Source organism: Nesoenas mayeri, assembly GCF_963082525.1.
Source record: "Nesoenas mayeri genome assembly, chromosome: 20".
NCBI lineage: Eukaryota > Metazoa > Chordata > Aves > Columbiformes > Columbidae > Nesoenas > Nesoenas mayeri.
This window is the reverse complement of record NC_137569.1, coordinates 1,339,477-1,409,764: the sequence shown is the minus strand read 5'-3', so window position 1 is coordinate 1,409,764 and position 70,288 is coordinate 1,339,477. Positions and strand designations below refer to the sequence as shown.

At 49.4% G+C, this 70,288-nt stretch overlaps 4 protein-coding genes across 9 annotated transcripts in view; 2 read left to right on the top strand and 2 right to left on the bottom strand.

Moving 5' to 3' along the window:
• TADA2A (transcriptional adaptor 2A) overlaps positions 1-1,519 on the top strand; it is a gene marked incomplete at both ends in the record, with an annotated part of 18,601 nt that extends 17,082 nt beyond the window's left edge. Inside the window, one exon of the mRNA XM_080357336.1 lies at positions 1,334-1,519. Coding sequence (XP_080213462.1) covers positions 1,334-1,519 — 186 coding nt within the window. The remainder of the gene's footprint in view (positions 1-1,333) is intronic.
• An 18,441-nt stretch (positions 1,520-19,960) lies between these two features.
• Positions 19,961-20,557, top strand: DUSP14 (dual specificity phosphatase 14; the record flags this gene model as incomplete). The annotated part of the gene is made up of 1 exon (XM_080357350.1): positions 19,961-20,557. The coding sequence occupies one exon, from the start codon at positions 19,961-19,963 to the stop codon at positions 20,555-20,557; it is 597 nt and encodes a 198-aa protein (XP_080213476.1).
• Positions 20,558-25,222: 4,665 nt separating this feature from the next.
• SYNRG (synergin gamma) lies at positions 25,223-57,452 on the bottom strand (the record flags this gene model as incomplete). Of its 5 annotated transcripts, XM_080357161.1 has the most annotated exons (23): positions 25,223-25,905; positions 26,712-26,747; positions 27,199-27,309; positions 29,377-29,525; positions 29,803-29,899; positions 30,621-30,674; positions 31,352-31,515; positions 31,878-32,474; positions 38,060-39,010; positions 40,807-40,869; positions 41,042-41,160; positions 43,095-43,231; positions 44,016-44,264; positions 44,853-45,049; positions 45,623-45,700; positions 46,636-46,860; positions 47,584-47,877; positions 48,983-49,094; positions 49,690-49,795; positions 50,118-50,248; positions 52,100-52,218; positions 53,545-53,585; positions 57,370-57,452. In XM_080357161.1, 23 exons carry the CDS (start codon positions 57,450-57,452, stop codon positions 25,774-25,776), a joined length of 4,245 nt encoding a protein of 1,414 aa, XP_080213287.1. In that variant the 3' UTR covers positions 25,223-25,773. The 5 variants fall into 5 exon arrangements, with proteins under 5 accessions (XP_080213287.1, XP_080213289.1, XP_080213288.1 ...); XM_080357163.1 differs by lacking the exons at positions 46,636-46,860; positions 47,584-47,877; XM_080357162.1 differs by lacking the exons at positions 26,712-26,747; positions 46,636-46,860; positions 47,584-47,877.
• On the bottom strand, positions 53,569-64,874 carry DDX52 (DExD-box helicase 52). 2 transcript variants are annotated; one of them, XR_013923100.1, is made up of 16 exons: positions 64,768-64,874; positions 64,364-64,598; positions 63,904-64,034; positions 63,530-63,715; positions 63,181-63,324; positions 62,781-62,892; positions 62,413-62,485; positions 62,066-62,269; positions 61,879-61,969; positions 61,602-61,724; positions 61,228-61,378; positions 60,784-60,859; positions 60,426-60,497; positions 59,722-59,814; positions 59,338-59,506; positions 53,569-53,585 (listed from the first exon to the last, which is right to left on the bottom strand). XR_013923100.1 is itself a non-coding variant. In XM_080357166.1 (15 exons), the coding sequence occupies exons 1-15, from the start codon at positions 64,852-64,854 to the stop codon at positions 59,428-59,430; spliced, it is 1,857 nt and encodes a 618-aa protein (XP_080213292.1). In that variant the 5' UTR covers positions 64,855-64,874; the 3' UTR covers positions 58,849-59,427. The 2 variants fall into 2 exon arrangements, 1 of the variants encoding a protein (XP_080213292.1); XM_080357166.1 differs by lacking the exon at positions 53,569-53,585 and having other exon boundaries at positions 58,849-59,506.
• Between the last annotated feature and the right edge of the window lie 5,414 nt (positions 64,875-70,288).

The window sequence follows — 70,288 nt, the reverse complement described above, 5'->3', positions numbered from 1 at the left end:
TGACACCCGCTCTTCCTCCACTGTGAGACCGGGGTGAGCAGGAGGGTTATATTTTCTGGGTTATATTTTCTTAACGAACATTGATTTTAAAACCAGCAGAGGATTTCATCAAGGGCTTCACTGGACAGGTCACTGAACCTGAATACCAGAGCTCTGTCTTTATTATAGACGTCTCCCAGCCAAACCTCAACCACCAGTCGTGGTTGTTTTCACTCTGGCACTGATGTGAACCATGGAGGGGAGAGCGGTGCATTGCTCATGTATTTTCCACGCTTCTGCTTTGCAGTGCATACACCTGCCCTGTATTTATGGCTCAGTTGCTTTGGCAGCCCAGTCTCCTAATTCAGTGAGAGGCAACACTGGAAAACTATTGAAATAAAAGGGCTTTTTAAAATAGAAGACATAATCTGTCCTTAGATTGTCCACAAGGCAGATTTCAGTGCATGCGAAACACGGATGTACTTCACACACTTCCCTGTGTGAGGAAGCTCTTTCCCCTTCACTGGAGACGGCAGCACTGAAAATCAGATCCCAGATCCACCGCGGGACACGGCGTTTCTGGCTCCATGCAGCATATCAATAATTGGGACTAGGACATTAGTCTATATGGGGAATCTGATTTCCTCATCAGCTGAGACGTAGAGTCTGGGTCCCTGTGAATTCTGCAATACCCTATCAACGAGGAACAATCATTAAGCATTTCCTTATTAACAAGGAGACAGGCAGGATCTCGCGGGGAGCGACACTGGCAGCTGGGCCTGGGGCCGAGTGAGCGCTGGGCCGGCAGCAGAGCGCGGGGCTCCGGAACCCGTTCCTCGTACCCACCCCCAAACACGTCACCCTCCCCGCGCCGCCTCCCCAGCCTTCCGGAGCGGCCGGCCGTGTGTGCATGGCTGCTTTTGGAGAAAGGTATTAAAGACTTAGTCTGCAGGGGATTAATAGACAGATGCCCTCCCTGGCTCTCGTCCAGCATGCTGAATTGCTGGTTGCAAGTCTGTTTGGCATATGTACTTCCCTCGGTTTGTAAAGAACAACGCCCACACAGGACACACTCATAGCTACGCTCCGCTGAGCCCAGAGCTTGCTTTCATCCTCCTAGGTTATTTTTTACTCAGGAATGTTTTTGAATGCAGCAGCCAGCAAACTCCTCCCCTCCCTACCTGTGGATCCAAACAGCTCACAATGCAATTACTGTAGGCCTCCTCCGTACAAAAATAATACATTTTAAATGTTTGCAGAAAAATACTCGCAATGTCACTCCCCTAGCGGGGCTCACGCAATGTAAGAGCGCGGCGAGTGTTGGTGTTTATTAACTTCACCTTTTGTCTTGCAGCTCTGTCAGATGGTGAGGCTGGTCCCTGGAGCCTATTTAGAATACAAAGCTGCTTTGGTGAACGAGTGTAACAAACAAGGAGGCCTGAGACTGGCGCAGGCGAGAGCGCTCATCAAGATCGACGTGAACAAAACCAGGAAAATCTACGACTTCCTTATCAGAGAAGGGTACATCACGAAAGCCTGAGGACACCCCAGCGCTGGGGCTGGAGCCGGCAGACGTGGAGAAGCTTTGAAGTCACTTTGATAGCGCTGAAAGATTTTAGCAGCATTGAATGAAGGACGTTTCCTTTTGTTTAAAATCTTTTGGGGCTTTTTTTTCTGTAAAAACAAGTAGGGAGCTTTGTTAAATGGTATGAATACTAACATTTCTTTGTCTGATTTCCTTTTGACTCTGCTGTTTAACGCCGCTGTTGTCAGAACTGCACTGCCGTGTAGCGCTGGAGAGAATCATGTGCCACATAAGCTAATCTTAAATGTTAACCGGCATTCATTTCTAACACCTCTGGTAGCTAAAAAGAGAATCATGGTACTTTCATTCTGCCAGTGACACAGAATAAGGACAGAAGAGCCGCACATAATGAGAGTCACACTTTGTGTGAGTACAGGGATATAGAAATGCCGTCCCCTCCCTGTTCGCACTCCATCCTCAGTGTCAGCTTTCAGAGGAACGCACATGCCCGAGGGTATAAAAATAGAGCTTGCAGTGGTCCAGTCTTTTTAACTTAATTGTGATAAAGGATGGGAAAGGACATGGCAGGGAAGCTGCTCAACAGTTGTTACTTTTATGTGATATTAGCACATATCCCAGCAGGAGAGCGCTGTGCAGACCAACAAGCTTCATCTGCTCCTACTTGATTTGGGATTGTCAAGTTCCATATAATCCCTCAGTGTAAGGCTTCGTTGCTGTGGCTCATTGGAAAGGGTGAATGTTCCAACCAGAGCAGCCTTTTGGAACATGAATAAGATGCTCGGTACCCCAACGTTCTCCTACCAGCGTGGAGCACCTCGGGCTTGTTCCCTCAGTTTCCCATCAGCACCGACATACCCTGCTGACCAACACAGCAGTGATAAAGTGTGACAAGTTACTACACACACCCCCCGCATCGATTGATCCATCATATGATTTCAGTACAAAACATTTGTATTTGAAAATTCAACTGGAGGAAGAAGACGGTTCTTTTCAGGTGCAGCTTCACGTGCTTCACTAGACAGTAAAGTCAAACAGTTTCCATTGCTAAGGTACGATACTGAAATAACATCCTATGAGTGATCCAACAGCCAAAGCTGGTGGGATGTTGGCTGCTTTCACGTTTGGGATCTCATGGAAAAGCCTGAGCTACAACGGTACTGATACCCAGTTTAAAAAAAGCCCCAAACCTAAGCCCCTTTTCTTCCCCCGAAGTGTAAATATTGTGTGTACCTGAGGTGCCATTGAATGTGAAGTGTTTTGGTTTGTAATAAAGTCAAAATTACTTGAAACAACCTTATATTCACATTCCTGGACTCTGAGTGAGACTGTAAAGGTCACAGACCTGCCTGTATCTGTACCCATCCGTTTCTCACCCTGAGATAAATGCACGACAACAGCTATATGGATGTAACCACTAAATTACCTAGAAAATGTTATTATTTAAAGAAAAGCAGCAGTAGTAAGCTACACATTGAAGATTAAAGTCTGTAGAAACCGAGACTGTATAGAAGGGGAATGCCAAGGGAAGAGACAGAGGAAGCTGTAAATCCTTGGGAATGTCTTTTAACATTAAACAAACAGCCAAACTACCTTTTGCTCGATCTCCTCTGCTGTGACTTGTACAAAAAAGCAGCAGAAAAGGCCGATACACCGGTACCCGCTGTGACCATCCCCCTGCAAACCCTGGTGATGTTCCTTCGCTCCAAAGGGACCCAGACAGCACAGTGAGCGTGACCTGGTTGAACCACACACACAACTACCCAAACCCGAGCCCTGCGCTTCGGGCAGCACCAAAGAACGCGGCCATCCCGAAAACATCGGCGAGAAATGATCTCTGGAAAGGCGAGAACACGATCCAAGAGAGGAACCAGAAAAGAGACTTTTCCGAGGTAAGTAAGTGGGGCTGGGTTATTTCACTCTAATAGCATCAATGTACAAAACCCACAGGTTTTCCCCTTTCACGGGGCATCTCCCCAGCCGGGGAGGTAAGAGCCTCCAGCGCCTCTGCCAGCCTGGTCACCTTCAGTTCCCGGCTACAACACAACGGGCTGTTGTGCTGCGCAAAGCACCAAGAAAAGCCACATCAGAAACGGGCTGTTGGGTTCAAAAGCTCCAGCTGCGCCAGTGCCAGGTTTGGGCTGAGGGGGCAGTGGGGTGGCACCTGGGGGCTCTTCACCCAAGAGCTTTCAAACTGCTTCCAATAAAATAACCCCCCAGGAACAGACAAGCAAAGCCCAGCGAGCGGTGCCGGCGCAGCCCGCGCTCAGCTGTTTAAATGGCCGGATTTCTGCAGGAGGTTCCTCCACGGCACGAGGGCTCCAGCCACCACCAGATCCCTGTCCCTTCAATGACAATCGCCAACAGCTCTTCCTCCCCTCCGCGCTCTCTCGAGCGCCATTAAAGCAAAGAGAAGCCAGCGCTCCCTCTCCCCATCACTTCTGTCCCCTCCTGCCAGCGGGTGCAGCTGCACAGCCCCTCTCAACCATTTCCCAACGCTCTGAGAAGGTGTTTTTGCAGAGAAAAGCCACCCTGAGCTCCCGGCTGCCTCTGCCTTGCCGGTCCCTCCTCCTTTAAATCCCGGCTCTTCTCCGACTCCTCACAAAATGTCTCCGTGCTGCCTGCCAGACCCGCTCCAGCCTCCCAGGAGCGAGCTGTCGCCTCCATGTCGTTTGGAGAGGCATTGAAAGGGGGGAATCTATCTTTATCCACGCTGGGAAGCGCCATGCGCGGCTCCGGCACCGTGCGAGTAATTAACAATAATGAAAAGTTGGGGTTGCCATGGATATGCTGTTCTATTTACAATGTGCATCTCTCCCCATCACCCAGACCCGCGCAGCAGCCGAGGGAAATCAGAACCCCATTCAGTGCCTTGGCGCGGGGGGTTATTTTTAACCGGGATGCTGTGACAGCCGGGGGGATGGCAGGGGCAGGACAGCGGCTGCTCCCACCACGGGTTGAACCCTCCATCTGCTGGGTGCTGGGGCCGATGGACCCAGCGTGCTGGGTTCTGTTGGTGCCTCACCAGACACGAGCTCTCCGGACAGCTGCTGCCAGTGGAAAAGAAACCCCATACAATTGCTTTTCAGATACCTCAAACCAACCACTTGTGACCCTGCTGTAAGAAAAGCTTGTGTGGGTCCTGCGTGCACAGCGCTGCAGAGCGCCAGCCCTCGTTAGTGCACTGTGGGCTCCCAGCTAAGGGTTGCAGTTGGCTTAATTAGAGACTCAGGTGAACATGAAAGATTAAATATGGAACAAGGCTGGGGACGGGCGGGAAGACGGCCAGTTTGGGTTAACGTGCCGATACGGGTATCTGCAGAATTAATTACGCCAGGACTGGGGCGATGCGGGGAGGCTGTTGCTGCTCCATCCCAGCACAGCCTTAGTCACCGCTAAGAGCCGCATGAGGCATGCACGCTATGAATCCGCTTCGGGGCTGTGTTATTCGCCTGTCATTAAAAGCATCAGTGCCGGGGCTTTTTTTGGGTCTTACAGCTGCCGTCACACCAGCAGCAAACGCTGGTGGTGACTCAGCCGGGGAGGTGGGGGCTGCTGGAGCGGCTCCCGGGGGCTCGCGCCGCCCCCGGCACAGCACCGGCCTCCCCCGCTCCCCGCGCGGAGTGGATCACGCCGATAACCGAGGCACCAGAAGCCCTAGTTTTAGCTCCTACTCAAATTCCCATCAGGTGGGGCCGGTGAAACCTAAACCACCTCCTTTGGGAGAGAACACGGTGCTGGAATGGCAGCTTTTGAGCTGTGGTTAAAGCCACACCGGGGCTGCCCTCCTGGAGAAGGGAAAAATCCAAACCACGCAGCGATGCCCCATAGCGATCGCTTCTGCTCCTCCAACAAACTGGTTCAGTGACCTTCTGGGAGGAACCAGTGCAGAAAGCACCCATGTTTCCATCCCACTCCCTTCGACTGGAGCCCATGGAGGGTGCCGGGGAGCGACACACGAGTCCTCGCAGCCCCTGTTCCACAGGGGAACCAGGAGCCCGACCACACACCCCAACCATGCAGCACGGGGTCAGGACACGTGGGAACGCGAGGAAGAGCGTGGAAAACCGAGACATGGAGTCAAGCACAAGCTGGGAGCACACGGGGTGCCCAGCATTTTGGGCATCCATGGTGCGGGGGCTGTTAGACCCTATAGAGCCCACAGTCACCTACAGCCCATCAGGTGGGAAAGCAGAGGGAAAACTGGCCGTGGAGGACGGTGCTGTCCCCAGGCAGCCGGTGGGGCGGGTGGCAGCACAGGGAGGCCGGGGGACCGCCCGGAGGTGACTAAGCCCCTGGCACGGTGGCTTCTACAGCCCAATGGGGCCGGGTGAGACACACCTGCGCTACCGAAACACTTCCCGCTTCACCCGCCGGCCCCGTGAATCAGAACACCCCGTGGATCTGGTAATGGTCACACACCCTCGCACCCCGGCCATGTCCCGGGAGCCCCCAAGCCAAAACTTCCCCCTGCCTGGCTGGGATATGCTACCCCCTCCGCTCCTTGTGTCGCCAGAAAGCAAACGAACAGCCTGCAGTGTTGTGACATCCCCCTGTGTCCCCAGAGAGGCCTCCAGTGACCCACATTTGGCCACTTAAATTGCACGCGGCGACCTCAAGCTCAGGTTTTGTTTTCCCTCATTAACAAGCCATAGCCCGAGCGCCTGCTCGGGGATCTCTGCTCCGCGCTGTCACCTCGCGTTGACCGAGAGGCGGCCGATGGCTCCGCGGCTGGATTTATCCCCAGGAGATCACTCGCTGCCTCCCCGGGTCCCCGCTGCCGTCAGGGAGGCGGCAGCACCCCAAACCCGAAACACAGCTCTCCCCAGTGCCTCGAAGGTGCCGCTTGGCTGGGACACAAGTGCTGCCAGGACAGTCGGTGCCCGTTGCTCTGTGGTTTGCACACCCTGGGATGCAGTTGTTGCTACCGAAAACCAGGAGGCCCCACATCCCCGGGCTGTTTGCATCACGCAGGGACCTTTTTTTGCATCACGCCTGTGCAGGCGGCCGAAGGTGGGGAAGAGTAAACTCTGTCGTAGCCATGGAAACTGGAGAGGATGGATGGCGGCGGATCCCTGCACACGGTGCCACGGGCGGAACGCAGCATCTGCTCCCCACTCAGCCGACCTGCTTGACCCCGGCTGCTGATCACATCCCAATCACAGAGGGTGACAGGAAAACACCCCAGTGATTAAGCTAATAGCCCTAATGACCAGCTAATGGACTGCGGGCCAGACGCACCCTTCAGGAACGTGCCCGGGACTGCACCCTGCCACCCTCACCCCAGCGCGGATCTGCCAGGCTGGGCTGTGCTGAGGTGGCTTTGAGCCCCTCCATTGCCCCCAAAGGCACCGTGGGGTGTCATTGAGAGGGTCTGGTCCTGCTTGGAGCATCTTTTCCCCAACACAGTCTTCATATCTCTTCCAAGATATGCACGGGATCCTACGGGAAGGGGGAACCTGCCCACAACACAATGTCAGCTTTACAGGAGAGCTGCTCCTGCTACCCCCATAACCCAGGCAGCACCTGCCGGGAGCAGGGCCGGGGGCAGGGGGTCCCACGGCGGCACTGCTGGCCGTGCTGAGCAGCACCCGAAAAGCACTTGCTGCCCCACACCTCCCCTGCACTCAGAGCAAACCCTCCCCGCACATCCATTGTGGCCCAAATGGCTCTTTGCAGGGGGGGACAGAAGGACACCAGCCTTTCCGCAGCACCCAGCCTGCCCGCTGAGTGCCCCAAGCAAACCCTTTGGCGGGGCTGAGTGCGGGGAGGAGCTGACATTTCCTTTTAGCTCTGGTACCCGCTGCATTTGCCACGTCCTTGGGTCAAAGGCCTCCCAAGTTTCCCTCTTTGCATCCTCTAACCCACGCTAAAAACACATAAAGCTCACGGCGGGGTGAAGGTTAAAAGCACAAGTCGCACCAGCATTAAAAACATCCGTGCGCAGTTGTGTGAGTGTTTCGGAACCACCTGTGACGGGCAGCTAGGGCTGTGCAAGAGCCTGTTTCTCATTTAATGACAGTCAAATGGGGGGAAATGAGGGGTTTGGATGCTAATGGGGAGAGCTCCACAGGCTGGGGAGGCTGCCACCCCAAAACCCAGCCTCATCGCTCCCTGTGCTGCCCGTGGCAAGGGCTCCAATCGCCGGCTGCAGCACAGCCCCCGGACCCCGGCTCCCGAGGAGACCCCCAGGGCTGAGCCCACCTCTGGCAGCCCTGAGCTGGCCCAGGGGCTCGTCTCTGCCCCTGACACTGTGCAGCTCCAAGAAAAGCAGCAGGCGAAGAGCAGAGCTGATGCAACACAGAGGCAGAGCAAACCTTGAGCTTGCAGAGCCGAAATCCTCACATTTTCAGTTTTTGGCCTTTTGAGGTTTTCTTAATTTGTCTATTTTTGTTCCTCTCCCACCTCCGCGCTGAGTGTGACGAGAGCCTTCGCTGGAGAGGCCGGGTTTTAAGGAAGAGCACTGGCTGTTATAAAGCAGCGAGGATCTTGGAAAAACAGCCTCTGGAGCAATAAACAGCTCTGGTGCCGAGGGCTGTGAGGGACGGCTCCATCTGGGCTGCTGAGTCATGAAACCTGCCCAAGGGAGACACAAGCCAGAGGGCTCGGGGCAGGGGAAGCTTCCTATTAGGGATTTTTGCTATTTCGGTCCGAATGTGTGACGGCAAAACCAGAAACCGAACAAAAGTGGGGTGGAAACGCTTCGCTCCAGCAGCTGGGGGTTAAAGTGGAGGCTGCCCCCTCCTCCTCCTCCTCGCCCCACTGCACCCGGGTCCAGCCCCGCCATGGTGGGGGCGGTGGGAGCAGACCCGGACGCCTCAGCCCCATGATTTCCAGCCAAAGCCAAACTTGGGAATGGCCCAAGTCCACCAAACCCGGGCTCAGCTCCCTGTCCTCGGGCTGTCGCCCCCAACAGGGACCCCACTACATCCCCACGTGTTGTCATGTCTCCATAGGGACCCTGTGATGCCCCTGCATGGACTCTAACACATCCTCATTCCCACAGGGACCCCACCATATACCCCCAGGGACCCTCACTTGTCCCCAGCCCTAAGGGACCATCTCATGTCCCCATATACTCTGGTAGAGCCCCCATGGGGACACAGCACATCCTACCCCTAACAGGGACCCCACCATGTCCCTTCACAGACCTGGCCATGTCCCCACAGGGACCCTGCCACATCCCCACACGGACCCTCTCGTGTCCCCATAGGGGTCCTGCCACGTCCCTTCATTGACTCGGGCACATCCCCATCCCCACGGGGCTCCCGTCTTGTCCCCACAGAGACCCTCACTTGTCCCCAGCCCCACAGGGACTTGACCCCACACACTGTCACATCCCCACGGGGACCCCGCCAGGTCCCCCGGGGCCCGGGCCGGGGGCAGCCCTGTCACCGCCCCGGGGACACGGGACACCGACCCCGGGGGCAGCGGCGCCTTTAAGGCTGGGCCGGGCGCCAGCAGCCTCCGCCCGGGGGCCGAGCCCGCCGTAGCCTGGTAACCGCCGCTCGGCGGGCGGAGCGCGGCCCCGGCAGCGCCGCGGTCAGGTGGCAGCCCCGGAGACCGAGCCCGGCTGCCGCCCGATAAAAGTCCTGCCCCGCCGCCGCCGCGAGGGAGCGCGGAGCCGCCGCGGAGCCATGGTAAGAGCGACCCGGGCGGGCCGGGGGCAGCGGGGCCGGGGCCTGCGGCGGGAGGGGCCGGCGGGCGCGGAGGGGGCGAGCGGCCGCGCGGGGCTCGGGCCGCCGGGGCTGCTCCGGGGCTGCGCGGCCGCCGTAACGCCGCCTGTGCGTTATTTACAGCTCGCTCCGCTAAAGGGGCCTTAAAGTGCCGTCCCCGGGAGGCCGGGCAGCCCCGGCCGGGCGAGCACCGGCCTCCCCCGCTGCCCCGGCCGCCCAGCGTGGCCTCGGGGCTGCTCGGGGGGACGGGGCTGCGCTGCTGCCCCAGCCCCGGGGTACCGGGAGGTGCCCCCCGGAGCGGGTGCTCGGGCTGTGCGGGGAGCCCCCGGTGCTGCGGGGCTGGGTGCAGCCGCGGCCCGGGCATCGCCAGGGCAGTCCCGGGACAGCCCCGGGTGTGTGGCTGCGGTGGGACGGTGCGAACCGCCACCCTGGACCTGCCAGACGGTGCCCGAAAGAACAGGGCAAGGCAAAAAACCTGGTCACGGGCGGCTAAACCCTGCGTGGGGAGAGGGAGTCGCTTCGGATCTGCACAAGAACGGCCAAGCGCAGAGGTCGGGTGTTTCCTCGACGTGGAAACAAGGCTCAGCCCGCGCCGGAGCGGAGCAGCCATCCCTGCTCAGCCATCCCTGCTCAGCCCATGGAGCCGCTGCCCTGGGCACCCCGGCTCGGGGCACCCGGTGCCCGCGCCCCCGGTGCGCGCCTGCGGCCGCTCCAGCCCCGGCTGCGTGCACAGCCCTTGACTCAGCTCCGGAGTAGCCGCTTTGAGCAACACTAGTAATCAATGAGTGGCATTTGGCTGTAGGGAGATTGGGAAGGATTATAACCTGTTCGACTGGGCAGCAAATGAGTCCTTTATTCTGCAGCTCTGAGTATTGACAGATGTCCTAATATCATGTTGCGAGTTCAGTTTATCCCTAATGCCAGTGGCACAGGAATGGTGAAGGGATTAGCACTGACAAAACACTGTTTTCCCTTGCGATACACCGGATCAGCTGTCCCTGCCCTGGCAGGGAGCAGGTTCCTCCCCCGGGCCCCTCCATCCACCTTGGGGCAGGCTCTGGAGCGCTCGGTTCCCGGGCCATGAAAAACAAGAGTCCCCAGTTGTGAGCGCGTGTGCCGTCCCCACCAGCAGAGATCCGCCGCTGTGACTTGGCCAGCGCGACCCTGGTGAACACCAGTAATGCTGCAGGTTTTAATCAGTTTACACCTAGAAGGTGTGAATGTGCAGCTCTACCTGTCCTTTCTGCCCCAAGGGCTCACCTGGGTCCAGCACAGGGACACACAGGTCCCATCCCTCCTCCAGAAACAGGCGAAATCCCAGGGATTTCATCCAAGCCCTCGCAGGCTCTGCTCTGGGCTCTGGCATCGCTTCCTTGCTGGTTAAGGGCAATATTGAAATGTGCCTGGCTTAATTCAATACCTGATCCCAGCTGGAATCTCTGAGCTGGAAAGGCAGAGAGCTCACACTGCTCTAGTGCTCAGAGACAGAGAGAGTGGGGGGGAGACAGATTATGGGAGAGGAAAGAACTGCAGAAGCCAGCACAAGACAGACTCACAGGGATCTCTGTTTTGAGGGTCGGTCCCAGGGACTCGGCCACGTGGCACAGCTGGGTGTCCAGGCAGAAGTGGGGACGGAGGAGAGGGGAGAAGACACCGGGCACAGCAGAGGGACCAGGGGCAGCTTTGCTCCTGCTGGCCCCAGAAATGCCCTGTACACAAGTGGTTCACCAGTAGTGGAGAAGCCTTCCAGGCTTCCTGCCACTGCTGCGGGACCTGCGTCCAGGGGCCACCTGCCAGGGTGGATTTCAGGCTGGACGTGAAGAATAAACTGTTGGCCCTGAGGGTGGTGAGAGCCTGGCCCAGGTTCCCAGAGAGGTGCTGGATGAACCATCCCTGGAGACACCCCAGGCCAGGCTGGATGGGGCTCTGAGCACCCTGAGCTGGTGAAGATGTCCCTGTCATGGCAGGGGGGCACTGGGGGAGCTGGGAAGGTCCCTCCAACCCAAACCATCCTGTGATTCCTTCAGAGGTGGGGGTAATACCCTAAACTGGGTATGGGAGCTTCTCCCAGCCCCTTTTCTCTCCAGGTACACAACCCTAGCCACACACACACGGATTTATCACCTCAAGAAAGATACACTGAGCAACCATAATGCAAACAGAAACACAAGCACCTAGCAGATAGGGCTCTGGCTTTTGGAAATAGCTGAGAAATCTCTGCACAGCAGCCCCAGCTGCCTAGAAATAAAGCCTTAAGCTAGAAGGTGCTTCTTTGTGCATCGCAGGGCAGGGGACGGCGGCCCCAGCGGTTGTGCCTGCAGAGCCCTCCCTGGTGCCAGCGCTGCAGCTCGTGGGCTGGTCTTGCACAGCTACTCCCCCTCTTAAAAGATCAGGCAGGTTTTAGTTTCCCAGCAGAAGGGCTCAACAGGTGCTGCCGTGCTCACTCCAGCGCTGTGCCTCACCAGAGGCTGGGGCGCCTTGGCTGCTGAGGCTTAAATTTCCCCTTTGCCAACATCCCACAGCGCAGAGGGTGGCAGGGGAGGCTGAGCAGCAGCTCACAAGGGCAGGAGCCCTGGTTCACAAAGGAGATTTGAATTTGCCTGGTGTCCCTTCTGCTGAGCAAAAGACAATTCCCTCCAGCCTTGAGCAGGCAGAGCCACACACCGAGGGGCACCGGCTGCCCTGCGCTGCTCACAGGGGAGGCGCTTGCTGCTGCGTGTAAACTTGATTTCCAACTAATTGATTACGATTGGCCTCCCTTCCCGTTACCCTAAGCAACCCCATCGATGTACTCAGAAGGTGACCTCATTCCTTGCAGCTGCTGCGGGCGAGCGCAGCCGACCAGCCCGTTCCCATCTCCCTTCAGCTCTTGCTTCCTGCTCTCACTGCCCAGAGCTGGAGCTCGGAGAGCGCGGCAGCCCCGGTGTCGCGGGGGCTCCTCCAGCAGGCTGCGGCACAGGCAGCTTCACCGGCCCCGAGAGCCCCGGGCAGCGGGGCTGCGCTCAGAGCCTGCACCCGTGGGCAGCACCCAGAGCCTGCACCCGTGGGCAGCACCCAGAGCCTGCACCCGTGGGCAGCACCCAGAGCCTGCACCCGTGGGCAGCACCCCTGGAAACTCTGGGTGAGCACCAGCGTGGAAGCACCAGGCAGTTCCCAGGGCACGTTGCAGTGAATTTGCAGCTGCCTTTGATTTTACGGGTGTCAAGTTGGGCTGACAGGGACGGGGCAGAGCACAGAGCTGCTGCCCTGCCACAGAACAACAGGCGCAACCTTGGGCAGCGAGCAGGGTCACACGTGAGCAAACACACCAGGTCCCTGTGTTTTGTTCAACTAATAAGGAAGAGATTGTGTCTCTCCTGTGAGCTGTGACTGCGCAGGGCACAGCCCCAGCAAAAACAAGGCTCCATGTCGCAGCAGCCGGAGCCGCAGCCTGCCCGCTCTGCTCCATCCACACCCCCAGGTCACACACGCACTTGGACACGAGCAGAGGAGCTTTTCTAAACTCCACCTGCAATCCAGATGCCGTCAGCTGGCACCAAAATAAGCTGTAACGCTTCAGAACAGACAGTATCTCTACGTGGGGTCCAAACCCAGCCCTCTGTGTTCCGCTGAGTACAGAACTGACCCTGCACACAACTGTAGGGTCCCATCCCTGCCTCCTCAAGGCTTAATTATGGGCTTTAAAAGAGTGCTTCATGGACCCATCCAGTGTTCTTAAGTAAGGTGTGGATGGCCACACTGCTGGCTGGTTCTGTGCCCCACAGATGAGCCCTGTGCCCCCACTGCTCTCCAAGCGCCTGCCACGCAGAGCACGGCATTAGAGCCGGCCGGCGGCTCCAGAATAACAGACACTGCTTCCAAAAGAAAGATGGTTTGTTTTCCTTGCATAAAATGCTCTCGCTGGCTGCTGAGGGAAGCTTGTCCCCAGAGCGGAGCGGCTGCATCATGTAGGGGTTTATAAATACCATGGAGCTCTGGGTGGCACCCGTGTTGCCCCGTCCCGCGGCCGGGAGCCCTCCCGTGCCAGAGGCTCCTGGCAGGATGCGCTGCCAGGCGGAGCAGCGGCAGCTCTGCCGTTCCCGCTCGGAGCGGCTGCGTGGCAAGGAGTGTGTAATGTGCCCGTGGGCGGCTCTGCCGAGGACACGGCGGCGGCGTGGGAGGGTCGGAGCTGCCTCCCCCGCTGGCGAGCCCACAGCCAGGGACCCCGGCCAAGGAGCATCCTCAGATCCTTCCAAAACAATCTCACTACCCATTTTTTCTGCCTCTTTGGTGCTGGGAGAAGAGCAGATCAGGGAGGCAGAGTAAGGAGGGGCTGAGGGGCTGGTAGAGCTGCGCTAGACATTTAGGAGCTCATCAGCTGGGCTGATTTACAGCCAACTCGAGGCATGCCCTGACGGTCTGCAAACACTCACAATGCTGCCCGTGCCTTCTGCAACTGCTCATTAACCCCTCGGTGCATTAACCTCGGCAGCCTGGTCACAAACCAAGGCTCGGTGCTGCCTGCGAGAGCGAGGATGCTGCTCCTGGGCTGCAGGAGGCAGATAGGCGAGGCTTACGGAGCCCTGGCCTTACCCAGGCCTGCCTGGAGCACCAGGCGCGCCATCCGCGCCGGCTGTGACGCAGGAGCGTCTGCTGTCACCCTCCAAAGGCAGCGTCACGGCAGGCTGGGACAGGCTAACGAGGGCTCGGCCGCCCTGCAGCCTGGAGAGCTGGCTCAGGTCATGGGAGCAGCTGGAATTCCAGGTGTGCGGAGGAGGCAGCGCCACACCAGGAGCAAAAAAAGACCCTGTACTTCTGGACTAAATGGGTCTGATCTGGGGTCGTCGAACAAGGACAAGCCTGGGACCTTTTGCAGCTGTACCCCGTGAGTTTCTTCTGTAAAGGGGAGTCACACCCGAAACGCACCACGACACCTTTGGGAAGTTAAGCGGTGTGTTCCTGCAAGCACAGGAGACCCGGTTGTGCTGGGTGCTGCACAAGCATCCAGGCAGACAGATTATTATCTGATTTACCATCTGATGCTCCCACCCTGTGCTCGCCGGCGAGGGGAGCGCGGGCTGCGCGCTGCAATCAGCCAGTGGTTGGTCAAGGCACCCCCAGCCCCACAGTCCCCTCCTGCTTCTCCTTCCTTCTCTTCCACTTCAAAACCAAACCACTCGTCCATTCCGTCTCGAGGACGCGCTGCTGGCTCCGCACAAGCCCGTCACAGCTCCGGGAGCACGTCCCGACAGCCAGAGGCAGGAAAGCCGAGACCCCGGCGGAGCCATCAGCGGGAGCCGGGCTGCCCGTGCCCACCGGCCGCTGCCCACCGCCACGGCCCCAGCGCAGCCACAACCTGACCCTCAGAATGGCCACAGTTTGCACTCTCCGCTGAAATTTATTTTAAATGCCGTTCCCCGAGACCATTTCTGAAGCAATTTGCTGTTCAGCCTAGCTAGGAAGAGCCCTGAGCAGACTCGTTCATTCAGCGCCTCTAATATTGACTCTTCTCTTTACTGCAGCATCAGAGAGTGTTTGTCATCTCTAAAATGAATAACTTCTCCTCTCCCGGGAAGGGGGAAAGGGCTTCAGTACTGACATCTCACATACCCAACCCACAAACCTGCTTTGAATCCCAGATGGTGCTCGGGGAATAAACCCTGGGGTTTGGGTGGCTTTGCTGTAGGGGTGGAGGGCCCAGGAGATGCTCTCAGCCCTGCCAGGTACCAGCTCCATCACCACGTTACTGATGGACCATCCAACACCAACTACAAGTCTTGCTCAGGTCCCTCAGCAACAAGTCACAGCCTCTGGGCTCAAGCCAGGGGAGCCCTTAATATAGAAAATCCAAAAAATAACCCCAAATCAGAGGAAAACCACCCAGCAAGCACCAGAATAAGAAACCAGAAGCTCATACTTGCCAAGTCATTATCTAGAGACCAACAAGCAAGGCTCTCCTCCTGTCCTGGAGGTCATAGCATAGCTAACTAACATCTGCCTGTTTGCCTTTGAGCTCTCAGATGTGTTTTCAAGCCTTTCTCAGGAGGCCCAGGAATGTTTTCTTGTGGGAATGTCAGCCTTTGTTAGCAGGACCGCATTCCCAGGAGCGAAAGCAAGAGAAACAGACTCCAGCTATTGCAAGATTTGGAAGAAAAGAGTTGAAAGCATTGCCAGCAGCCGCCGTTCCGAGGGGCTGGACCACCCGATCCGCAAACCACGACAGCAGTGTTGTGTTGCTTTTGAGACCTGCTTGCCTGTAGAGGGGCTGCTCCAACACCAGGAAAGCCAGCCTGGGTGGGACATGAGCCGGTGTCAAACTGCTCAGCGCTGGGAAGGCACAAAGCACCCTCCAAGCGCCCGCTCCCGGCAGCCCCGACCGCACACGAACCGCGCAGCGTCACCCCAAGGCGCAGCACAAACACCCGCCGTGCCCAACACGGGCGGCCAGACTTACCCGAGCAGCACGGCCAGGAGCGGAGGGTCTGCGGGGGCCCGGGGGTCTGCAGGACGGGGTCCCGGTGCAGCGGGGGCTGGAGAAGCTCCCCTCGTCATAAACCTGCACCCAAGGAGGTGGCCAGGAGCTGTATGGAAAGACCTGGAGGCTTTGAAGACCAGAGTCGTCTCCAGGCTGTAATTATCCACTTGCTTTCCCCCACCCCTAATTATGCAGATGAGAGAAATGGGAGAACCCACCAATCTGCCGGGGAGGGAGGAGGCTGTGCTGGTCCCACCCCTGTGTCACCAGGGCTGGGGACCCCCTGCCACCCTGGGGACCCCAGCCCTCCCAGCGGGGCGAGCACACCGCAGCGACTGCTCTCTGTGCCTGGGCAAGGCCAGGGCAGAGCTTACAAAGGGCCTTGCTGTGGGTCAGGGCTGTTACAACCTTAATTAATCAGTTAATTGAGTCAGCTAAGCCAACGAGGACGAGGAAGCGGGAACACCTTGTCAGTGCCATCCCAGCACCAGCCGGGCTGTGCGCAAGGACCACGCTGCACCCAGGGAATGTCACCCCCTCGCAGGGGCCCACAAGCCCGGCTCTCTGAAGGCGGTTTCGGCTGCTGCTGCAGGGACAGCCCCGCTCTGAGCCCGCGTGTCACAGTGTCCTGGGCAGCACCCGCGGCCCCTTCGCAGCGCGACAACCGTGACGAACCAGCCGAGACGGGCTCCAGCGCCCTGGGGACACTGACTCCAGGTTCTGTGACCACCCCGGCCCACCACTGCTCAGAAACTCAAACCAGGAAAAAATGGCAGCAAGACATGGGGTTGTTTTTCACACGAAATGGTGCAAAGTGGCTGTACGGTGCAGCTGTCCCTGTCCTGCCACCGTCCCTCGCAGGTCCCACAGGTGGCACAGCCAGGGCTGGGCTGTGTGCTGGGCTGTGTGCTGGGCTGTGTGCTGGGCTCTGTGCTGGCCTCGCGTGATCTTCAGCTAGTTTTCTCTTTGTTTTGCACACAGCAATGGCTGGGAAGAGGCTTCTCATTTTTTTCCTCTCTCCGCCCCAGCACAATGAAGAGCAGCAGTGTTGGATTACAGCGGGGACACGGCAGGATAAATCGAGTGTGTTAAGAAAGGCAAATGCAGTTTAACGGGAGCGAAGCAGCGGATTTCAGGCGAGCCTTTGTCCAGAGCTGCCGGGCCCGGCGGGAGGGTGGCGGGAAGGCGCAGCTGTCCGGACAGACTCACATCTGCACGGCCGGCGGTGGCTCCCGCTGACGGGCCGGTGGCTCCGCAGCCGGCGTGGGCTCCGCCACCGGGCGCACGAGGCCCCGCAGGTTCCCCGGCTCCCGCCAGCGGCAGCTGCTCGGCCTGGGCTGCGTGGGCAGCACCGCGGCTCCGTCACATGCCTGACACAGCGTCGCAGCCGGTGCCATCCCAGCCAGAACACGGGCAGGGCCAGCGGCACCTGCCGCCCTCAGCAGCTCTCCCCAGGTCTGAGCCAGCACAGCAGCCTTATCTCTTGCCTGTTGAATGAATTCCTCTCCAAAACATTAACGCTTTCCAGACAAGAGCTGCTCTGCTTCGAGCAGAGGCCGTGCTGCCTGGTGCCAGCCGTTTGGAGCCCCAGGGAAGTGCTGTGTAACTGGACACCCACCCGTGTTCCCAGCTGGCCCCAAAACCCGCCCTGTTCCCCCCTGTGCTGACAGCGAGCAGAGGTGGGACAGGCAGGGCCTCCCTCGCTGCTCCCGGAGCAGGAACCTGCTTGTCCATCGGATCGTCCCCCTCATCGGTCTCACCGTCCGTCTCACCCGCCGTGCGATGCCGTCGCGGGGGCCGCTGGGCACAGTTTGCTGCCAGCGTTTGCAGAGCCAGCCCAGCCTGTCGCATGCAAATGTCCAGATAAGTTGCTGCCTGCAAACAGGAACCACTTTATGGAAAGCAGCAGAGCCCGTCCCAAAGCGCCCTGAGCGCTGCTGGGGAGCAGCTCGAGCCCAGGGCTGCGGGGCCGGTGGTGCTTGGCGTGCTCAGCGTGCTCGGCATGCTCAGCCCCAGCAGCACGTCAGGGCCCTGCTGGGGCAGGGACGGGGTGCCCTGGTCTGCAGGAGCAGGGGGGACACTGCTGCCCTGCTCCCCAGGCACCCGCGGGCCCCAGGCCAGGTGATGCTCTGCTCAACATGGGCAGCAGAGCCGGGCTGCATCACCTGCACTACAGGGACTCCAGTTGTTTCTGGTCTGGCTGGAGCAATAAAACAAGGGGTTGCTGCCCCGTCCTCCGCTTTCCGGGAGCGGGACCTGCAGGTCCGGGTAGCGCAGCCCTCGCAGAGCAGCTCCCAGGAGGGAGATTTGGGCACCATCGGAAGACACGCAGACCTGCAGCAGCTCTGTGGGACTGGGCGAGCGTCTTGGCGGATGCTAAAGTAGACGTTAGAGCAAATTAATTACTTAGTGGGTTTTTTTTAATTTAATTGAGTCATGACTTTTGCGCCAGCCTCAGATTCCTCTGGGCCTCCCGTGATTTTGAACAGCGTGTTGGCAGCAACTGGTGACATTACGCTGTCAGCACCGAGTGCCTTCGCGGGGCCGGGGCGGGCAGGGGGCTGTGCTGCTCCCCCGGTTCCTGGACGACACCTCAGCACGGGGCTGCCCGGTGCCCTGTTTGGGTCGGGACACGTCCCAGTAAACCCCCAAATCTCTTCTCTTCCCAGTGCAGCGTTGGACACACTCTATGAGACATCCCAGCTTCAGCAGCCCACAGCCTCCGTGTGCCGGCCCGTGATTTGGAGCAGGACAGTTTCTTACCAAGCGTAAGTGCCCAAATCCTTTGTGTCATCAGGAACAGCCATTTGAGAGCAGGGGTTTCCCCTGCTCAAAGGATTTTATTCCTTTGAGAAACACGCCTTTCCTTGCTGCTCCAGCTGGGTGACTGCGGTGGGGCGTCCGCAGGGGAAGCCGAGCGCCCGCAGCTGCAGCAAAGATCTTGTTGGGGCATGAACTCTTGCAGCACCAGCACTTTGGGCCCACGGTTTCAGGAGCTGCTCAAGTACCTGCCAGCAGGGAACAAGCCACAGAGGAGCCCGTGTTGTGCTCATTAAGTTACTGTACCACAAAGCCACGCCAAAAATCCACTGGCAGCGTTACCAGCCGCTGCCGAGACCTGCCGGTGTTTCCCAGCACACGGGATGCAGACAGACGGCTGCGCTGTGTCGGGGTACAGGACCCTGCATCAGGGCCTTTCAGCCCTTTGAGGACTCTCTCAGCCAGAGAGTTAAATGCTGGAGGGACAAACAGCCGCTCAGCACCCCAGGTCCCCTCCGTGCAAAGCCCGGGGCACTTTGGTGGGCTCAGACGTAGCGGGGCAGAGCAGGGACTCCCCAGCTGCAGACCGCACAGCTCCGAGGCTCTGGCACAGTGTTGATGCTGCGAGGCTCATCCCCTCGCTTGTGCCTTCTCCACCGGCTTCAGAGAAATCCTGAAGGAGCAGGGGAAATAAAAGCGGGTCGTTCCTGGGGCCAGAGCCGGGGTGCACCGCTCAGGCAGGCGGACCCACGTCTCTCTCCAAAGCATTAGTCAGTCATTGAAGCAGCAGGAAAAGAGCCGCCCTTGTCCCAGCCCCTGCTTCGGTTTTACACTCAGCTGCTGACAGAACCAGGTCAGTCTTTCCACACTTCCCCAGCCTCGCTGAGAGCCGATTGCTGCTCGGGATGGACATGACTCACTGCCTCCTCTAATGAGCAACTTTCCTCTGTTTATGTACTTTGGCGGGGCCTTTCATACACCTAAAAGAGGAGAAGGGCGGCACTGGGGAGAGGGCAGGTCATCTCAATTGCTGGCATCTGCATCCAGCCCCAGTGAGCTGTTTCTCACCAGCCTTTGGGCCCCGGCCAGCTGTGAAGTTGCCGCTTCTGAGTGCGGAAAAGGCGTAGCTGCTAATCTTCCGCCTGCTAATCCGGGTGAAACGCTGTCCGGGCCTACAGGTACGCTGCCTAAACCCTCGACAAGTAATTGCAGCTAATTAGGCTGGGAGATTTTTTGGTTAATATCTGCCCAGGCCGTGCCTGGGGGCGCCGTGGTAATAAGCCCGACGCAAACCCGGCAGCAGCTCAGCGCAGGGCGGTTGGCAGGAGGTTGTCCAGGCCAGGGCAGCGAGCTGGGTTCTCCTGTTCTCCTGTCAGACGTGGGCTCGTCGGGCCGCGTCCCGCTCACGGGGCATCGCTTGTGTTTTGCAGGGACTGAGTGGAGGGAGCTCCTGCTGCCCTGACACCAGCGGGCCAGACAACCCTTCCCTTGGCTGAAGATCCCGGTGGGTCTGTTCCCATAATGGAAGCGTGAGTGCCAAGATCCTCCATGACCTCCAGAAGCCACAACTCCTTGCCGAGAACTCTGATGGCTCCGCGAATGCTTTCCGAAAGTGCCCTGGGGGGCATCGCCCAAATCACCCCCTCGCTGTACCTGAGCCGGGGCAGCGTCGCCTCCAACCGGCACCTGCTCCTGTCGCGGGGAATCACCTGCATCATCAACGCCACCATCGAGATCCCCAATTTCAACTGGCCCCAGTTTGAATACGTGAAAGTGCCTTTGGCTGACATGCCCAACGCCCCCATCTCCCTGTACTTCGACAGCGTTGCCGACAAGATCAACAGCGTGGCGCGGAAGCACGGGGCCACCTTAGTCCACTGTGCCGCCGGCGTGAGCAGGTCGGCCACGCTCTGCATCGCCTACCTGATGAAGTACCACAAGGTCTCCCTCTTCGAGGCGTACAACTGGGTCAAATCGAGGCGCCCCGTTATTCGCCCCAACGTGGGCTTCTGGAGACAGCTGATAGACTACGAGAGGAAGCTCTTTGGGAAGACGACGGTTAAAATGGTACAGACACCATACGGCATCATCCCAGACGTTTATGAGCGAGAGAGGAGACCCCTGATGCCTTACTGGGGAATTTAAGGTGACTGCAGGCAGGAAGCACAACAGAAGGGACGCGCTGTTCTGAGTCAACCAGACTGGAGACATTCCCTTCTCCTTCTACAGCCAACTTTGGTTCTTTACCATACAGCAGAACCTCAACTAATTCTCACCTCACTAACCTGCAAGGCCAACGATTCCCATCAAAGCGTTTCTCTCTACAGGGATTCCCCCACCCGCATTTCTCTGATTTAGCAGAATGAGGCCTCCTTCTAAGTTTATTCCTTTCATAAAGCCTCCCTCCTTTTTTCAGTTTATTAGTATCCTATGAGGAAAGGCCCAACAGGCGTTTGGCAGAGTTAATGAACAAAATGTGCTTTGTGATGCGGTAGCCTGGATATTTCGTTAATAGCTTGTTTGCTTCCTTGCAAAATCCTGTAGCGGGTAGGGAGCGGCACTAGCACGGGGCGAGCGGGTCCTGCTCCGCGCGGCAGGGCTTCCGAAAGCAGGAGGGCAGGGCTGCGGTGCTAGTGCTGGTGTTTTCTTTAACAGCCGTAGTGACTCTCAGTATATAGTGTTTGAGATCTTTAGTCAGCTCTTAATCTGTATTAAAATTCAAAAAAAAAAAAAGTGAAGTCAGTTCATGCCGGCCACAAATAAAATTTGAATTACTCGAATCAAATAAATACAAGATCCTTTCTCAGTCATTCCACACCAGGGCAACGGCCCTGGAATAGACTTACAGTACTGAAAAATGCTGGTGTTTCTTGGGGGTGGAAAGTAAACAGAGCTCCTGTCCAAATGTGGCTCAAGACAGAAGCGAGAGGTGAACCCTCCCCGGCTCAGCCAAAGAACCCCACAGGAACTCTGTGCACGGCGCCTTCCAGAGGGGATGAGCTGCGTTTTCTGACATTCCATCAACCAGCAAACTGGAAGTAGGTAAATCTGCTTGATTACTCAGCTCTAAGTACGGTCGTGATCTGCCTTAGCCCATTTCCAAATCACTTCATGACATCCTCAAGGTGACATCGCATTCTAGAATTATTCTGCGCAAAACGGCGATCTGCTCACGCTCCGGACGGGGACGGCTTTCCAGAGAAGGCTCTGCCTTGTTCACCGCGCGACGAGAACGGTGCCAACCCGAGACGGGGAGAAGCCGCTGCCTCCTGGGCGTCCCTCCCGTCCCGCCGAGGGGCCGGCGCTGGTTGGACTGGAGCGCAAGGCGAGCCGTCCCCAGCGAGACACGGGTGTCCCCTGCTGAGCGCTGAGGAGGAACAGGCAGATTGCTGGATGCCGGGATAGCTCTCTGATTTAAATGAGATTCTATACTTGTAAAAAAAGAAAAAAAAATCAATAAAGATTAAACCAGAACATGTGTTGGTTTCCTGCTCAGAACGGCGCTAATGCATCTCGAGTAACGGTGAGAACGCGGTGTCCCAATACTGAGATTGTTCCTGTCGTTTGCTGCTCGGGTCGCAGTCCAGCCCGGTGTCCTGCGCTTCCCGATCCTCAGCGCCAAAGCGGGTGATTCATTTGCCTGGGTCAAACCCTTTCTCTCGCCAAGCCCCAGCTGAGCGGCCGAGGTTTGCGAGAGCGGAGGTTCCAGGTTCTCCCCAGGACCCCTGCACGGTGGGCTCTGCTTCCCCAGAATAAAACCCGCTGGGGCTGAGCTCCGCTTATCACCAACACGAAACCGCGCAGCCTCCAGCCCATGGGGTCAGGAATACATCCAGCCCTGCTTGGGGTAACAGTCTGGATCAGAGGTTTCCATGAGTTCCATGAATCAGGTTTTGCCTTCACTGCAGGTGACGGTTCAGGTTCCACAGCCCCAGGTTCAGCGACACACACAGACAGAGCCGGACCGTCCATTGTGAGGAACACGTTCTACTCTGTTCTTATTGGGAGTTAAACTGCAGCCAGGGAAATGGTAAATCAGAAAGGGAAATCGGGATTAAAAATCAAGACTAATTGTTAGTCTGGAGACGTTCTGAAAGCGTGGCATTTCAAAGGGGAAAAAACCCCAAAACGAAAACCTGAAATCCGCTTTCAAAATTAAACTTTACCTAGAAAATGGACTATGTGTAATTTAACAGTATTTCCTATATAAAAACTGGAAAGTAAAAAGTCTCCATTTTGAATAACTATATATACGATATACACAGGGGGCCCTGGTACCTAGAGGAGGGGGAGATGCCAAGAAAGCATCAGGACTGACTTTTAAACAAAAAGGAAGGTTAGATCTATAAAAAAATGTAATTGCCTAATAAAGCACATTATGAAACAAAGAATTCACCTGAACTACCCATTAGAGATTCTATTACGGAGAAGCATGATGATGTTAATACTTGCAGGCAGGTATTTCTCTGCAAAAGCTCCCCTTGTGTTCATTCCAACAAAAGGTGTTTTACACGAGTGTTTTTCCCCCTCAAACCCAGTTTTTGAGGCGCTGCACAGAACCCAAGGAAGAGCCGGAGCTGCAGTCTGAGCGGGGGGGAACCAGCGCCATGCCAGGGGCAGATCCGCCTGCAGCCCTTGGCTTTTCCAAATGACCATTATCTTAATTCCTGGAAGAATATTTGATCTATTATTCAGTGAAACACCTTCAAGCCACTTCATGGGTTGGTCAGATATGAAATGAGCTTTTTATTGAAAACAAGGTTTGCATCTCAACAAAGGATTTATAAATCATTGCGAGAATTGCGGGAGAAAACAACGTACTAAAGTCAACGAAACCCGCGCTCATTGGATTGAAAATACAGCAGTGAGTCCAGCACAACACAAACCAAACCCGCTCCAACTATGGATCACAAAACCACTTCTAGAAGACAAATAACATGCACCCCGAGGGAAGAAAAAGGAAGCACAATATAAAGAGTTTTCTGACCACTTCATAAAATGATGACATTTAGATTTTAATATTGAGGACTGGAATTCAATACAGGTCCAGAGAAGAAGGAAAAATATTTCAGAAAAAGTAGTTTGTACAATAGCAGCTGTTATTGAAAAGGCAGTTTTTGTTTCGGGTTTAATTAATCCACCACGTGGTAACTGGAAATCGGAGCGATCCTTGGGTTCCAGGAGCTGCTTGACCTGAGGTCGAACATCCCGATCGGATTTACCCTGCACGGTTGTCAAGGAAGAAGCTGCTCGGAACAAGCCCAGGAGAACAGAAGCTGCTGCCAGAGGAGCCAGCGAACAGCAGCTGCGGAAGGTGCTGATTTGCACAGCACAAAGAAATAACCCCGAGCGGGTCCGGGAGTGCAGGGGACGCTCGAGGGGCGTGGAGGGCACGGACCCGCTGGACCACGAGCCTGGTACACACCGGCACCGCACGACAGCGGGAACACGGGACAGCACCGCACGACAGCGGGAACACGGGACAGCAGGAACACAGGACAGCAGGACAGCACTGCACGACAGCGGGAACATGGGACAGCACCGCACGACAATGGGAACACGGGACAGCACTGCACGACATCGGGAACACAACCGGGCAAAGTCGCCTATATACTCAATAACCAAGCAAACAATATCTTAAAATTCCAAATATACAGAAATACCTAGAAAAACCACTTTCCATAGGTAACCCCAAGGCAGGTCCAGAGAACACACACACTAAATTAAAAAAACCACCACCACAACAACTCTGTTTGTCACTTTTTTCCTAGAGAAAGATACACGCAGAAGCAGGAGTTAAATCCTGAAGTCCAGCGCAAGCGAAGCGGGAGGTGGCGTGTCCATCAGGCCGTGCGTGCGCACAGAGAGCGGTGACGCTCTCCAGAAAACCCCGTAACCGTGGATACGGCGGCGAGGCCGTGGCTCCGGCAGCCGAACCGCCGCGGTGCCGCACACAACAGCCGTTCTGACAGCGTGGACGTGCCGGCGAGCGGCTCCTCGGTGTGCGAGGCACCGGGGTGTCCCCACGCAGCCGGTGAGCTCCCGGCCACGCTCCGGCGAGCTCGGCTGCGTTATCAGTGTGAATGTCGACTCCTTATTTTTATGGGCCAAAAGACACGCTGGATACATCTCAGAGAGGGAACTCGCTTAACAAGTACGAGAAAAGCATCACTGGAAAGTGCTTTTATGACAATATAGCTGATGCTGTGTTTGCTTTAAGCTTCACATTGTGGCCTCTTTTATTTGTGGCGTTCTTTTTTAATTAGAGAAAAAAATATCCTATCTAGCTAAGCACTCAGGAACTGTGGTGGAAACCCACGCTACCAATAATCTCCCTTTTCCCAATACAGCATTTCATAAATACAAAGCATCATTTTTCCTCATTGTAATTTCTATTTCAGCAAATAATTATCTGTCAGTGTCAGCTACTTATAATGGAGGCAAGATTAACTCGGAAAAGCTGTTGGTATTTCTGGAGAGAAGGGAGATTTTCTAAATATATAGAGAGGGAGAAGAGCAGCCACCCGGTACCATGAGTCCAGTGTCCAGCAGCGATGCAGCCGCACAAGGACCGAAGGGTCAGGTGAAACATCCATCCAGTTCAGGACAAGCCCAAGGAAGGGGTTTGTGTCTATTTACAACAGTTTGAAAACGCAGCTGCCTGTGCTAAAGAATCCAGATACGACACGGAAAAGCTCAGCAGTTTTTCCAAGTCCTCGCCCCCCCGTACCAACCGGTTATGCATATGAATACAGTATAATTTACAATACAGAACAGTGGAGTATAAATACACAATGGCTCTCCACAGCCTCATTCCTTCAGTCAATAATTCATCTTGCCTTGAAAGTTACCGTGACTCGTGCATTGGATGCATTGTAATAGTATAGCAGCAAATATTTAAAGAAAAACATCATGGTCCGTATGCCAAAAACATTAAAGAAAAGGTTTGGTTGCAAATTCATCCTTCAAGTATTTAAGTGGTCACTTCCATGCAAATCGGTGCAGCATTTCAGGGTCTCTGGGAAGCCGGGACCGGCCTCTCGCCGAGATTTATGCCCTTGGTTACCCGATTGCTTTTTACCAAAACTAACTCGCTTTCATCCTGAGAAAGACTGAAATGCTGCATTGTTTGCCACACTACCTTTTTTTCTGGTTATTTCTGAAACCCTGGTCATTTCAAGTAAGATTCTTTACCAGTAATTTTTATACAACAGTGGCTTTAACTCGCTATGGTACAAAAATCAAAACTAAACCCTTCAAACCCGACTCACATCTCCAGCCTTTCCACTCACCCATCGCACCGCTTACCCCACGCGTCCTGCGTTATTGGGCCCGACAACCCCCCTTCAGCACAACCCATTTCAGAGCAGGTCTGGCAAAATGAGACCTGGAGGTTTGGGCTCCACACAGTTGATCCAGAAGTTCGCACAGCTGGCGTGGTACTGGTGTCCTCCGTACGCCAGCTTGAAGTTGTCCGTTTCGGAATTAAAGGCCTAAAAGAATGAGAATTGAAACAAGTGTGACGGTCTCATCTACTGCAGGATCTAGAAACCAGAGTGGCAAACGGACAGTGCAGAAGTGTCGCCCCGATGGCACCACAGGGCAGGAGCCCCTCGTGACAAATCACTGAATCAAAATACTCTGGTTTCAAAGCTCCAACCATCACACCTGCTGCAGACTTTGCCTCTTACACTGGGTCAAATCTTGCTGAGGTTTAGGCAGGTGCAGTTCTGAATGTTATTTCAGGTTGAATTTGATTTACTTTCTTCTGCTAATTGAATCTGCTGTACAATAGGAGCTTCTGCACAGTGTGTGAAGCCATGAACAGGCTTAAAACCTCGCAGTGTTTGTTGCTAGGAGATACTTTCCAATGCTGCACAGCTACCTATTTAAAACAATATTCTAACCCTGTTCCCCACACCCTGGATTTCCTGCAGACATTTCTAAAAATGCCATTGACTACTACATATAGTCAAAAGTCAATATTTGTAGCAAAACAACCCTTCTGCAACAGACACACGTTCAGAAACCCACTGTAGGGGATTTTCTACCACACAACAGAAGTAGCACAACACCAGAAAGCTGTTCACAAGGTACGAGCATGCAGACGAGACACAGGGGAGGCTCCGGAGCATGTTAGTTGATCAGATCAAGTGTTAACGGTCACAAAAATGACTAGAAGAAAAGGACTCATGATTGGTACAATTGAGAATGACAGCTGAAGGCTGGTTAGCGCTTCAGCCTTCCACACTCAACCGAGAATGATTCTACAAGGAACATGTTTTTTACAGATTCGTACTTTTCTAGGAAGCTCTTCCACAGGTTTCTCTTCTTTCTGAAATAACGTTGAAACCAAAAAGTCAGCAAGACTGCCGATACACGTTAACGGGCTGGCATTACTCTGTACGTATCCTGGGATTCCCTCTCAGCTCTGCTAATTAAGCGTCCCCTCCCGGTGATGCTCAGAGATGCGGTTCATAAAGGAAAGTCATTAAAAGATTTTTATTCAAAAAAACCCATATATGTGCTTTTAAAGCCTTTGAATCCCAGTTTCTCCCCCATTATGAACAATTCAAGTTAACCCTTTAGCCGCATCTGTGTCATACCCAAAGCCCAACGAATATTGACACGGACTATTTGAGTCCCGTCTCTAGGTCAGGTTTGGTCTTTGCCACTTCCAGTTACAAACTACAGCCGTGACATGTTTTCAGGTACACCCAAGGCCTGAAGTGAAGTCCAAACTGCGAATTACAAATGAGCTTAACAGTAGAGGCAAATATTCTTACTTTACTTCTTGAGTCCACGTTTAGGAGGCAAACTCCGCAGGCGAGATCTTGGGCGTTTTTAATCCCTGGCCGCAGCATGCAGGACGAGAAGTCCAGGGAGTTTTCATCTGGCTAAAGAAACGAGACAATAAAAATCAGGCATTTTCAGTGACTGGAAAAGTTTCAGACGTCATGATAAAACTCATCGATCTGGTTGCTACCGAGAGCCACGGTATCGCACCAGCAGCGAGGCGGGGATGATAGATTACATTTCCTCATAAACTGATGTGTGATTTAATCAAAGCCATTAGCGTGTATTTGCGACCCTGCCACGCAGTCTCCTCCAGCATTAATTTATAACACTCGAGCTCTTGAGAAAGGGTTAGACTACAAAGGAAAGGAGCCCGAGGTGCCACAATCCCACATCAAAAGGGGAAGAAACTTCTGAGGAAAGAGCCCGGGCCGTGACATTTCAGCTGCAGCGCGTGGGGAACGGGAGGGAGATAAAGAGCTGAGCGCGGGCAGCTGTTTGCGCAGCTGCGGGGCCGCGGGCATCGCGCGCTGGTCCTGCCGCAGCCGCGCTCGGCGGCTCAGTCCAGCTACCGCTGATCAGAAAAGGGCAGTTGTCGTTATTTCTGAAGGTTTTCCTGAATATGTAACATAGCACAGAGGGGATATTAAGGTTAACCGAACCACGGGAGAAATCAAGTGACCAGCCGTAAACAAGTTCAGCCTGCGAATAAATAATAAATGAATACAGTCACTTTTCTGGTATGCAATCTTATATTTCAGCCACGAGATAAATGATATAGAACTGTTGAGGTTTTGCTTGGAGATAGCAGTGCGAATAAAAGCAATGGCTAGAAATGCCAGAAGCTTAAAAAAATGGTGCGATCCTAAATGACGTGTACTCCTAATGCACACTCCGGGTATGCTGATCAGGCCCCGCTGCTGAACGGCCGGGGAATAATTGGAATCCTGAAAAAAACAGCCTCTAATCTTTAAGTAGATCAATCAAATTAATAAAGGCTCTCTAATATTTGTTTACCAAATGCACGAGTGGAGCAAATGAGAAGGTCATCCTGTAATTTGCAGCAAAAACCCACAAGGCTGTGAATAAAATTACCCTGTAACAAAATCCTTTAAAAGATAAAATTAACCTTTCCAAGCACATGCCCCTGAGCTTGAATCACTTCTCTCTGCTTAACGGGCGCTCTGGTGGTGCTGGGCTCTGTGACAGCGGGTGTAGGGATGGCAGGATGGGCCCAGTGAATATCACTATTCACATCTTCTAGTATGTGTGAAACTTATCTGGACTGGTGCAGCTCAGGGAACACGTGGCCAGGGTTCGGACTTTGAGGTAATCCCTGTAATCTGCCAAGGAAAAGCACTCTAAGAGCTAAATTTTAATCCACTTGCTTAAAGCAGGTGAGGATCCCGATAGCTTTTTAGATTGTCACTGTCAACACTGCCAGAGTTCACACAGACGAATCCCAGCCCATCCAACTTCATCTGCCAAGCAGTAAAACGTTGAAAGCATAAATTTCATATTATGACAGGCTTTGTGCAGCACCTGACACCACAAACACACCTGCTTGTCACTTCTGTTTGTACTGGAGAGTTTCAAATGAGTAAAAGGAGTGTAAAAGGGGCTGATGATGTATAATACCTGTTTGCAGGGAATGACGAGCTGGAGGTGGCTGTTTCAAGCAGAAACCACGTATTCTGGGTCTTACTTATAAACAAGTGTTTACTGGGCAGCAAAAATCTTTAGTGGCCACAGTTGCATTGCAAGAAGTGAAGCACAGATCGAAAGGTTCAGTGAAAATACAGCCATGGCAATGATCTACTTATTGGTGCTTGATGGGATGTATTGATACTGTGAGTTAAAGACCCCTTGGTACACACTGAGCTAAAGGGATCCATTACACAGGATGATATCAAGTACTTATGGATAGATGATTTCCTAAAAGTAGGAGTTTTACCATAGTTAACAAAATCATCAAGACACTAGGTAAGATCACATCATGTTTGCACATAAATGCCAGTTTTCTTACAGGGAGCTTTAAACTGGATATCACAAATAAGTGCATTTCCACTTTGCAAGAGACAAATACAAACTTTAGGGCACCCTGTGAAGTCACTTTACGTATAATTACATATAATTTTAGTAAAGACGTAGCTTATTTCCAGCCTTACCGTTAAAGCAGCGAGTGACATGAAGCTTATGAGGTTGTTCCACACTTTATCAATATCCTTCAGCAGCTGCTGGAGTTTCTCGCTGCAAACAGCAGTTGCTTTGATGCCCAGTTCAACTCTCTTGGTTACTCTGTAGACTTCAACAACCCCTGGTGACAGAAACACAGTGGAAGGGAGAACAGCAGAGAATTCACTGCGAGCCCAGGTCCCTGCAATTCTAACCCAGAAACAGCACGGAACAGGCCCGGCACACGAGAGGTGCTCACGCACAGTTAGTTCAAAGTAGTAGCTACATCTGTTTAGCAGAAGAGTTGTTTCTTATTTCAGTACAGGCAAAGATTAAGCTAAAAAATAGCACCATGTTGGAAAGAGTGATTATATATATTACTGTTTGTCAGAGGAGAGACATGGTCAATTCAAACATACCTAGTAAATATTCCATGCCTTGAGCAGACTGGATAACTTCAGTGCAAACTGATGAACTGCTTATTCCATTTAGGGTGTCGTTTGCTTTCTTTATGACCTGGTGGAAATGAATTTCATAAAATGGTGGTGTTATCTACCTTAAAATAATTATTATGAACAAGACTGTCCCCAACAGAAACTGTTATACAAAAAAAGCAGGCAAATTACATAAGAAATAATTGCCATACTCCGTCATGGTTTTATACATTCATGCTGTAACTATAGACAGATCAGGGGTAAAGTATGAATATTTAAAACCTTAACATATCCCTCCCAATACTTTCATTACTAAAATAATAGCTTTAAGAGTATGGATGCATTGCTACCTAGTTTAATAACAGCGTTCATAGTTCTGACTGCTTAATACTCAGATGCAAAAACCCAAATTTTAAGGAAAACTGATCTGGCTGCAAAACCCCTTGACAAAAATTAATGTGTGTGTGTCCCCCTGGCCCATCGCTCAAAAGACACTGAAGAGCCAGGTGCTGGTATCAACACCCCAAATGACCCCCAAAACACAGGAACACCAAATTAACTCGTTGACGTGAAAATTCAGGCAAAAGCCAAACTAATCACACATGACAGGGAGATTAGCGCAGGATCGTTAACTGAGGAGGGAACGTTCTGCTGGGTGACAGCTTCTGGTTGAAACAGGCAATCCACCCGGGCGGATTCCCAGCCTCGCCGCCCCGCTGTGGTGCGACACGGGGGGACGGGTTTGGCACACGGTAGCTGCTCCAGTGTGGTGCGACACGGGGGGACGGGTTTGGCACAGGTACCTGCAGGGCGCTCTCCAGACACCGCTGCCACTCGTACGCGTACCTCTCGCTCTCCTGTTGGAAGGAAAAGGACAGGCTCAGCTCCCTCCTGCACACATCGCCCTTCCTCCTGTCGCAACGGGCACACAGTAAAGATGTGTTTTAAGAGACTACTTGCAGATTAGCTCCGTAAACTTTTAACTTTTCTCGTTGCACCTGAACTCTAACATTTGATTTCTGGGAGTCAGAACCAGCTTCAAAAGGAAAAACATACATGAATTGATAAAAGGTTTGCATTGCAGCTGCCCTACTGCCGAGCCGTTTGTTACAGGTCTGCTGTTCTAGAAATGGGGACTAGCAGAATTTAATGAGTCCTTTCACCATCTATTCTTGAAATGAGCAAGAGAAACAACCACCACACAGCCAAAAAAGTTAAGCCATTTCCCAAAGCCAATGGTCTCAGTGCCAAAGCTGGGATTAGTTAAGTCGCAACTAATTTCCAGTTGCAAGCTTAGCCAGCAAGGTCAAGTGACTGTGACTTTCAGACAGGAGCATTCTGCCCACTGCACAAGACTTCAAAGACAGAAGAAACCTTCTTTATGAGCAGTTTCCAGTCAAAACATCTAACCCTACCCAGAGGCCACCTCAGAATCATACCCTAAGTTCAAACAGGTAAGTCCCAAAGAGCTGGATACCCAACACCCTTGATGAAGGTCAGTGCCAGTTTAGCTGTGCTCCAGACAACTCCTCACCTCCACTTCCCCGGTCAGGTCTTTGTACTTGTCCCTGATGACGGGCAGGGCAGGCTTCTCGCTCAGAGTATTGGAACGGTCTCTAAACGGCTGCTCCACCACAGGTAAAGGTGAAGAGCGACTGATTTCTCTGTCACCCAGGCTTAAGCTCCTTTTATGAGACCCTAAAAATATACCAGATAAACAAGTTAGTCTTTTACTCATAAAGGCACAGACTATTTAAAATGAATAAACTAGTAGCAAGGGATGCCCTGTGACTCTGGAAGAACAAAGCCTTCCATTTACTCGGTGACTGGTGCAAACTGCGTTTCCCCCAGTTCCCTAATTCTTACAATTTTGGAGCACAACAAACACTTTTCTTCTAGCAAGAGACCTACTCCAAATGCCATGGAAATCAATGAGAAGATTCAGCTAGCTTCCAGTAGCCTTTGCAACAATCTCCATTAGCTAATTTATAATTTGATTAGAAAAATGGCTCTTCGATAAGCACATGCATGCTGAGTTTCCTCTCCCTGAGCAGCCTTACCTTGAACAGACAGGTCAAACGTCGCCAGCTCGCTGCGGATCATCTCTTCACTCGACTTCACCTTGCCTTGGGAAGTTGCCACCAAGAAGTCAAACTTGCTGATTTTTGGCTTTTCGCTTTGGAATTCTCCAAAGTCATCTGTGGACTCTCTTCGCAGTTCAGAGGAGAGGTCGCTGGTGCAGAAGTCCGCCTCCTGGTTTGCGTCAGCTGCTGCGTCCCGCGCTTCTGCCCAAGGTCTCGCAAAATCACCAAAGTCTCCGATGTCATCGTCACTTGGACCGCTGGATATCAGGCCAGAGTCTTTAAAGTTTGCAAAAGCTGCAAAGGAAACATCCTGTAAAGCATCCTCACTAGAAAAGGTTGTCACTTTGGAAACTGTTGTCATGGTAATGTTCTCTGAACTGCCAAACAAGGTCTCCTTCTTCTGCAGAACAGAAGTGGCCGCAGAGGATCCGCTTCCTGCAGACGGGACGCAGGACGAGAGCTTCTTGCCCTGCTGAAAATCTTCTTTGTCGGACCAGTCATAGCTTGCCAGGCTGCTGACTGCAGACCCACTGTTACAGCTTCCAAACGGGGCACATTTTAAGTCATCTATATCTGAGAAAAACAAACCCCTACAGTTAGAAGCTGGAGTTCGAATGTTAATCTCTCTACCCTGTTTAAAAACAACAGCAACTTGTTAAGAATTTTAAAGAACTGCAAGAACAAACGCAGGGAATTGTTATTTCAACGAGACTGGAACAAGAGAAAGATGCAAATATTGCAAAGGTCTTGTTTTAGCTTTTACAAACTATTGATTCAGTTAAGTATAGAGAAAACCCAATTATTTTGCAGAAAGCTCCCAATATTTATACTCACCTGGCAATCACGTACAGGCCAAGAGGTTCCTGGCAGCGCCATGAGCATGAGCAAGGGGCTGCCCGGCTGCCGAACCGGCAGCAAAGAGCTGCAGGGAGCGGGGCTGCCGCGCTCTGGCCCTGCGCTCCCAGCTGCTCCTGCACGTTTAGGCTGAGACTGATGGGCAGCAAAGGCACAGAGAGCCAAGGGCTGGGCACAGACAGCCAGGGGCTGGGCACATTTCATCATAGCATCACAAAAAAAGTCCCTACTATACTCCGTTTGGCATTTGTTGTCCAGCATTGACAATTGTCAGTTTGGATTAGACATCCAACTGCTGCTCGGTGCCTGGGGTCAAACGGTCTCAAGGTGAAGCAAACCCAGAGCAGAACGTATATTCCTTTAGCATCATCTTAGCTGAGGCTCTTCTGATAAACATCATGGTCTTATCTAGCTGGCGGGCACTAACAGCAGCTTGGGTTTAACACGGCCAGGGTGGGAGCCAGCTGACTGACTCTTTACTCCAGCTGAGGATTAAACCACTTTAACAAAAGATTTCTGCCTTCATTTATTCATTTTACTGGAAGGGGAGAGCGCATGACGCTTTAGGCCACTTTCCAGGCATGACCCACATACATAGCTAATTAAGCAGCCCAACAAACATACAATGTAATGATAGAGTTTAATGGCCACTACAAGACAAGGCCCTTTGCAATGGGTCAGGAGCACTGATGTGTCACCTGCCATGGTTCCCGCAGCTGCTGCGCCTGCACCCGGAGCAGCTCAATAGCAACGCCGAGCTGCTCGCCCCACATGGCCCATTTCAAAGGGCCAGTCGAATATTAAATCTGTAGAGCAAGCTGTGCATGGGAGGGTAAACAGCCGAGAGATGAATTCACCTGCTCGCAGCAAAACTGGAGGGGAAGACGGCTCCGAGGTGAAAAGGAGCTGACTTGCAAGGCATCGGTAATTTATCACAAGAAACCACACCTTGTGCTCTCAAATATACGGTTTTGTTCAGAGAAGTTAAATGAAAGCTTCGCTAGCATGAAAGAGAGTGCCAGAATAACCTCCAGAATGTCAGCCAGCCGTCATTAATCCTGGGATCCTGAAAACACCCCAGCACACTAAGCCACCTCTTTCTTTTTCTACCATGTGTTGACTCCAACACCCAAAGATTCAAGCACCGTTGTTCCAGTGTTCACCTCTAAATGAAAAGGAAGAGCGATGGTCCTTCTGTGAAGATCTGCGCATTCACATTCCATTGTGAATGATTCCTTTGATAACTGGTGAGATTTTGAGCTGAAAACACACTGTTACAGGCCAGGTCAGCATGGTCCTGACGAGATCCTGGCTCAGGACGGGCAGGATGGGCAGCAGCGGTGGGAGCCCTGCAACCAGTGGCTCATGGCAGAGAACACAGAACGATACTTTAACTATTCACCAACTAAGATTCAGGATTCTCTGCGCAAATTCAGGCAGACACGGTGTAAGGGGTGAACTGTAACAGTTCAATAGTCGGGGGTACAGGTGGCAGCGGGGTCTGTTCCTGGTGGAACAGCATCAACAGCTCAAACCCAGAGCTGTTACATTAAAGAATTTGCTATTCTTAAAATAGTATTGTGATAAACACCATTTCATGGCAGAATAAAGACCCTGTGTCTCTGCGCCCTCTGGCTCAGCAAACACGTTCGCACCCTCCTCTTGGAAGCCTTCGCAGGAGAAATAAGTGTTGTTGAGCTCTTCTATTTGCAGAATTATCCTAAATGAGAGCGAGTGAATTTGACTGTCAAGTCTGGCCAAAAATGTAATAAAGTATAGTCATGAACATCACTCTCCCTCCTCCAGATATGATTAACTGAACCAATACTAATAGCACAAGCCCTGCAGAATTAAGTCTCTCCGGTTTATGTTCGAGCCTCTAGTCTAACAAGCTCCAGGGCTGCTTCTCCAGAATGAAACAGAGGTGTTGGTTTGGTTCTTCCTTTTAAAGTCTCTCAAGATCAGTGTAAAGAAGAAAAAACATCTACTGGTTTCTGGTCTGTTTTTTGCTCTATGGCCAGGAACCACAAAGCCCCAGTTTGCACGGGTGTAACGCTTTAACTTTATTCCACATCTCAATTTTATTTTTAGCTTTTTGCCTTGTCTGCTAATTTGCCGTTAATTCCAAACTGTTAGCAGCCCAGGATTTGGAGGAATTCAAAGTGACATAATTACGTGACACAGATTTGCAGCTGTCATTTCTGTTTGAAAGCTTCAATATTCAGCAAGGCAGGAGGTTCCCAAACAGAAAAAGGAAGCCGGGCCCTTTACTTTGGGGCACTGATTAACTCACTCTAGATTAGCTAAATAAATATCAGCACGTTGTTTAATGGGCTCCTAGTCATAAAGGCCTGGACAGCAACACAAAAGTGTCTCATAACCTTGGCTGGCAGTGGGAAAATCCGGATGAGACAACAGGACAGAGGAAACAGCATTTGGCTCGAGTCTGAACTACCAGCGCACCCTCGGAAGCACCGCACGGAAACAACCAGCCGGCCACGCGTTTCCTCGATTCAACCCCTCGCAAAAACTGCTCTTTCGAGAAATATTCAGCCAGACACAGCAGGTTTCAGAAGCGCCCAGGAGCGAGGCCGAAGCGCTGGAGGAGCAGCAAGAGAAAGGCACCGCAGCCGCAGGGGATACTATGGCTTTAAACTTTGGATCGCTCAGGAAGAAGAGAGACAGTGCTGGTTTGCAACAAATCACACACATCCCCACGTTTTCAAAATATGCCAAGATAATATTTATTAACATAGCAGGACTTACAAATCACAAAAGATAGTGGTACACAGGAGCTCGTAAGGGCGTTATCAGAATAAAGCATGCAGGTCAATACTTGCAGAAGAAAGATATCAAAGCAGATCTGAGAAGGCACATTCACACAGGAAATGTTTAGTTGGAATTAGACATTAGAAAAGCAGCAAAAAACCTGAAGTTGATTAAAATATACAGAGATCTCCAATAATGCCAAAGAAAAAGGTACTTTACAGATTTGTCAGTGCAGCAAATGGATAACCCTTTGAGGATACCCGCGCCAGGGTACGCTCTCGCTGCAGCGTTCGGCGGCACGCAGAACAAATCAGCGTCATGGGGCACGCGGAGGGGCTAATTAAAATGCTTTTGTCTTGGAGGGAACTTAAATTTGGTTCAAAAGAAGCAGCCTGGTTGAAACGAACAGCATGCAGCCAGGGCTCAAAGGGTTATACGAAGTAAAATGCAAGAGAAATCAGGCAACATTAGTATAATCCACCGTCCATACAAAGAATTATAGCAAAGTTTAAAGAGACAGTATCCCCTTTGGAGAGAGCAGAACTGAAAAGCTTTCCTCCCCAGAGACCAAAGTCTGTCGTGTGGGAAGCAACTCAACCATTGCTTTCTAACTCCCGGGGTAAGGAACCACCGTACCTGCGCAGCCCTGGCAGCTGTGCAGCGGGAAATCCCAACAACCAAAGGATAAAGAGCTCTGTACCGGTTTGTCAGGACAGTCAAATCGTCTGTCACCCCTCTGTCCCGCTGCCGTTTCACCGGAGATGCTGCACGGTGCTTGCAAACACAGGGTTCCCAACGCCTCGTCTCCCCTTCCGCACAGCCAGGACGACAAAGGGATACTGTCCCTTTTTCACATTAGATTTACAGATCGAGGGAAATTAAGAGGGGAAAAAAATAACCTGCTTTTTAACTTATGTAAACTGAAAAGAAAAGGACTTGAATGTCAGCAGTTCACAGCTTGAAATGCATCAAACATACACACAGGACCGCATGAGCACAGAAGTGATCGAACAGCTCACTCTGCTACGAGAGCCAGAGTTAAACCAAGTCCAACTCTCTGTGGAAAAACAGCTAACTTGGCACCAGAGGAGAATACAGACTTAAGTTTAATAAAAATAGCTTCTCATTAATACTTCAGAGTTCAAAAGTTTAGCAACAAGCACATGATCGGCTAACCCCTTTAAACAAACCTAAACCACTCCTGCCACAAACGGCCACTATTCATCCCTGCCTGCTGTGGCACAAGCTCCCGTCCGTACGGGAGCTACGCAGTCAAACTACCACCAAAGAGGCTAGAAAAGTATTAGGAAACAGTGCTCTCAAAACCAAAGTAAACGTTCACGAATCCACTGTAGGTGCTACGTTCTTAACAGCTCACTCCACCCGGAATTTTACCAAGCAGTAATACGAAAATTAAATGTCTTTGCTAATAAATTATTCCTGATATTTTGTACCCTGTTATAGAGTATCTTCCACGTCAAAGTTGCCACCTTAATTCTCTCCCCTGCTTAAAAATATTATATAATGCAAAATTACAGTACTGTATATTTTCTCTACCCATATCTGCAAAAATGGAAGAAATATTTCATATGGAAATAACCAGTTCTTGCAGTAACAGCTTTTACATCTACAGTTTGTATGTTCTCTCCTGTTCAGAAAAGCCTTTGACTGCATAATACTTGTCGCTAGAACACAGTAATGGTTCCCGTATTATTGAAGGCCACAGAACATTTAACTACATCTTATCTCCTATGTACATACAGAAAGAAAAAGCAGGACACTTGGGAAATTTGTTTTATGATATGCAATCAGGTCAGAGATGGTCAATTCACTCTCTCAGGAGGACTTTCATAAAGGGAAATTAAAGAAGGTGAAAACCTGATAAAGTAGAAGCCCCATGGTTATAAATTTAGGCCCAAGAGTTACCAATCTCAAGACCTGCATTCACAGGCCCTTTGCACAACTATTCCAGTGAAGGTTTTAACTCTAAAAAGTGTACATAATACCCTTACTTGCAGTCCTGCAAAATACTGGCTACACGGATTAAGCCCCACCGTAACGGGAATATACTGGTGTTGTTGATTAGACAGCTTTTCATTAACAGCACAAATTAGTGCTCTGCCTACCCTTTTAGAAGCGCAGAGCGGGTTACGTCCCCAAGCCAAACGCTCTGTCGAAACCGAGGGATTAAAGTGAGACTCTCTGCCATTCCCCTCGCTAATATAAATGGAATGATATTGTTTGCATCAGAAAATTTTCCACTCGAATCCCTTAAGTGCCAATAGCTAACGGGCACCAGTAATACGATGTCGTCAAATGTCAAAAATAAACTGGCACGGAGTTTCAACTACCTATTTATAGTATTCTAAGACAAAGAATCCCCCCGCCCTGCTCGGGGCTGTTGGCTGGCGGGCGCACAGACCCAGGAGTGTCTCACTGCTGAAAGACTAGTGCATAATACTGTAATTGAGCACAGACAGAACACTGCGACCTCCGCCACCTGCGTTACCAGAGCAATCTAACCAGTTCCTCACCTGCTGCTGGCGGATGCTGGCCACTAACTGTTGGCAAATCCAAAGAGCTATCAGACATGACATGCTTAAGATCTCCTCCCACATCAGCCAGTTTCATGTCAAACTGAACAGACAAGGCGTCTTCAGAATCCTCCTTGCCCACACTGCTGCCGCCAATGGAAGGCAGATCCAGGGACTTCACCGAAGCAGAGTCTTCTTTGGCCTGCTTGAAAGCTGCCACCTTGTCCACCAGCGACTTATCCACGCTGTTGCACGTGGAGGAAAACTTGTTAGAGTGAAAGTCGGCAAAATCATCATCGCTCTTCCCAGAGGAAAGCGTGTTGTCCTTCGCCTCCTCGAAGCCCGGCCCAGCGCCTTCCAGGGAAAGCTGTTTGAAGATATCGTACTTGGTGGGCGTAGCGGTGGGGACAGAACTCTGCCCGCTCTTCACCGCGCCGGCCGACGAGCCAGACTGAGCAGCGGGCCCGGCCTCGAGCTTAAGTGCGTTGTATTTGTCATCTGGTTTTTGTTCGGAAAATCCACTGCTATTGTTGAAAGCCATAAAATCTGCAAAGTCATCTTGTCCACTGGCTGACGTGCAATTAGAAAATTCTCCAAAAAGATTGAACTCTCCAAAGTCATCAGCTAAGCTTGAACTTTTGCCAGGTGCTGGTTGGGCAGTGGTAGACGGAAGGGGCGGCGGAGGAAAGGAGCCTGATTTTGTTGTATTAAATGCGGGTGGAAAGGACGGCTGCTTGTTTTCTCCAGTGGAGGAAAAGAGATCCAAGTCTGCTAGATTCAAAGAGGTCTTTGCTTGTGTTTGCTGTTTGGACTGAACGGGCAGAGAAGGGAAGGATGTGGGGAAAGCTTTGTCTTTTGTGGGTGGTTCTAATGGTGAGATACTGTCAGCGGTTTTAAAATCTGTGAAACCATCATCGGTTCCTGCAGGCTTGAATTCTCCAAGGTTATCTCCTGAGAACAAAAACAAAAAGCAAGAATGAGGCACTGCAGTGACAACAAATACATCATACTCATACCATGCAAGCAAGCAAATTATTCCATGCAATGTCAGATGTCTTTATGCAAACTATTTAAATTAAGATCTCAGGATGCACATAGAACTGCAAACTCAACTTCTATGAACCACACAAGTTTCCAGGTCAGCGATTCTAATATTCATTCCAGCAAACACTTAAGTCTTCCAAGTAGCCTCGGAGTCATGTTAAACTCCCTTTACCCTGAGCTAATATCAAAACAAACTATGACCGGTAGATTCAAAAGCTGATCAGCAATGAATGTAACCTGGAATTTCACTTATACCAATGTATTATTTGCCTTCTAACAGAAGCAGTTCACCCCTCCTTCCCTTCCAAATGTTGCCTAAATACAGTTTCTTCATGGGGCAAAGGGCTGAGATGAAAGCAACTCTGCTGAGAGGCTGGGGGTCCAAGCATGTTGGTTTAGAACATCTTTAAGCTCTCATTTTAATCTATCATCTTTTCCTTCTGTCAGGTTCACTTAAACATGCAAAGGTGTTAAGCGATCAGTAAATGTAATAACTCTGGCATCTCCTGGCTGCTGCTCAGGATGATTCCGGTTTCACGAGGAAGCTGCAGACAGACTTGCACGTGAAGTCAGCGTGATTCATCACCTCTGCTTTACTACATACTGAACGTAACACAGCACTATGTAAGGACTGGAATTTAAACCTGCTTAAACATGAGCTAACAACGTTTTCATCGAATTTACACTCAATATTTTGATGTACTAATTTTAGAAGTTTTTTCCTGCTCATGCACGATTTTTTTGAAGGAATTTCTTTTGAACGTGAAAAACACTGAGTTGTTTAACCCATTCACCAGCATATCAGTATTTAGACTACTTGTAATTTTAAAGTAGTGATGCACACTTCAAGTGTCCAATAAACATTTTGTTCTATTTTAGAAGTACACCATTAACATTTAATTCTTAAGCTACCACACAGTGTCACACTTCAAATTAGTCTAACTAAGATTTAAAAGATACTCCTTGTAATAGTAGCAACGGACCGTGAGTACACCTGACACACTCTCCATTCCCCCTCCCCTCCAAACCAATTCACCAGCAACACCACCAATATTCGCAGAATTGCTACGCGCTGATCGGAACTGACACACCACAGCAAACTAAACTTACGGATGGACTGCAAACTTTTCCATTAGAAATGTAAGCTGGTGAAAGGGTTAAGAGCGGTCAGAGCTGGGTAGCAGGCGAATACAGGAATTTCCTGTATTTTAGAACACGTACGGAAAGAGATAAAATGTAATCACACAGATGTGGCCCCTCAGATGCCATCTGGGTTTCGTTTTTCTCAATCAAAACCAGTCAAACGCAGATTTCAAAAAAGTGATCAGATTTATTCTTAGAGCATCAGAGACCATAAAGAGTTTAAATTCTGCCCTAACAGTAGACAAAAAGTTGCAATTTTGTCCAGAAGCATCTTATTCTGTCTCCTAAGACTACTCCTTAGTTAAAATGAACAAACTCTAGCCACATTATAATTTCAAAATAAAACTCAGAATCACCCACAAGACATGCTGATTATCTAGAAATACAATTTGTAGGTTGTTCCAATAGTATATTACACTACGTTTCCAGGAGCCTTCCTGCTAAGAGGTTCAGAGGAGCAGAAGCACCATTATTCTAGAATTCTAGCCATGGAAATTCTGCAGCCCATAAAAATAATCATAAAACCAGGTTAAAACAGCTCCAAAAGCCATAATGCTTACCTAAATATTTGCTCTCTGCTGGTTGCTCCAGTTCACGGAAAGCACTGTACTTGTCTCCAGCATCTAGTGCAAATGAGAAGAGGAGCACGTTTACATAAAGATATTAGGAATTCATACCATAAATTTTATATTGACATAATTGCTTTGATTTGTAAATATTAATAATTTATCAAAACCAAGATATATTAAATATTGCAATAAATTGCTCATAGGGGTTGTGTATTTCTCCCTTTACCTCCAAAAGCAGCTGTACTTTCAGGAGGCTTCTCGGCCGCAATTCCTTTAAACGCAGCGTACTTATCGGTTGAGGAGAGCGTCTTATTACCTGGGAGGGGCATTAGTAATGCAGGAACGCTAAAAACAACAGAAAGAAAAGCAAAGGTCCTTAATTTATCCATAAGAAATCTACATTCCCAGGTTTTATTTTAAGGAGCCTCTTGTTATGACTACACAATTTGGATCACTAAACCTAAGCTTGTACCCTAAAGAGTTCTTAATCCAGACCCTGCTGTCAACTACCTCAATATTGATTAAGAATAAGAGCGTGTAAAGAGGCAGCTGGGTGACTGATGAGTGAATTCACACTTTATCTCAACCATATTTCTTCAGGCCAGAAGTTAATTTTCACCCTTCTTGACTTAAATTTGAACCAAAACATGAACAAAATACTGCAGAGCCTCCGAGCGCAGGAGCTGACACCGAGCACAGGCACACAGGAATCGCTGCTGGTAACCAGCACTTGAGCCAGAAAAACATGCGGACAGTTCACCCTGATAGAACTAGATATAGTCAGGAGTTCAAACTCCATGAGATCTGCCAGCTCCGTACTTTCACCTTACCTACTTTCGATTATATTTCATTACATATCGCAAAATTAAGAGACTCGAGTGGAAGCACTGTTCAAACGGACGGAAAGGATAACCTTGAATTTCTGTCAGAGCAAATCAGCAAGTTTACATATCTGAACAGGAGAATAAGGATTAGTCCACAGTTACATAAGGAAATATTTGGCACATCAACACACTCTACTTTATAGAGTAAAACTGCCATAATAATCTAACACCCTGTCTGCTGGAAGATGTAGAAGACATTCTGCAAGAGCTCTGCTCGCCCTCCACACCAGCCCCTTATCAGACCTTGGTAGCTCCACACAACAACATTCTTTACATAGGAATGATGCGTTTTACCTCGACTTTATGTCATTCAATACCATGCACATTAAAAATGTGAATGAATTTCTATGTCGTTCCTCAGCCTGAAGCAAGAATCTTTCCAGAGCCATTTAAATCTCCTTATCAGCAGCGTACAAGCAGCACACAGAGCCAGCACTTGCACACACGTGTTGACGACGGTCTGTGGTGCTTGCAGACAGCTCAATGTCAAAAAATATAGCTCTGGTAATATAATTAAATTTCACATCACTGCAAAACAGGCTGTTAGATATGCAATCGTGGCAAATGTAATGGTTAATCAGCTGTACTCTACAGATGGGCTTTTTTAAATAAAGCTCCATAAGCAATTAGATTATAGCTCATTGTAACATTCTGTTCAAAACTGAGCGCTTTTACAACTGAATAAAGAGAATTGCTGCAGTGAGAAAGAAACACCATTTTAAAGGGTTTTTTTATGATCCCCTACTTCCCGTTGTGGAATTTACAAACAACGTTTCTGTTAAAACTTTCAACTGAGATCTATAGTCAGTTATTGAAAATTTAAGCACTGGCCAGAGAAACAACAGAAATAACAAACGCCCTGTCCACTGGAGTTCTGTCATTTAAGAACTCTTTGCATGAATTTTGGGGTCCACATTGAGGGCCTGAAGAAAGACCTTGATGTCAGCAAATGGTTTCTATCAACCCCAGCGAGCACGGGCTCGTACTTTAACGAAGCACATGCACTCAGTGCAGAACTCCTCCGTCCTGCTGGATTTTTTCTGAATAGCTTAATGTAAGATTTTCGCCTGAGTGCACAGTATGAAGTAACTTTCAATCGCCTGTGCGGTGGCATAAACACTTGAAAACCTATCCCCATACCTCGTAAATGCAATTTCCCTCAGCACGCTGACTAGAATGCCAAAGAACGGCCAGCCACCTATGGCACATCAAATGTCAGTTTTGATTCAGGAAGCCTAATTGTAGTTGTAACAACCTTCAAAAGAAACTGTCAGAGTAGAAGGCAGGTGATAGAAGAAAATCACAGCCTAGAAAGCTACCAACAAAAGAGGAAAACATTTCCTTTCCTAAATGAATTCTAAAATACTGAAGGGGTGGAAATCAAACATCTCCTACCTATTCCGGTTCTGTGAACCGGCTGCTTTGGAGGAGCCAGCGCCATCCCCTTGGAAATCACTGAAGGAGTCATCCAGGGAGCCAGACTTTGAAGCATCTTGGAACTCCTGGAAGTCATCGTCTTCTGCTTTTACCACCTGAATTACAAACAACATGTAAGTTGCTATATTGTCTTTTTAAATGGCCATATAGCATGAGAGCAGTTCCGATTAATGTGACTGACAAGTAGGGGGAGATAAAAAAAAATACCTTTCAACATTAGCAAGCAAAATTAACACGGTCAGTGCTTCCACTTCAACCAACCCAAAGCACACAAGGTGTACAGGATTACAAGGGGTACGCATGAACAACAGAAGGACCTCTATTCCTTTCACATGAAACTTATAGTTAATCATAGCCACGTCATCTTTTACTACATGACAAATATTAAAAATTTAAAATCAACACACACAGCAAAAGTATCAGAAGAAATATTTCCTAAAGAAGGATGAGCCATATTTGCAAACAGCAAAATGTATCCCCTACAGGATTTATAGTGTTGTAAACCAAAGGTTTTCATACTTCTCAGCTTCTCCTGAAAACTCTGACTTATTTGACCAGCTAATAGTCTGTTGTGTAGTTTAACTTAAAATTCCATTTCATGTGCATTACAAAATTCTACTTACAATGAAAATCCTCTTTCATTGCAAGTAGCTTGTAATGGAGGCAGCTTTTGTACCTCTTCTAGTGCCACCAGAAAGAAACAGAAAGAAATAACATTCTTAGTGCCGTGACTTCACGTTTTCAGCCACGACGTGCTAGATTTCAGCTCCATTTTTTGCTGCTGACTTAAAGCCCGTTGTCATTACGCAGCTTTGAAAGGGTCAGGCTAATTCTCTTTCCAGGCCAAGCGAGATTTGCCGCGCAGAAGAGCGAGCTGACCTGTGCGGGCGGGAAGGCCGGCAGGAAGGCTCCCGAGGGCTGCGCCGCGGCTCCGCCGGCCGATGCCGGCACGTTCATCCCCAGCACGCTCGGCCCCATGCCGAGTGGCACGGAGCCCGGCGGCGCCGAGGGCAGCAGGGGCTGCTGGCTCACCGCGCCGGGCAGTGCCATGGGAAACCCAGTTAGAGTTGGAACGGGGGCAGCTGGAAACTGGTTTAGCACATCGGGACTCACTGCAGGCATTCCTCTCTGTAAAAGCAGACACAACCATGTACACATCAACAAAAAGGCATATTGTGTTCTCGGTTCCAGTTTCTAGCTTGTATTACTGAGACTGTGAAAGAACAGGGTACTGGTCAAGCTTCAAATAAACCTTCCAAAGCAAAACCTGCCATAAAGAGCCTCTATAAGTGAATCATATTAAACACCTTGACCCTGGGGTTACACAGAGAGTACTGACGCCTGCCTGGTGCAGGAGAGATGTGGCGAGTGTAGCTGTTCACAGGAACCGTATCGTTTGAGGAAAACAGAGGCGTGTACAACAGAAGACAAACAGCCAGTATTTTCTACTAGGAATACATAGACGTGAGTTTGGTAGGCACATCAAACAACTATCTTCAACTGACACTAAAGAAAGGAGTAACTGAAATGTAAGTGCAAGGGAGCAAGGGATGTAATTATAATCCCACCAAAGGTACAAGGGGAGTTTCTCCTCTGGACTCCAAAAGCAGGAGTACTTTACTACAGGTGTGGTTCACAGCCACCCGTGCCAACACACAATCGATGGCAGATTGGTGAACTCCCTCTTTGCACTGGTTTCTGTGGCGCTGGCTGTACCTGAGTGACGGCGATCATGGCCAGGACGGCGTAGAGCTCCTCCTTGGTGAGCTTCCCGGGGGTCGTGCGGTTGGCTAACGCCCAGATTTGTCCAAGGGTCTCCCTGGGCAATCCAGACGACATCAGTATGGGATAGAGTTTCGCTGTGTCTATGCCGGCAGGAGTCAAAGTGGTTTCTAAAATTTTCTTATACAACTCTGTAAAGAGGGAGTCAGTATTAGACAGTGACTACTACGTCGCGTTTCATCTAAATGTGTTATTGGATGGTCTTTACAGACAAGTTTAAAACAAGCAAAGAAATATTTTATAAAAAATACAATTAGTGCTCTATTTCAAAACATGTTTCTTTAATGAAGTTGCGGGATAATCCATATAAAAAGATAGTTATAACAGCTTTATGTATTTAAATCTCAGTGCAATCAGTATTTACTACAGCATTTCATTTTCTGTTTACTGAGTGATTTGCATAAGTAAGATAAACAGCCTTAAGAAATGAGCCTGTTTAATTACAAGACATGCCGAAAACCAGACTACCCCAAAAGCAGTATTATCAGCAATGCAACCGCTACTAGTATAACCTCTGTCGTAACAGGTTCTAGATAAAACATTTAAAATAAATAAAATCCATACTTCAAACACAGATAGAACCACATTTAACGTATTGAAGATATAGGATTCATGTGGTGACTGAAGAATAATACTTGGATTGATAAACAGCAGCGTAAAGCACAGGTGCATTCACACTTTACATTGCGCACTTTCTGGTTTACCTGGGACCAAGCTGTCATTGTAAATCCAAGGAGGCATCATTTGCTGAATCGGGTCCTGTGAAGGGAACACTCCAACTCCTAAACGTATTCCATTCAGGAAGAAAAAGACAGTTGTATTAGGATATACAGGTTCAGGCTATAAAGATCTCAGACACTAGACCATACTTGGTCAGTAGCATTTAGCATTTCAGGCAAAGATGTCACAGAGGAACCACTGTGTGCAGAGGAAAAACAGCAACACGTGTTTCACCATAACTAGAATGATTTGGCAGTAACAGCACGTCCTCTCACCCCCCAGGAAAGTGAGATTACACAAAGGGCCACATGTATTTTTACCATCTCTGACTACAGCGCAGCCCACGGTTCACGCAACCCTCGAGTGCAACGTCAGAGCACTGACCAAGGTGACCCTGCATCTGTTTTGATTGGAACAAAACAGAAGTAAACCGTCAATGGTCAGCTTTAGTAAAGCCCAAATTGGAACTAAGCTTGCTTAAAGTTTTCATCTAGTCCAGCTTTTGAAATATTGATCCCTAAAGCATAGATGGTTTTAGTCATAAAGCATATGAGCAGCAAATTGTCTGATAAACAAGTAGTAGCTAGCTAAGAGTTGTAACCTAGCACAATTGTATCCCCTCAAAGTTAGAAGGTGAAAACCCACTATGGAATCAACCATCTTCAGTAATACATTTCCTTAAATAATTAAAAAGAAAAAAAATCTTTAGAGAGGACTTCTTTTTCCCCAAGGAAGATGACAGAATATTTTAAAACAGCAGACCTGATTAAATAAACACGTTAAAAGTGATTACAGCAGTAAATTCACGTGGAAAAAGTTCAGAGCAAAATCATAGTTGTTACACTTTTAGCAAGGAGCAAGAGGCACTGGCAAATTACTCAAGCAGGCGTTCAGAGCAAAATGATGCAGGATTTGCCTTAGAATTAGTGTACAGAGTGTTAGCATTCAAGCAGCATCTTATTAGATTGAAATTCTGTCAAGTGTTTCGTTTGCTCACCACACTCTTCAACTGCTCTGTTTTGTTCTGAAGCCTTGTGCACCTCTGCAGCACTGGGACCCCTTTCGTGTGCACCTACAGCATCCCAGCCAGTGATGGGCAGACTGGGATGACCGTGGCTTGCAGCCGAGGCTTTGTGCCCAACTTCGGATGTTTTAAGTTTGCTTTGCTCTTGTTCAGATTCATTTGAGCCATTATCTAAGACTTTCTCCTCCAAGGAAGAGCCTGAATAAACAGCAGGAGGAATCACTTACATTCTGTTATTCACCACCTGGATCGCAATTCCACAGTTTCAAAGGAAAAGTACCATTGGTAGCACTGGTGCGTTATCAAGATGAGTATCTGTCCCAGCTCAGACCAGTAGCACCACCCTGTCCAAACACTTTTAGAGCCTGATTCTGCCCTTTACTTACCATGCATGCACAACAAATTCAAAACCCAAAAAGCAATAAGTAGAAGGAATACATGAAACTACTTTCAGTATTGGAATTACCATTGTAAGATTATCTAGGCATCGGCAGCAGAAGTATCCAATATCTACTTATATATGCAAAATTCTTCATGTTAATCTCACCAACATCCATTTACCCCCCCAAGAGAGGAAGAACACAAGTGCTCCACATCAGCGTAACAGTTATTTTTTATACCACCACCTAAATGTATCATTTTCTGCTACAAAGATGCTAGCACACAAGACTTAATTCACTTCAGATCAATCATACATATATTTGGTGATCTTTGGACCCACACATGACTTGCTTTCACAGCGCAGTTCTAAGGGAAGGAGAAGGGGACTTAACTCTTCTTTTCCCATGGCTCAGGTTTCTACTTAATTGCCCAGGTATTACTTCTTTTGGCCAGAAATACAACCCAAGAAAACAAATAAAGACCCTGTGTAGCTTTATGCAGAAGGTGACATGTTAAATAAAAAAGATACGTTAGAGTTACCTGTTTTACGGATACTGGGTGAAGATGCAGAGGTAGGGAAATAAGGACCCTGGCCAGCTGCAGCATGCGGGATGGGAAACCCTGGGGCTGGAGGGCCAGGCTGAGGCGCAGCCTGCGGGGAAGGGCGCTGCGCGGCCTCAGCACCGGGGCGCGCGGGCTGCAGAGGCTGGGGGGCGGCTGCGGGCACCACGCGGGGGGGTTCAACGGGCCCTTGGATAAAGTCACTAAATTCTTCATCATCGGGGAAGGCAGAGTGGGAAACAGATACAGCGGAATGGGATGATGTGGGATGATCTGTAAAATGGAATGAAGACACAACGCAAAGTGATGAGGAAAAAGGTCCACGGGTGGAAAGGCAGGAAAAGTGGCAAAGGGCAGGTTCACACAGCGGATGGGCGGGGGAAACAGCGGATGCATTATTGGGGAGACGTGTGGAGTTACTGTTGTCAGCATAACACACATGAGGTAAAACTGAGCAGCCGCTTCCAACCACGCGTCTCCTCTCCCAGATTTTTATGATGTCAACACACTGATTGAAATTTGATTCCTACCATGGGCTACGGAAGCATTCGGTTTGTTCTAAACAGACCAGGTCAAAACAAGCGTTGAGGTAATATTTCAAACGGGACACAACAAGGGTGTACACAGGGGCGTTCTCACTCGAAGAGGTGTTTTATCCTCAAAAGCTCAATAATCTATCATAAGATCCATAGGAAATGTGTACTCATTTAGGCAATTTGCTGTCTGATCCCTTGCATAGCTACTCAGGCAAATTTGTCAGAAACCACCTGTAACTTGAAAACTATCAAAGAGTAAATCCACAGTAAACATTTGACACAGGAAAAGCTTGTCTAGATAAGCTTTGTGTCAGGCTGGACGCAGCACAAACCATCCCACAACCCACGGGAAACCTCTAGGAGCAATTTTTACAAATGGAGTAATTACTGAGAACATAGAAGGCTCTGGTCCGGCCATGCCCAGGCAGTGGGACTCCGGTAAGCTGTTACAGCACACTGAATTAATTATACAATGTTTTGATCATTCTTAGCACTTGTACAGCACTTCTCAGCTTCAAAAGCACTCTGCAAAATATTAATTAATGCTTTGACTAGAAAAGAACAAACGCGTTATCAATTTCCATGATATTTCACATCAGGCACAACACATTAAGCTTTCTTTTAAAGATTTCAAGTCTTCTAATAAATGCTGATATCTAATATTTCACCCTCATAACCTAACCAAGCAAACAGTAGCTAGGATGACATTTTATTTTACAAAACAGTCAATCCGCTCACTTTGTACCACCAAATAAAAGTATTTCTTGGAATTAGTTCCCCCTGCTGAGGATTCCAAACATCAGAGCTTTATTTTCAGTTGGAAGATGAGAAAAATGACAAACCTGGCTTTTTTGCATGTGATGCTGGCGTTGGGTGCATTTTAGCATCTCTAGAAAAACCATCTAAATTTCCTTTAATGGCTTCCAAAGCATCGTCCCGGCTTTTTTCACCTGTCTGAAACACCACAGAACACATTTTTGAACATTCACAGGACAGGGCAGTTTTCTTTCAATATCCACACTTCTTCAGTACAAACATTAGCAGTGCCTGCTCTTACACTTGTTTTTCCTCCAGCGGTGCCTTCCTGAAGCTTATCAACACTAACTCCCATCTTTAGAAAGCATTTATTTTGCAGACTACAGCATAATGGTGTTTCCAAGTCTTTAGCCATAGCTTAATGCACAGAAGCAATATACAAACCCTACTCAGTTATTTCTGTTCTCACCGATAAGATCCTTCAAGCTGCGGATGTCCACAACTTTGTCCAAAATTGACAAACAACAAAACGAACATTCTCTATTCTAGATAGTCAATCTATTCCCAAATGTTACACCGCACGTTGTATTTTTCAAAAGCTGGTTTCGGTTTCAAACCAGACTTTGTTTAACATTACACCAAGAGCATGTAAAGACTAACTACTCCAGATGCTTTTCAAGATGTAATCTGATGTCTCATATAAGCTCCCCATTTATTTGCTTGTTCAGAAGCCCATCCCATTAAAACCAAAAGCCTGAAGAAAGAAACAGCCCATTTATTTTCCAGGACGTACCTTGGGTTTCACACTGCTTAGGAGTCTCAGCTTTTGTTTCTGCTCTTCAAACTGGCGCCGTTTTCTTTCTTCTTCTAAGAATTTCTGCTGGTGCTCAAACCTCTTCCTGAAGCAAAATAATTTTTTAAAAAAAATCTAAACAAAACTTTTCATTACAATTCTCACGGCAAGCTTCTGCTTCATTGTTCCATTTCTTCTGTCCCAAATTCAGATGGCTTAGTGCACAGATTTCTTCTTGGAGCTGTATGACAGCCACTACTAACTTCATAAATAGCCTTCAAATGCAACGGAATCACCTCAACAATATTCCACAGCCTTAAACAGACCACTTTGCTAGAGAAACTAGCAATATTTTTCCTGTGTGGATTACCCCCCCAGACTACATCTCTCCCTTAACATTTCCCAAAAGTCAGTTAAGTGTCACTTACTGCTGTTCCTCAGCAAACTGCTTCTGCATGTCCGGGCTGTACTGGGGGGCTGCCGGGCGCATCCCCAGGAATGACGCCTGGCCCATGTAAGGCATCCCGGTCGCGGGCATCGGCCCCAAGGCCATGCCGCCCTGGAATGAAAGAAATCATACAAGTCCTAAGAGGGTTCTTTTTCCATAGGGAAAGCTAAACCACTGGCAATTACACTTAGCCAGAGCGCAAAGCGGGGAGGTGTCACAAACACAGAGCGTTAGGAGCTGGTGTAGAGTGGCGCAGCTGCGGCGGAGCAGAGCGCTGCTCCCTCAGTAGATGGCACTCCTCCCTCTCAGGAACCACTTGTGCTTCATAAAGGATTCCAACACCAAAATCAAAGCTTCAAAGCCATGCACCTACCTCAAGAGCAGGAAGGAACGTGCTTTTGGGTTTACTTGGAGGTTTTGTTTCCTGTTCTATGTGACTGCGTAATACTTCTAAATTCCCCACTGGATTGGCACGCTCCTAACCAAGGATGGACGCTGGCAAAGTGTGGTCACTGGGCAAACACAGCTTATCCAGGGGAGAAGGACGGGATACGACAACAGCCAAGAGGAGACTTGTCTCAATAAACTGCACCCACAGCAGAAACAGTTGCTGCTACATCCATTCTGGTGCAGAGAGAGCAGCAAAGTTTGCCTAATATAGGAGGAGTCAGAAAATAATTTACTTTCCTAACCATTTTGTAGTTGGTATCAAAACATGTAGGAAGAGAACAAAAGTTGTTTATTATTTTTAGACCAGCTCTTATAAAAACATCTTCCTACTATAAATTTTACAAACCTAATCTAATAAATTCCAGGAGGGAGTGGGAAGGGAGCGTAAGGAGATGGCAAGATCCAATGAATTCTGTTTGTCACATAACAATTTGGCTACGAAGCCATGCCAAAACATTAAACTGCAGCAAAGTGCAAATTTGTACATAAGCACATATGGTGCTAAAGAGAAAACAAAAGATTAAAGGAGAGAAAACATAATATAAGCTACTCATAGCTCATTCTTACTCCTCAATTAGCAACAGCAGAGTTAAAGACAAAGTTACTCTAAGCAAGAGAAAGAATGAGAATGAAACACAGGACGCAGGACAAACGGGAAAACATCACGTGGGGAAATACAGCACATTTAAGAGATTCTGTGCTCCCTAGAACAAGGTATTTAAAAAGCAAGCTTATGAATTGCCAGCTGCACTTGCAAACTTAATTCTATTAACTTCAGCATTTGAGTTACAAAGGGCTAAAACAATTCAGCGAATTGGTCATGATCAGACTGTGTACACAGACACTTCTTATAAAGGTCTCATTTAAAATACTACATGGTATGTCACCTTAATGGTAGGTACATCAAGCCAAAGCAAAGAAGAAAAAGCATGAAGCAAAATTAAAACCCTAGAAGAGGCGTGTTCTGGAAGTTTTAAGTTCTAGTTACTTAAAAATTCGATACTATTACTAACCACACTGTGGAGTAGGTGGCATGTGGTGGATTTTCAGCATCTTGCCAACGCTTTTGTTTCCTTTCCTGTTCAGAGGCCACACTTCCCACCACACTTTGGTGTCATAACACGTACCATGAAATCAAAGTGCAGATTCTGACATCTTTGAGTGGGCTCTATAATGTTCAAATTACTTTAAATATTCGTGCTGCTGTCCTCGCACTGCACCCTCAGTTCTCTCTACAACAGTGAGTAATGTGTGTCAAACTCCCCCACCTTCTCTATCCAGATCCCAACAAAACCTGGAGAATCGTTGAAATTGTCAGAAATATCTTCCAAGAGACTACTATAAAATACGATGTCCCACTACGGACTGACACCCACGCTTCAGTTTGCAGCCACGTTCCACCCGCTCGGCCCACGGCAGCGCTGGGAGGGCTGGGGCACCAGCTGCCACCTCTGACAGACACCCGGGTACCGCAGGTCACCCCACGTCCCCCCACGTCCCATCGCCACAAACCTGCATGGTCATGGGGCCAGGAGGCAGCTGAGAACCGTAATTCATGCCCATCATGCCTGGCATGTTGGGCTGCATGACAGGAACCATCGGGAATCCTTGTTGTTGCATAGGAATCATCCCTGCAATGGAACATCAAACAAGGTAAGCTCCCAGTTAGTCTGAAAGTTCTTTTGTTTTCCATCTCGCTCTTTAATTTTTTTCCCTTTACTAAACCAGCAAAGCAAAGGAAAAAAACTTTCAGTCTTGCAGGATGGTTTAAAAAGTAAATTAAAAAAAAAGCTACATTGCAAGCAGCCACAGAATTCCCTTAGTTTAGCTACTGGTCAGTGTAAGGGAAGAAACGTGATGGGGCTTTCCCAATAACTCAGCTGATGGATTCTTCCCCCATCCTCAGGATTGTCTGGGGGTTTATTTCCATATGAATTTTGAAAGGGTCATTTCCAATTAAGATTTGACTGCTGCTGATAATTGTCTGTTTCTCTTGAAAGGGAAAACTTACAATCTGGCCGCTTTTGAGGATACATCTTGGGAAACACATTCATTATTGCACGCCGTAACTGCACACTCTGATCTGGCTGGATAACTTGCCTGTAGCTTAATTATCCCACTACATATATTAGAATGGTTACAACATTTGCCAGTAAAAGCTAAACTCCAACAAAATTGGACACATCAAGCTGGAATGTATTAATTCACTGAATAAAGCCTAGTGGATTATATTTCGCTATTTTCATAGCTCATATTTTGCTGTCTTAGGAGATATATACCAACATAGAGTGTTTACCAGCGCACCATGAGATAACTATAAAATTCCATAACTGAACATCATACACAAAAACACTCCACGAGGGACAAGACACACTCAGGAACAACCCACAAATCAGTTCTTGGGATTTTTATAAGAAAATCCTCCACTTTCCCTACAAGTCCTCTCTGTATTTTCCATTAATTAAACAAACAGCACTGCAACGGGAATGGGAACAAAGGTAATTTAAGGTTGAGGCTCTCCTATCGTATTAATACTTTCCACTTAAGTTGTGACTCTTGTCCCAGGGTCTTGTTGTGCTTTGTAAATATTTACCAGGTCTTGCAACACCCACACAATATGGGCATACACAGCTGGTGCATGAAGCACAAAGAGGTTAAATACCAGACTCAAAATAACACAAAAATCTTAAAGGCAAATTCAGGTTAACAATGAAGATGTACTTTCCCTAGATCTTTAACCTATGTTCTGCTAATGCCGCTTCTTCAACATCGCACAGAAATTGTACAAATAGAGTTGCAAGAGTCAGCTCACCAGGACTGAATTCAAGGGGAACAACAGCTATGGAGTTAAATTAATAATCACGCTTCTGAGCATGAGTGCAGAACTATTTTAAGCTGTTTAATGCATCTAAATAAAGTCAAGAGCTCTGTGTTCAAAATGTTAAGTTCATACATACCTTGAGGGGGGCCCAGACCACCTGCAACAGGAAACATGAAGCTGGAGGAAGAAAAAAGGATATGTCAAAGTCTATCATTTTAGTGCAAATATAAATGAACGCCTCCAATGCTGGGAAGAAATAGACCTTATCCTCCATAGCTGCAATGCAACGGCTTTGACTCATCGACATCGCCCATTAGAGAGTGTCGGCACCAGGGCAGTTTGGCGGCACCGGGGCAGTTTGGCGGCACCGCTCAGGCGCGCGAGCACCACAGGATGAACAAGCATCTCCTGCTGGAAGGATGTGACTCAGCAAGACCATTACCTGCACCAAACAATAGCTCTCACCTGCTTAGGAAGAGTTTTCTGCAGAGAAATAAACTACCCACGAAACCCACCAACCTTTGCATTTTGGCTCCCTGCGAAACACCGAGTGTCACAATGTAATAGAGTTTCCATTTTCTCAATTACATCTAATTACAAGAAAAACAGCACCTCGGAAAAGGTATTCATTCAAGTATCAAGGGCCAAGTGCACCTGGAGGAAGAAGTGCTGAAATCATAATGGAAACTGTTACCCTTGCTTTCAAACAGCAGCATGTGCTGCGCTGCCAAAGAGCAAAAAAGAACCTCGTTTAAAGGCCTCATTTGCAAGCAACTCTCAGAAACCCACGTCAGCAATAATTTACCAAACAAGAACCCCACGCAGTGTCCCAGGCAGCTGTTACATCAAAACACCATGAAAGAGAGGCGCACGCAGAGATATTCAACATTCCCCAGCACAAGGGTGGATGTAAAAGAAACTGCTGAAGAGTAAAGGAGAAAATGCCATCACTTCTCAAAACCTGCAGGAAATTCTGAAAGCCAGCCTGGTTTGTACATATGAAAGAGCTGCGTAATATGAGTATTAAGATAAAAAAAGGAATTTAAATTATGCGTTTATCCAGGAGCAAATTGCACCTACCCACTAGACAGCAGGTTACATGGTCACCAAGACAACACGTATGACTCTTCATTTCACCCTCTAACGCAAAATATTCTTAATACTAAAGCTGCTTCTTTCCCCCTGACCCCACTGTGCTAATTTCTCCTTCCACAACCAACACACACCTACGTTCGCCACCAGGTCCAGGTCATATACACTATTCTTAGCTTTGTCAGAATGAAGAAATATTAAGTTATTTTTTAAAAGCTCACAAGTATGGAAAAGCATCTGTAGCTTCATGGTTTCCTTTCTTATTATGCAATCCAGTCAACAAGAAGTCTTCCAAATCAGCAGACGTAATGTAAACTGAACAAGCATGGCAAGGTACCACTGCTTGTTGGAAGCAAATAAAGGCCAGACTATTAAATATTTATCCCTTCCTGCAGAGCTCCTGACTAATAATTTATAAGTCTCTGTTGGGGAAAAAAATAAATAAACAAAAAACCCCAGAGCTAATTAGAGGGCACTGGAAGAGAGTTTAGTTTAAAGTAGGAAAGCAAGGTCTGTACGCAGGGCTTGGATTCATCACGGCCCTCGCTCCAGGACTGAGCTGTGTAATTGCCAACACCAGCCACACACACGTACACGAACCACATCAACTCGCTTCGTCAAGCAACGGGAACCTTCTTTCTAAACTACTTTTCAGAGATGCAAAGAAATGCCCATACGCATCTAGTTAGAGCAGCCGATTCTCATCGCTGAGGAAGCAAATTGAGGCCCAGCTGTTTGTGAGATGAACCGAAGTGCCACAACAAACCTCTGAACTCGATCACCACCCGGGGACAGCAGCAGCATCAGAAGTAACTGGCTTGTAAAGAAAACATTTTAATTCCAGTTACCTCAAAATGGAAAACTGCCAGGAGAATTAACATTAAAAAGACAAAATAAGAAAAAAATAAGCATGTGTATGCTAAATGAAGCAGCCTGTAAGGACCAGCGCACCACGTGGGGACTGAAAGGCCATCAACAGCCAGGGAACTATGCTGCAAAATGACCAAACAGGCTTTCTACACAATGGAAACTTATCACCCTAGATGTTTGAAACGTATAGATTAGTTGACTATTATCCAGCATGTTATTTGAATGTAGTTTCTCACTCCCTGTTTTCTCCACAGTGGTTTAATGCACTTGCAGACGTTTCTTCTCTCAACAGCAGCAGCACCCAGGTCCATGGAACGAGTCCCAACACTTGGGGTAACACAGGAACAAAGTGCGTGATGCATGTTACATGCTGCACAAAACAAAATAAACATACGGAAAACAAAGCAACTGCCCTACAACAGAACTCTAATAGTAGTAATATAAATCTGAAAATCCCTGTCAGATAAGCATCTTAAAAAAAATCCCAAAACTATCCTACTTGTATTACACTAGAAAAGCTCCAAACTACACGTAACATTCTCCTGTCCACAAGTGGACTTTTAAACCCCTTCATTCCCAATCAGTACAACTCCATCAACACAATACAGACTGCCAGAACACTTTTGAATGGCAGAAATCCACAAAAATTAAAGTGAAAACAAGGCAAAGAACCCACAGAGACACAGAGGACGGAACTTCACCTCCAGATTTCATTCTCAAAGAAACTGAAATGCTAACAATGGGAAGCAAGGATTTTTAAACCCTTTTATTCTTCAAAACCTATAGTCCACTAAGAGCACTTTTGTTACTCTGCTAATAAATCGCGGAGCAGGCGGCGTTGCTCTGAGCTGTCAGACGTTCACCCAGCGCCTCACAAGAGCTGTTTCAGGTTTCCACACGCGGGACACACGCAGACTGCTCCCGTCCCGTCCCGTCCCGCCCGCACAGACACACACGCTCCCGCTTTTCCCGTCCCAGGAATCCCAGAGCCCTGGGACCGTTCCCAGCGCGGAGCAGCGGGCGTCTCGGCCGACAGGGACAGACACCCCGGCACGTCCCCTGAAACACCCACAAACCGCAGGCTTCAGGCAGCCCAGACAACTCGATGAACTTAAATTCCCTTTGTTGAATGCAAAATTCACCCAGCGTTCCTACAACTAGGGCAACAGATAAACAGCACGCAAGAGCCTACGTAAAAACCCAACATTACTAAGTCTTCAAAGGTAGCGAATTACAGCTTCCTAACCTTTCCAAAAACACAACGGTGTGGTCACACGTCTTTTTTACAGCTGTTTATTTCTCCTGACACCATTCCCCACTCCTCTCTCTTTGCTGAGGTGCCTTTTGTGGGGTGGAGGGGAAAAGAGAAGAAGCCCCCCCAGCAGGCGCAGCGAGCGAGGGCTCAGCCGCCACCAACCTGCCCGGTGGCGATAACCAGCTCATCGGCACCAGCGGCACCGAGCAGGGCTGGCAAATCCCAAAACCCTTTCCAGCCCAAAATCTGAGACTGTGGGACCTGTGGGCGACGACTGCCCGCGCCTGGACCAACGGGGGGATAAGGCGGCTCCCAAAGGGCAAATACAACCTGTCAAACCACCACGGCTGCATTCCCCACACCCCACCCGGGACACCCACACCCCACCCGGGACACCCACACCCCACCTGGGACCCCCACAGCCCCCGCCTGGGCCCGGACCCCTACATCGCACCCGTCCCCCGAGCCCCCACCGCACAGGTCTCCCCCTCACCCCTTCCCCTCATCAACCCGCAGTTCCCCCATCCTTGTCCCCGCTGTGTCCCCCTCAGTCCCTCCATCGCCCGCCTGTGACCCCCAGTCTCCGTCCCACACCCCCCACCTCTGCCCTACCTGTCTTCCTCCTCCTCCTTCTCCTCCCCTCCACATGCCCCCACCTCCTCTGCGGCCCCACACCCCGCTGGCCGCAGCCCCGCAGCCCCGCTCCCGGGTCCCGGGTCCCCGCCGTGCTCCGCCGCCACCCACCTGGCGGCCCCCGCTGCTCCGCCGCCCGCGCTGCCCGCCGCCCCGCCGGCGCCCCCCGCGCCGGGTCCCGGCCGCAGCGCCATCTTCCCGCTCCGGCCCGGCAGCGCCTGTCAGCTGAGCGGCGCCGGCTTCCGGGGCCGGGCCCGGCGCGGCCCGCCCACGGCACCACGGCCCGACCCCACGGCACGGCCCCGCGGCCACAGCAACGGCCCGACCCCACGGCACGGCCCCGCAGCCCAACCCCACGGCCACGGAGCCAACCGGCCCCACAGCGAGCGGCCGCGGCGGGAAGAGGCAGCCGGGCGGCCGGGGCTGAAGGGGCCTGCCTTCTCCTCAAGAATTCTTTATAAAATCGAGATTTTATGTTGATAAAAGTTAACTTCAGGCACCTAAAAACAAATGTGTTTTTCCTGAAAAGGAAAAAGCGCTGCCCTCCTGTCCCAAACCAGGGGATTGTGCTGAACCCGGCCCTGCTGAGGGGACTGGAAATACTAATTACCTGGTAGTTGTACCAGCCCAAAACCTCAGACATACTGTAAAATAAGCACCCCCGGTGAGGTGCGATTGATTTACAGCACAGAGCTGTGCAGAAGCAGCTCCTCTCCACTCACGGATCAGCCCAAGCTTCCTACAATACATGGAAAAGTGGGAGTTCTGGAGCCCCGCACTTCACAGGGGAGTAAATCCTGAAAAAGGCCACTGCTTCAACCTCTTAATAAATTACTGATCAGTGTCACAAATCATATTAAAGAGCCTGAAAGAGTTTTAAGATAAGAGCTGAAAATTTTGTGTAGCTAAAGAGAAATGTGGCACATTTTCCTGCAGAATTAGAATTGCACAAAGCTGCTCGTTACCAAAAGCTTGTTTTCTTCCCTGCTGCTATTATTGGAATAAGCACATTTATTCTGAATATTGGTAACTTCTCATTCACATTGTTAAAGATATTCCACACTGTAGCCATCAATATCATGCAGCAGGCAACTTGGTGTTTATCAGATTACACCACTGCATTTGTATTTAAATATACAGGCAAATTTGTTCACAGATGTCCAAATGAAGACATTAATTCCTATATAACCCAAGCACAAGATGAAATTTTGCAAACGAAGCAAAACCAACTCAAACTTCAGTCTAGCCCAGGAATAAGAACAGGATGCAGAAAGGCTTCATCGCTTTCCTCACAAAACATCAGTTGGCACCTGGGCAGAGCAATTAATTACCCGAGCTCTGGTGTAAATGAGTTACACGGGCCTGGGCTCCATTTCCAAACTGGATCAAGTATGATAAAGCAAGAAGGCAATGCGGTACAGGAGGATTACAGAGAAACCACTTCTGCATTACCAGAATTCTGACAGCACCACAGTGGACTGAGAACACAGAAGAAAAGGAGATGGAAAATGTATAACATGTAAACACCTGCAGACTTGTTCCATGAACGCTGTATAGACAGGCAGCTCTCTGTATTAGCATCTTTTATGACCTTGTTTATTCTGGTTTGAGGCTTAAATATGACACAGTACAAATTTACTGAGTTTACAGACATGTCAAGTATTAGTTATCCCAAAATTATTTTACGGAAGCAAAACAGTAGAAGGAATAAGGCTTTACTTTCATATGCAAGTGGGTTTGGTTTGGATTTTTAGAGTCTCCAGGGAAGCCTCACAGTAAGATTTGTGTGTTTTCTGCCACTGAATCTTCTGGAAGTCTGACAAACATATTAGGGATGATGTGAACACAGACCTGACAGCACTTCCAAGGAGCGATACAAAACTGTGTGGTACTAACACAAACAGATGCTATTTTAGAACTATTGTTCAGAAACATGAAGCATTTACTGCAAGAGAACACTCTTCAGCTTCTATAAGAAGCATTCAGGAATACACTACTGGTATTTCAGTAGAGACTTTCTTGCATGTGAACATCCATCCTCACCCAGAGGAAACCTAAGAAGTATTTTTCTCCCTTCACCTCTGCTGCTGCCGTCTTTCTCTGCGCTCCAGCACGGACTCGGGTGTCAGCCCCAGCTCACGAGCAGCCTCTTGCCATCCATTCAGCTTTTCACACAGTCTGTAATTTACTGCCATTTTTATCTTCTTTAACTTTCTTTTTTTCCTTAATATTTTCCTTTGTAGTTTTCCTACAAGAAAAAATTGGAGGCCAAGACACCTTAACATTAGATATAAAAAAAGATGAAGTATATAGCAGTGACACAGACATTAGTTGTTTTACAACATATTAGCACAGCTGAACACAAATCCTTAGGTAGCAGCATTCCAAAGCACAGGAAAAGCTTGCTGAGCCTTTCCTGAATAAACAGCATCTCTTACCACCTCTTGAGAAAAAACTACTTACATTTTTCTTTTGGCTTTTTTTAAGAAGCACTGAGGGGTGGTACAAATGGATTCTCTTGTCAGTGGCTTCTTAATGAATTTCTTCTTTTGTTTGCTGAGAACGACATTTAGCGAAGAAGGATTAAATTTCTTTAAAGAGTAAAAATTAATATCCAACTAAATATAATACCTAATGAAAACCTTTGCCAGCTGTTAGGGATTTATGGGTCTGAACATATTTTCAGTGTTGTTTATTCTGAGATTAGTTAAGCCATGTTATCTCCAAGATATATATACTATAATAAAGTTTGTTTGAATAAATCCTATATATATATAAGGATTTATACTTTCATAAACTATTAGAAGTTATGAAAAAGCATAAAAAGAAGCATTAATTAAAAGAAAATTCTAAAGGTAACTCAGAAGAGTAAAGAACTTTATTCCATGTATCGGAAGGCAAATTCCTGAGCACTGGCCTAGGAAGCCTAAACCAGATTTCAGAGAACTCCTAGGAAAATAGTCAACTCCAGGAAAACCACGAAAATTCTGTTTCCACTTTCCTCTGAGTAAAAACCAGCCACAACCACCCTGTCTAAAATGCCTGTTGCAGCTAAACTACAATTATATTACAAAGAACCAGATCATTGTAACCCTTATGCGCCCAGCACCACTCATGCAGGCTTTAAAAATGGGGAACAAATGGGGAGAGTATTCAAATGAACGCACCTTTGCAGCTTGGGGAGGTGTTTGATGTAGTCTGGCACAGGACAGCCGGCTCGCTGGATAACACTGGCTATGCTGCAAAGGAGAGGAGGGGAGAGATCAGCGCTGGCAGGGAGTGCACGGACAAGAGATGAGCATCTGCTATGGAAATGTCAGTCCCTAACAGCTGCCTGCTTTGTTGGTTTGGGCTTGTTGTGGTTTTTTAAAAAGCAAGACATAAAGACTTATAAACGAGTTTGAAATAAGGTGAGGAAGAAACAAAAAGGCATAAAAGGCTTAAATGAAACTGAATGACTCCATCTGGATAGTTTCAACAAATTTAAATGAAAAGCATTTTTACCATATCATGTTTGCAACTTACCTCCGTAACAAAGGTTTATCATCTTCTGTAAAGAAAGTGACGGCTTTTCCTGCGTGCCCCGCTCTTCCAGTACGACCTGAGAAACACAGATTTTGCAGCAGAGAGTAGAGATTTTACTTTCAATACCTCCCTTTATTCGCCTCCCCTCCACAGCCCCAGCCTGCCGCTGTGTTAGTGCGGCCAGCACGTGGGCACACGGCTCCAAACACCGCGCCTGGGGAACAGCTGTGCCTGAAGCGGACAAGTTTTTAAGGTTCATAGAAGACTGACAAAGAGTAAAGCAGTTTTACTGAAGGTTGAGCCCAGATAAAGTGTCTCTAGTGATGTGGAAGCTGGTGCTGCCACAACAGGTTTGGTTTCAGGATTTTTGCTCATGCACAAGAGCATCTACATTAAAGACCTAGGAAAAGAGAAAAAGGGCATAACTTGTGAACAATCACTCACCTATCCTGTGGATGTATTCCACTGCACTCGTTGGCAAATCATAATTAATGACCATATTCACTCCTTTGAAGTCGATCCCTCGAGCCAGTAAGGCTGAGCAGATAAGCACCCAGATCTTCCCAGCTCTGAAACAGCGTACTACGTTATCTCTCTGGGAAAAGAAAAGAAAGATACCCAGAAACAGCCTAATTAGCAGTTTGAGAAAGGAGGTGAACTTGTTTCCTAAAAGTTGTCATGATGTTAACAAATAAAACTAAACTTGTAAATGAAAACCTGCAACAATTTATTGCCAAACCCACCTGAAGTTATATTCCAACACTCACTTTTACCTTTCTTTCTAAAGTGTTTCTTGAAAAGAAATTATATCCTCCTACCTGTTGCTGAGTTTTCTCTGCATGGATGACATCCACGTTGATGCCTTCATAAATGAGTTCATGGAAAAGCTCTTTAGCCCTCTCGATAGACTGTACAAACACAAGGACGGGAGGAGCAAATCCCTGTAAAAGAATCAGCTCGTTGAAGGTTCAGGTCCTTTTCCTGCCGTTACTGGTTACAGACACTGAGCCACTAAAGAGACTTAACCAGCCCCAGTATTTTACACCTCAGGGGATCATTTTTTTTTGACTAGCCAAATCAGTCTCTCCAAACTACCTTTTTAACAAGCTCTCTCATTGCCGTTAGTTTTCCTGTCTCAGATCCAACAAACAACAGCTCTTGCTCTACCGTCTCTGCTGCAGAGTTTCTGAAAGCAGAAATCCAACAACCGTTAGAGTTTATTCACATCTTTATAAACACCAGAAAAAATATCGCACAACCAACTTATTTCACCAGTACACACCTCGCTCCAACAGACACCAGCACGACGCTGTCGAGGTTGAGTTTGCACCACTCCTCCACGTCCTGCGCAAAGGTTGCGCTGAACAAGGCTCTTCTCACCAGGTGGGACGTGCAGGCCAGGAAGACGGAGGCCAGCTGATCGCGGAACCCCGACTTCCCGTCCTCAAACAGCTTGTCCGACTCATCCACCACCAGCCACTCCACACTAAGAACACACAGGTTTTCTTTTTAGTGAGAGGCACTTGTGGAGAAGGCAAAAATTCTAACAGATGCAAGGACCACACACGCATCCACTTTTCAGCAGCAATGCCAGTAGCAAAGCCAGATTTTTATAAAGGCTCTCGGTACCTGGTCAAGTCTATTGCTGGAGGATCCTGCTTCAGCAAATAAATGAGCCTGTTTGGAGTAGTAACTAGTATATCTATAGGAAAAAAAAAAAAGGGCAAAACATTAAAAAAAGACACAAAATAAAGCAGATAAACAGAGGCCTGAGAAACGCAAGTTCCAATCCCATCTGTGGCAGGTGCAACACCGCAGGGCCCACTGTCTGCCTCACGTCCCATTTCTGCCATGCCAGCTACTTATTTGGTGTTGAGCAATAGACTGCATGTCTTGCGTGGTGTTACCCAATCTCTTTATAACCACACAGGCCAGAAGAGAAAAGTCAGCGGCATTTTTTAAATTTTCAGAAGCACTGCAGTAGTTAAAACAATTACCAAATTTCTTAGAAGACTTGGGCCCAAACTTCTTGGCTGCTTCAGCTGCCTTGTGGATCATATGGATTCTGAAGCCGGTGCCCTCAGCCAACTTCACCAGCTCCCGATGTGTCTGAAAAGGCAGCAACAGGGATTAGGTTTTCAGTTGCTCACCAGAAAAACTGCAGGCAAGCCTTTCATTACAATGTCAAGCATCACTCTGACCCAGGTGTTAAGAGAAAGTTGTCTGGTCTTCTTAGCATAATAAAACTCAGCTTTCTAACACGGATTATCCACCTGAAAGTTCTCACAGATCTGACAACCATGTTTTGACTCTAACCGTGTAGCTACTATTTTACTGATTCAGAGTGAAAACCTGAAGTTCACCAACATGACAACAACCCCTTTCCCCTCCACAGACCTGGCTCGCGAGTTCTCGGGTGGGCGAGATGATCACTGCCCTGAATCCTTTGTTCCTGGGTTGTTTCAGATGTGCCAAGAGAGGAATACAAAATGCCAATGTTTTTCCAGATCCAGTAGGAGCTGAAGCTAAAAGTTCCCGACCCTGTAAGAAAAACAAGCAGGGTGTTACATTTTACTACAAAAAAGAGTAAAAAAATCACAGTCATGTAAATATTAATATTACCAATTAACCCAGAATACATTAGTAAAAGCACATGTCAATATTGTAATGGCCAAGGACCCAAAAGAGGCCACTCTCCAAATTCGGCCAAACTCCCTGTAGCAAAACGCGGTACCAGAAAACTCACGTGCAGCATGACGGGAATCGCCTGCATCTGGATCGGCGTTGGAACCTGGAAGCCAGCGGCTTGAACGTTCTCCATGATTTTAGGGTGGATTTTGTATTCCTTTTGAAGTTGATCAAATGTGGCGATTGGGTCAGGAAGATCTGTTCCTTGAATGTTAATCCTGTGCTTATTTCTGAAGCGGTTTATCTAAAAGGCACAAGACAAACTGTCTTTCATTCTTTGACAGCATAAAGCTAAACATATATGGATTCATCTTGGGGTTTTTTTCCCCATACTCAGCCACATTCCTCCCAAGAGAAATTACCATAAATGAACCTCAGTTTTCAGATGAAACACCCACAGAAACCAAGTACATCAGAATTCCATGGTCCCACCTTTTCCCTCCTCAAGCGTTCAAGTTTTTCTGCAGTAGGTTTTTTGTCTTTTGCATCTTCAAATTTTGCTTCCAGAGAGGACATCCACTTTATTCCATTATTCTCTGACAATTCTGGCATTGATGCTGCTTCTGGAAGTTTCAAGAAATTGGTACTTCCCTTAGTAAAATCTCGTCAAAAACTATTTGGTAAAAAAGATCTCAAAACCATTTTTCTCTCTTTCTCACTAAAGTTAAATGCGGCTCTGGAAGGATGGGGACAGCATCCCCGTGCCTCAACACCAAATCTTGGTCCAGTTATTTTACCAGCTCTGACACAAGCCAGTCAAAGAACCCAGAAGCTTCCTTCCTTCTGGTAAAATGACTTACAGTACTTACAGATTGAAATGAAACTGAAACAAGTAAGAAGTATACACTCAAACAGGGTATTCTGCCAGGGATACATATGAATGCATAAATACCTCGCTTCTTTTTCTTCTTTCTTTTCCCTTCGCTGCTTTCTGCAGCTCTTTTTCTCTTTCCTGCCACCTCTCCATGGTTTGTTCCCACTCCATTCTCCCGCTGCTCTCCGCCCTTTCCCTCTTCAGCCCCTGCGAGCCCCCAGCCCTTTTCGTCAGACCCCAGGGAGGGCTCCTCCTTGTGCCCGAAGAAGTCGAGGCTCTCCAGGGAGACGCCACCGCCACTCCCTTTTATCACCTGAGGGAGAGAGCACGGGAGGCGGTGAGAAGCCCTGGCCAGAGCCCACACGCCAAGGCCGCAGGCAGGCCCGCGGTCCCGCCGCGCGGAAGGGACGCGGCCCTGGGGCCCACGTCGCGCAGGGAACGGTTCCCGCGCCCGTCCCAGCCTCCCCCCGGTGGCTCCGCACCCCGAACCGCCGCGCATCTTGCCCGAAGCGCCGCACGTCAAAGCGAGCACCGGCGCCCAGCCGCCGGAACAGCTCCTGCGCCTCCATCTTGCCAGTACCCAGCACGACCCGCGGCGCCGCCGGAAGTAGCGAGCACGTGCCTGGCTGGGTATCGTAGCAACCACCCCCGCGGGGTGTCATGGAGCCGCGTTGCCGTGGCAACCGCGTGGTCAGGCTTCGCCGGGCCGCCATCCGCTGTAGGCCGCACCAGGCCCGGGGTACCGGGAAAGACACCTCGAGGCGGGCACAGCCGTTACCCACATCCCGAGGGCCGAAAGCTGTGCTCCCTTCCCTGCTGCAGGGGGCTCTGGGCCGAACGTGTGGCTGTGGGTCCCCTCTGGCCCCTTCCAGCTCTGCAGCAGTAACAGGGGCTGGAAGGAGCTGGCGGGGGCACCCACAGCAGGGTGGTGTTTCTTGATACCCCGTTTCCTTTTATTTCTTTTTAAAATCATTTGCATGAGGTCTACACGAATCAGAAATATCGAATCCAGTGTATGAGCCATAAAACTGTTCTACATCTTTATAGGCCGATTGCAGTGTTTTGTTCTTTTGTGTATTCCTGATGGCGAGTTAATTGCGCTGACTGCTTCACCTATGTTTAAGGAAGGGTTCAACTGAAGAGGAGGACAAAAGCTTTTGTGGGAAGTTTTTGTTGGTGCGTGTCTGTGCTCTGGTGATTTACAGTATCATTAGCTGGTCTCAAAGGGCTGATGGGACAAACTCCCTTCTATCCATCACGGCGCTGGCATGTGGAGATTATCAGCTCTGCTGGGCACAACCACTGCGCTGCTTAGAGATGTAAACTTAGGCCCTAGACATTTCTGAGGAGGTAAAACAGTGGCTTGTTTGCACTATTCATTGCCTGGATCATCCCTTTTTTTACATTCTCTTCGTGGATCGGCGGGGAAGTCCCTTTGTGATCTGCAACAAGCGGCTCTGCCTTTGTGAAAGCGGAGGAATGTTCTCTCTTGGTCTGATTCAAACCTATTTGGTTAAAAAAACTTAGTGCTCAATCCTATGCTCCTCATTTTAAGACCCGCACTGACAGAACATTTCAGCACGTGTGTGGTGTGAAGCTGCTCAGCAGTCCCAGTGACACTCAAGTTAAAGTCAGGAATGCACCTGGTTAATTTGTTCAGTCCTTGATTTCCACTGATACAATCCAGCCTCACAACTCTGCTTGAAGAAAGAAACGCTGGAGGCAATGGCAGGAGCAACCCAGCGACTGGCTCAGCTGCTCAGGGCAGTCAAAAAACTGCACAGATTAAGATCAGAATTTATTTAATTCATGCATTTATTCATTATGATAAACTGTGAGACCCAATAGTACAGGTAAGTCTCCTAGTACTCTGTATCAGATCAAACAGTACAGGTATTTTTCCTGGTGTTCTTGAAGTAAAACAAACAGAAATCCAATTAAGCAACAACAGCATTACAAAAACTATTTTATGTAATAAAGTTCTCAAGAACTGCACATTTATGTTGCCAAAATCTGAGAACCCTAAGAGGTGCAGGCAGCAGCTGTTCCTCCTGTAGCACTCACTACTTTAATTACAAACTTTGAGATGACAAATCACATAAACACAATCCTCTCCACAACCCCTATCTGCCTGATTTATAGCGGTTTTTCTTTGCCAACCTTTTGACTTGCCGGCAGACGGGTGGAAGCAGCCGCACGGGGACCCGGGTGGGTGCAGAGCACCATGATGCTGCCGCTTCCCTCGTTTGTGTCCCCGATGGTGCGTTTACAGCGAACAAAGCCAGTGCAGGAGAAACGCTTGATGCCGCGTCCTTTGGGCTGTTCCTGAGCTGAAGCTCTTGCTTTTCTGCTGGGAGAAGTGACTAACGGTTGTTGCGAGAGGACAGGGAAGAATGCAGAGGCATTTGTGTAACAAAGAACTATAAATCATCTCCAATATCCATCACTTGCCAAGAGATGCTGTCAGGAGATTCAAGAGTGAGGAAATGGGAAATACTCTCTTCATCAGTCGACTGGGAAATAAATCCCTTTGTGGCTGGAGGAAGGAGCTCTGCTCCCGGGCACTGGCTGGGCAGAAAACCACGTGCCAGGAGCGAGGGACCATCGGCAGGAGCAGCCCCCAGCAGCACGTGTGGCCCCAGGGACCAGCCTCCCTGCACGGACTTCAGTCTGTCCTGGGGCCATCGGAAGGGCCAGTGCTGAGACTCGAGCCACAAAGGGTCACGTTGTGTGCCGGAGGTGAAGGAGGGAAGCTGGTGAAGTACAAAAGTGGAACAATTTAAGTTAAGGCAAAGCAAAACTGCTCTTGTCACAGCGTGGGGTTTAGCTTTGCTTCCCAATGAGGTTCTATCAATTACTTGTCACTAATTGCCAAGTCAGCACTGACAACAGATGAGCAGTGAGGCTGGTGCAGGGGGACCTCTGCCAGCATGCAGAAGCATTGGTCGTGTCATTGGGCTGTGCCCAATGTGTAGGACTGAAATAAAGCCCCCCTAGAATTGCAAAGCAAATCTAGTGAGCAAGTTCATGTCACGACATGCACAGTCAGGTCAGAGGTGCTCACCTGTCGCCATGGGGTCCCCTCCTGAAGAACCCCAGCTACAGCAACGCTCTTTTGTGTGTGCGTGCATTTGTTTAGCAGGTGTAAGACGGGAATTACAGGCCAGTGCTTATCAGTAGAACTTTTGCATATCTGCTCCCCATGTCCCACTATCCTACTCCATTCTCATCACTAATATGCACATAACAGTCAATTAGCCAGGCTGAGTGCACTCACGACCTCTGATCCCTGCTGTGTCCCCCAATCCATTAACAGGCCCTGATCCTTCAGCTCTCAGTATGAATTGATGTAGCATCCATTCTCTTTCGGCAAAGAAACATGCTCCCTCATTCAGCTGTCCATTTCCACTTTCTGTTCCTTTGTCCTCCCCTTCTGTTCCCTGTGTTGCTAACCTGGTCACAACTTCTTGACCCCACGTCCTCGTCCTTCCCAAGGGTGTCATAATCCCAACCACTTCCAAAAAACTTTTACTTTTTTTTCCTCTACCCACATCTTATTTAGCAAAAATGGTTTCCAGCAGTGTGGGAGCTTTGATCCCCTATTCAAGAAATGCTTGCAATGTTTTTTTAAAGACCTTCTTTCTAAGGCAAATGAATTCTTCATAAAGGGGGAAATGATGTGCTAGTTGGTCTCTGTTCATCTGAGGAAGACAAATGATCTCTTTTATTACTTGAAAAGCATAACAGTTGAGTGTGTAGATCTGTGATTTATCTGTAATTAAGGATCCATTTGATCAGCATATTAATTACAGAGAGGAGAATTAATTTTGCTAAGTATAAAAGTAAAACCAAAGTTGCTGGAATGAGAAGATAATGTAAAATGTCTGAAGTTCAGGTTTGCGTGGCTCTGTATCACACACATACCGGGATGGGACAACTCTCTAGTGCACATTTAAGTTTTCTGACTTTGAAGTTTGATCCCTGGGTCAGAGAAATTAAGTCTGGGAGGTCAGAGACCTCTCCCCATCATTGCTGGTGGCCCCCCCAGCACCCCCATTGCTGGCTCATGGCAGCACATACTGCTCCTTCACTACAGCGCTGCTGCAGGACCTGCCCACCTTTCACCGTCCACAGAGGGGGAAAATTGCCCTTCCGGATTAAATGAACATGCACCATTCATTTATAAAATGCAAGCACCGAGGGGAGCCGGGCTCCCTGTGCTGGCCTAGCCCCGGAGCCTCCCACGGGTCTCTGCCTCTGGGAGCGTCAGCTTTGGGCTTTTATTTGGCTGTTCACCTATCTGCAGCGAGGAGTAGCCAGCCCAGCTCCCCAGCCCGTGTAATACAGTCTGTGGCTGAGTCTATTCATGGCAGATATTCAACCTGGCCACACGCAGTGAAACCAGACTCCTTCCACAAAGTGTCCGTCCTTTGTCCCCAGAGAACGCAGGGCAATGTCTTCCCCACCTCATCTGCACTCGCAGTGAGGAGGCAAACGAGCGACTTGAGCATCTGCCTGCAAAGGACCTTTGCAGGGCAAGTGGTGCAGAGCAGCTTGCAGGGTTTGCGGGCCGGGCTCTGCTGCGTTGGGTGTGCAGGGATGGACCTGCTGGCAGCCCTGGTCGCTCCATTGCAGCATGTGGAGCATCGCACGCCTTGGCCTATCATGGTAGGAGGATGGTGGGATATCAAGGCTCCCTGAGGCCTTTGCAGACCAGCGAGCCCTCAGATTTGCAGGTCTCTGGCCACTGAGAGCGTTTAAAGGCGCTTGGCAGCGATGCGTTGGTGTAGGACGCTGAACTGTTACGGTGCTCTTCTGTGCTGCTGCTGGTCTTTACAACTCACACCTCTTCCCTCACCAAACCTTTTCCCATTTGCACAGACCTCCAGCGGATGCAGCATGGAAATCCCATGTCAGCAGGGCACGGGATCAATGTGCGATGCCCAAACCTGCCGCCTGCCTGCCATGAGGACTCCTCCAGCTCCCTATACCTGCTCCGGCGGCCAGAGCGCGGCGCAGCGGGGAGCCGGCAACATCTGCAAACAGCCCAGCCTCCCAGCGCAAGCACTTTCTGCATTCCTCTCTGTGTACTCCTCAAACTCCACCGCCAGCCCGACCAAATCCGCTCAAAGGCTTCAAAGGACGGAGCGTGTTTGCTGTCCGCAGGGGACGGACAATGCTTTCCCTTTTGACCCGCCGTGCAGGAAGGCAGCGCGGGGAGCACTGGGCAGCGGTGGGGAGCACAGCCCCGTGCGACTGCCGCTGCTTTTCCTGCCGAAATTTCCAGCAGATCCAGCCATCTGGCTGGACTGGCAGAACAAGTCTGGAAAGACCACACATTTGAGAGCCAGGTGTTATTGTGCAACTGCACATTACGTTTGCACGCACTCCAAACGGACATTTTTAAAGTTGCTGAAATAGCTCAGCTGTATTTCGGTATCCCTGGAGAGGCCGTTGCCCTCGCGGGCAGCAGGACACCTGCTCCTCTGTGGGGTTGACCTGGCCCTTCCTCAGCAATGCACGTGCTCGGTGCCGGCCGATGCGAGCTGGACTGGCCCCAGCAGGGCCAGACCCCAGTCTGCACTGGAGCGCTGAGGATGGCGGCTGAGTCCTGGTGCTCTGGCAGCAACATCTGCACCACCACCAGGCTGCCAGTACGTACCTGGGGACCGGGAGCCCAGCACCAGCGTGCTGCAGCCCTCTGGCCAGCAGCCAGCACGCAGGGTTTGGCCCTGGATGGGGATTCCCGGCTCTGCTCCTCGCTCCTCCTCGCAATGACAGAGGTGATAAGCACCAAGGAGCCCCACTCCCTGGGAGCGACCACAGCCCCACGCCGAGGACTCGTGCTCACGGTCTGATAAAGCCCTATCGCAGCTCTGGGGCAGGCAGGCAGAGCGGCACTAACCTGGTTTTCACCCAGTGACTTTGCCGGTGCTGCAGCGCAAAGAGGAGCCGTTTGGGGCATGGGATTTACCTGTCCGGGCAGGTGTCCCCGGGCTGTGC

What these genes read in the sequence shown, in the direction of transcription:
- DDX52 (XM_080357166.1), bottom strand. Translation starts at nt 64,854, where the DNA reads ATGGAGGCGCAGGAGCTGTTCCGGCGGCTGGGCGCCGGTGCTCGCTTT. An exon ending in AAAGAAGAAAAAGAAGCGAG is followed by an intron (nt 64,035 to 64,363) that starts GTATTTATGCAT and finishes TGAAACTTCCAG; the next exon opens with AAGCAGCATCAATGCCAGAA. An exon ending in CAAGTCTTCTAAGAAATTTG is followed by an intron (nt 62,486 to 62,780) that starts GTAATTGTTTTA and finishes TTTTTCCTATAG; the next exon opens with ATATACTAGTTACTACTCCA.